We start from the raw sequence: 51,789 nt of genomic DNA on the forward strand, positions 1-51,789 counted from the left end.
TCCCATTTTTCTTATTTTTCAAAGTAAAGGCAATGCGACTTTTACACCATCAAAACTCTCTTGAAATAATTTTTCATAATCCTTAAACAGAATGAAAATACTTCCTCTTTACCAAGAGTTATTAGCAAAATTGGACCAGATTCAACCGAAATTTGTGACGATTACCATGCTCGTAGACAAATTTACAAATTCTCTTTGCTTTTTTCGCAGATTTCAATGGGTAGTCAAAGAGCTCGTATATTGAGCTCTCTGAATATGCAATTCAATAGACTCAAAAATTCCTCTGGTCCAAGATATTAACGAACAAGCATTGGTAAAAAACGACCAAAAAAGTGGACTTGATGATCAATAACCATACCAAATTCGCCAACACCTAAACGATAGTTATAATCATATACGTGGCATACAATAGTGGAATAGAGAAGATCAATGTGACCAGTCCCATTGAACCAATGCCTTAATTTTACTCATTTTCACAAGTGAATTAACAAATTATGAGCACGATATCGGGGGGTTGGGGGAGTGGTCATTTGCAGAGTGAAAACAGACCTCCTGAAACCCCACAATCCTATAAAATTTTATAATGGGGGGTTTCAACCAATGTCAGTAACTAATTTCTATGACTATCACATTTTCCCAAGTGGAAACACGAACCACACCGGACACTAAAACGCCAAAGGGTGGTTTGTGTCCAGCCCAACTTCTCAAAAACGGCTGAAGGAAGCAAAACGCCATTTACAGGGCTCCAAGTCAGGCTCACGCTGAGTTCAGTTCAACAAACAGATTAAAATTTGGCTCACTCTAGGAGGAGATATTTCAACATAAATGTCTGGAACCAATTGAACTTTTTTGACACCCGAGATTCAAACTTCGCTAAACTACGATCAAAATGTTGCAAAATTGGGTACAAAATGTATATAGTGATACTCCTCATTAAATGGTCAATCTAAAACTCTATACTTTTCAATCCGGACAAAAAATTTTTAACTTTACAATGTCAACGCCGAAATAGCCGTAAATGGGCAAAATTGAGGTTCGGAGCATGCAGAGCAAGAATGACCCCTCAGCTTAACAACACAATATATATATATATATATATATATATATATATATATATTTATATGGATACACCCCACTATCTTAGGAACCTAAATAGCCCATACACGTGGTGTACTCCAGTATTATGCGGTACAAAATTAGGGTGACAACATTTTGACCCCAGAAATGGGATTGACTTGAAATTTGCCCTTATATAACATTTTGATCAGGAAGAGTTAAGAAACCAACAGGTTAGCCAAAACAAGAACAGTAATACCAAGAGAATGCGACAACGATCATTTGATTTCAGATAATAGTTTCTAAGATATTAACAAATGATTAAAATGAAGTCCTTTTTCGGTATCCAAGCAGTGACCTGGATGTCCAAAACTTGCTCATGAACAGCCCCATAACGTGCTTTAACGTACTTCTGGACAACAACTGTGTTCACCATGACAATAGTGGCTGCTCCGAGCCTTTACAACGGGTTGGGTAAAAAAATTCCCATCTAGCGGTAGAGGCAAAAATGTTTTAGAATCTTCCACAAATACCACACATCATCAAAGCTCGTGAAATTAAAAGGTTGTCATTTTTCAAAAAACACGTTCATTTTAATTAGGAGGCATGGGTGCTTGTTGGAAAAGGTTAATTGCATTCGTAGATAAGAATATATGACTCTTGAACAAAGAATTTCGTGCAAAATAAAAATTTGGTTTGTTTTTTACTCAATTATCATTAATTACACTGTTGATTATGAAGTTTCAATAAATGACGTGATCTATGCGAGCAAAAACAGATTAACAGCCAAAAAATATTACTATGCTGCCACTATTTGATTTAGTAATATTGGAGAGGTAACAAAAACTGTTAAGCAATCGAAAATTTTTTCAAAAATTTTAAGTGATCAATCGAGGAAATTGCTCAAAAAGTATCAGTTTCAGGAAAATAAAAACATCTAATTGCCTGCTGGCTTGATGTACAGCTGGCAGTTCTAGTTAGAATCAAGTCAATCATGTTCATTGAAAACCGTTTTAAGCAATCATAGTGTATTGAAGTTCAATGTTTTGTCAAATTTTTTTTTCCTAAATTCGAACATTTCCAAAATGCTAACAAAACGCAAAATTTTTATTTTGATTCAAAGGAGACCTACAAAAGGTCAACATGAGTTCAAGACAACACAAAAAAAAGAAAATATAAATAGTGGTACTTTTCGTAAATGGGCAATCTAGAACACAAATATTTTTAATCCGACAAAAAAATGAAGCCCTTTTAACAAATGTTTAAAATGAAGCCCTTTTTTCGGTATCCGAGCAGTGACCTAGATTTCCAAAACTTGCTCAGGAAGAGTCCCAGATATGTGTTTAAACGTATTTCTGGACAACAGTTATGTTCACCATGACAGTATTGTTGCTCCGAACCTTAACAACGAGTTGGGAAATAATTTTCCCAGCTTGAGGTGGAGGCAAAAATGTTTTAGAAGTTTCCACAAGGAAAACATCATCAGAATTTACATGATTTCAATGAAAACGAAAAAAATTCTCCTAAGAAACAATGGTTCATTTCAATTAGAAGGCATTAGTGCTTGTTGGAAGAGATTAATTGCATTCGTATATATGAATATATAACTCTTGAACAAAGAATTTCGCGCAAAATAAGAGTTTTGTTTGTTTTTTCTTCAATTATCAATAATTACTCTGTCGATCACAAAATTTCAATATATGAAGTGATGTATGGGAGCAAAAACGGATCAATAGCCACCAAATGTGACTATGGTGCCTCTATTTGATTCAATAAATTGGCAGAAAAAACGAAAACTGTGAAGCAATTGAGAAATTTTAAACTATATTAAACGATCAATCTGGGATCTTTGCTCAAAAGTTAATAATGTTATGAATTTAAAAAAAATCTAACTGCCCTGTTGGACTTAAGACGCAGAAGTTCTAGTTAGAATCAGGTCAACAATGTTTATTTAAAAAACGTTCCAAGCAACCAAATTGTTTTGAAGTTCAAATCTTTGACAAAACAAAGTTTTGACAAAAGTTTTTTTAATTCGATCAACTCCCAAAAAAGCTAATAAAACGCGAAATTGCTAACTTCATTTTAAAAGAGACTCCAAAAAAGCTCAAAATAAGTTTAAAACAACAAAAAATAGAAAATGTGACTCTAAGGGGAGATGGTTCAAAAAGTAGGTTCAGTACCATAAGACCTATTTCGACATCCTAGTTTCATGCCTTGCTAAAACAAACCATCAAATTGTAAAAAAGGGGTAAAATATGCAAGCAAATAGCGATAATTTTTGTTAAATGAGCAATTTAGAACATTATAAATTATAGTCAGACAAATGAAGTTCAAATTTTCTATGTCAACGCCGACATAGCCGAAAAGTTAGAAATTACATATGGGAATGCTCCCCACTATCTCTATGGAGCCCTTACAAGTGGGTGTACGCATGTATTTTGGGGCATCGGAATTTTGGTGACACCAATTTGACCCAAAAAAGCGATAAGTTTGAAATTTTCCCTTAAACAATTTTTTGATCATCAGATTTAAGGAACCAATTGGTTAGTCGTAGTTCGACTTTTTTCGTCTGAAACCCGCATGGGGTTTTGTGGAAAGCATTTTTGGGTCAAAAATGGTGTTTGCGCACAGGAATCTTTTATGTTTTATGATTTCATATATATATATATATATATATATATATATATATATATATATATATATATATATGATTTCATATTTATATATATATATATATAAATATGTATAAATATATATATATATATATATATATATATATATATATATATATATATATATATTATACGTGTGTATTCAACGTGGATATTATGCAGTTTAGAAAACCAGAACAGTATAGAACTAATTTTCCCACTTTCCCCGAGAACCAAGTACGATGACAGAGAAACCGCCAAATGACCAAAATTAGGAGTTGCTCTCGGGCCATTTTTCTTATTTTTCAAAAAGAAGTTAATGCAACATGTACACCATCAAAAATTTCTTGAACTAAGCTTTCATATTCAATAAACAAAATGAAAACACTCCCTCTCTACACAGAGTTATTAGCAAAAATAACAGATCCAACCGAAAATTGTGACGATTACCATGTTCGTAGACAAATTTACAAATTCTCTTTGCTTTTTTGCAGATTTCAATGGGTGGTTAAAGAGCTCGTATAAGGAGCTCTCTGAATATGCAATTCAATAGGCTCAAAAATTCCTCTGAGCCGAGATATTAACGAACGAGCATTGGTACAAAATGAAATAAAAATTGACCTGATGATCAATAACAAACCCAAATTCTCCAACAACCAAACTATAGTTATAATCAGATACGTCGCATACAATAGTGGAATAGAGAGGATCAATGGGACCAGTCCCATTGACCCAATGCCTTAGATTTACTCAATTTCACAAGTGAATTACCACATTATGAGCACGAAATCAAGGGGTTGGTGGAGTGCTTATTTGCAGAATGAAAACAGACTCACAATCCTATCAGAACATATATGGGGAGTTTCCCCATCATAAATGGAGTTCAGGGAACCAATGTCGGTAACTAAATTCCGTGATTTTAACTTTTTTCCAAGTGGTAACACGAATCACGCCGGACACTAAAATGTCAAAAGTGCGATTTGTTTCTTGGCCAGTATTTCAAAAGCGACTGAAAGAAGCAAAACACCATATACAGGGCTCCAATTCAGACTCAAGCTGAGTTCTGGTCAACAAACAGACTAAAAATCGGTTCACTCTACGAGGAGATATTTCAACATTAATGTCTGGAACCAATTGAACTTTTTTGACACCCGAGATTCAAACTTCGCTAAACTACGATCAAAATGTTGCAAAATTGGGTACAAAATGTATATAGTGATACTCCTCATTAAATGGTCAATCTAAAACTCTATACTTTTCAATCCGGACAAAAAATTTTTAACTTTACAATGTCAACGCCGAAATAGCCGTAAATGGGCAAAATTGAGGTTCGGAGCATGCAGAGCAAGAATGACCCCTCAGCTTAACAACACAATATATATATATATATATATATATATATATATATATATATTTATATGGATACACCCCACTATCTTAGGAACCTAAATAGCCCATACACGTGGTGTACTCCAGTATTATGCGGTACAAAATTAGGGTGACAACATTTTGACCCCAGAAATGGGATTGACTTGAAATTTGCCCTTATATAACATTTTGATCAGGAAGAGTTAAGAAACCAACAGGTTAGCCAAAACAAGAACAGTAATACCAAGAGAACGCGACAACGATCATTTGATTTCAGATAATAGTTTCTAAGATATTAACAAATGATTAAAATGAAGTCCTTTTTCGGTATCCAAGCAGTGACCTGGATGTCCAAAACTTGCTCATGAACAGCCCCATAACGTGCTTTAACGTACTTCTGGACAACAACTGTGTTCACCATGACAATATTGGCTGCTCCGAGCCTTTACAACGGGTTGGGTAAAAAAATTCCCATCTAGCGGTAGAGGCAAAAATGTTTTAGAATCTTCCACAATTACCACACATCATCAAAGCTCGTGAAACTAAAAGGTTGTCATTTTTCAAAAAAACACGTTCATTTTAATTAGGAGGCATGGGTGCTTGTTGGAAAAGGTTAATTGCATTCGTAGATAAGAATATATGACTCTTGAACAAAGAATTTCGTGCAAAATAAAAATTTGGTTTGTTTTTTCCTCAATTATCATTAATTACACTGTTGATTATGAAGTTTCAATAAATGACGTGATCTATGCGAGCAAAAACAGATTAACAGCCAAAAAATATTACTATGGTGCCACTATTTGATTTAGTAATATTGGAGAGGTAACAAAAACTGTTAAGCAATCGAAAATTTTTTCAAAAATTTTAAGTGATCAATCGAGGAAATTGCTCAAAAAGTATCAGTTTCAGGAAAACAAAAACATCTAATTGCCTGCTGGCTTGATGTACAGCCAGCAGTTCTAGTTAGAATCAAGTCAATCATGTTCATTGAAAACCGTTTTAAGCAATCATAGTGTATTGAAGTTCAATGTTTTGTCAAATTTTTTTTTCCTAAATTCGAACATTTCCAAAAAGCTAACAAAACGCAAAATTTTTATTTTGATTCAAAGGAGACCTACAAAAGGTCAACATGAGTTCAAGACAACACAAAAAAAAAAGAAAATATAAATAGTGGTACTTTTCGTAAATGGGCAATCTAGAACACAAATATTTTTAATCCGACAAAAAAATGAAGCCCTTTTAACAAATGTTTAAATTGAAGCCCTTTTTTCGGTATCCGAGCAGTGACCTAGATTTCCAAAACTTGCTCAGGAAGAGTCTCAGATATGTGTTTAAACGTATTTCTGGACAACAGTTATGTTCACCATGACAGTATTGTTGCTTCGAACCTTTACAACGAGTTGGGAAATAATTTTCCCAGCTCGAGGTGGAGGCAAAAATGTTTTAGAAGTTTCCACAAGGAAAACATCATCAGAATTTACATGATTTCAATGAAAACGAAAAAAATTCTCTTAAGAAACAATGGTTCATTTCAATTAGAAGGCATTAGTGCTTGTTGGAAGAGATTAATTGCATTCGTATATATGACTATATAACTCTTGAACAGAGAATTTCGTGCAAAATAAGAGTTTTGTTTGTTTTTTCTTCAATTATCAATAATTACTCTGTCGATCACAAAATTTCAATATATGAAGTGATGTATGGGAGCAAAAACGGATCAATAGCCACCAAATGTGACTATGGTGCCTCTATTTGATTCAATAAATTGGCAGAAAAAACAAAAACTGTGAAGCAATTGAGAAATTTTAAACTATATTAAATGATCAATCTGGGATCTTTGCTCAAAAGTTATTAATGTTAGGAATTTAAAAAAATCTAACTGCCCTGTTGGACTTAAGACGCAGAAGTTCTAGTTAGAATCAGGTCAACAATGTTTATTTAAAAAACGTTCCAAGCAACCAAATTATTTTGAAGTTCAAAGTTTTGACAAAACAAAGTTTTGACAAAAGTTTTTTTAATTCGATCAACTCCCAAAAAAGCTAACAAAACGCGAAATTGCTAACTTCATTTTGAAAGAGACTCCAAAAAAGCTCAAAATAAGTTTAAAACAACAAAAAATAGAAAATGTGACTCTAAGGGGAGATGGTTCAAAAAGTAGGTTCAGTACCATAAGACCTATTTCGACATCCTAGTTTCATGCCTCGCTAAAACAAACCATCAAACTGTAAAAAAGGGGTAAAATATGCAAGCAAATAGCGATAATTTTTGTTAAATGGGCAATTTAGAACATTATAAATTATAGTCAGACAAATGAAGTTCAACTTTTCTATGTCAACGCCGACATAGCCGAAAATTTAGAAATTACATATGGGGATGTTCCCCACTATCTCTATGGAGCCCTTACAAGTGGGTGTACGCATGTATTTTGGGGCATCGGAATTTTGGTGACACCGATTTGACCCAAAAAAGCGATAAGTTTGAAATTTTCCCTTAAACAATTTTTTGATCATCAGATTTAAGGAACCAATTGGTTAGTCGTAGTTCGACTTTTTTCGTCTGAAACCCGCATAGGGTTTTGTGGAAAGCATTTTTGGGTCAAAAATGGTGTTTGCGCACAGGAATGTTTTATGATATTGAATGGGCCAAAGAAGTCTAGTGTCTTGGACATGGTATCCAAGAAAGCATAAAATTTGTATCATGAGTTTCTTTTGGATCTCCATTTTTTGGTCTGAAACCCTCGTAGAGTGTTGTGAAAAGCATATTGAGCCAAAGAATGAGCTTGCACAAAAAAGTTTTTTGATCTTGGATGGGCCATAAAAGTCTATGGTCTTGGATATGGTATCCAAGACACGATAGAAAGTTTTTTTTTGTTGAAGGCCAATGGCAACTACGATATATTCGATGTACTACGCGATCCAATAGACGTTATTTGAGATCAGCTTTGAGTTTTTAATGCTTTTATGTATGTTATCAAAAAGCCATACAACCATACATGTCTTACCTATGGTTTCCAAGAAACATTTATGGTAGTCAATCCGGGATCTTGATTTTTGCTGTATGGCACAGGCGAGAAAAATAGCTTTGTAAGCCCCAATTTTTTGCAGTACAATTATTTCTATGGTTATTGCTTCCGTGTTGTCCAGAGTTGCAACAGTTTTTCTTTATGTTTTGTGTTTTGTTTTTTTGAAAGCTGGATATAGTTTGTTCGTTGAGAAGTATTGATTTTATTAAAGATCTTGTGTTTAAATTTGTGAAGAGGTCGTATTTTTTTTATTTAGCTCAATCGTTTCCATGTTTGTTGCTATCGTTAGCTCGCTGTGCTGATCAACAGGGCTTCGCGCTACCTAGGAATGTCCAAAATGAATGCAATGAATAAGTCGCGTATTAGAGTCACCATTTGGTCCCCCAATTTGGCAGTTCTGATCGTGCTCTTTGAGTTTTCTAAAATATATTGAATGCTTTAACCATATGATTGCTCTGCATTGACAGATCCGTAACAACTAATAGTTATTTTCCCGGGATGTTTGAATACGCGTAGATTTAGTTTCAAGAGAGCTATTGCTGTCAGGTTGCCTTTTTCACAGTGTGCTTTTTTTTACTAAAAAACCTAGGTCTTTTTGTCTCCTCATTAAGGTAGAATAAAGAAACAGTTCTTCTATTGCCTTTGTGACAATATTTCTTGCTACACAAGATACCCAAATCAATTTTTGTGGCATTTATTCCGCCATTTTATCTGTATCTCTGCATTTCGAGCTTTTCTTTCTCATCTTTACTGTGCATATGATCCTAACTGTGTCAATTGTTTCGTCAAAAAAGGACTTGCTTTACAAATCTGTATTTTCGGGTGATGGTTGAAGTACTTTGTCTTGGAAAATAGGTTTACCTTCTGAAGTAAAAGCAAAAGGAAGTGCACTCTCCCATTCTCCCATCAGATTGGAGTATCTGGTTATGGCTTCTCCAAAAACGCGTGCATGAAAACGGTAGTTTTTTGTTGTCTCCACTGCCTTACTGAACCATGTCGTAAATTCTTAGTGTAGAAGTTGAATCGCGGTGCGACTCAAGTTGAAATTTACAAATTGAACTTGCATAGCGAAACTGCCTTCAAAAGCTATATTAGTATTTGGTCTCAAATCTACTTAATAAAGTTTCATTCCAATCAGAGAGGTTCAATATACTGTACATCTATGTGACGACTTGTAATTCAAAAGAGAGAAACTTTTTAAGTAAATTAACCAATACTTCATTAGAATAGATATGAGACCTGTCCTCAATGCGACTTGGTAGCAAGTCGACCAAGAAGTTCGAAAAGGTGCAAAGTTCAAAAATATTTTTCTATATTTGAAAACAATTAATTTCAAAGTGATTTATATCATGAGATATTAATTGAAATCTTTAACTTTTTCATTTATATCTCCGTAGGAAGCAATTAGACCTGTCACTGTCCAGTACGTGATACCACTGCAAAAAATCGGCAAATACCGGCAACGTTTAAATGTTCAATCAAAAATCCTTTAAAATGTAGAGAATCTCAAACATTTTATGAAATCTCAATGTAGCAATATTAACAAAGCCAAGAAACCACTGGTTAAAACATAACTGTTATAAAGATGAAAATTTGTCTCTCTGGAAACGGGGGGGTTGTAACTTGTCTCTAGAGAGGCTAAGCTACAAATCGACAGAAAAACGATTTTAAAATATGGCGAACCCCAAAATCCAAATACGTTTTGAAAAAAGATATTTTTAAAAGTCATGACGAAACAAAAGTTCAGCAAAAAGAGACGGAATAATTTTCAAAACCTCCAGAAGCTAATTGGGCCTGTTATTATTGAGACTAAGTCACGAGACTACAAAATAACAACAAATATAGCCAAAAGCAAAAACTTTATAACCAATTTCACGATGCCACAATGTTCAAGGCACTGTAAATAGGAGATATTATCTGCAAGAATCATAACTAATCACCTGCTTCTCATCTGAACATCGACTGGTCTTCCTTATAAAAGGACTACGTAGAAATTACAACAAAAAGACTCCCAAAAATTGAAATAGAGATATCGACAAATTTTCTTATGAAACTAAATGGTCGAACCCGTCAGTCAAAACATATAAACAACCAAGAAAATAACGTTTGAACCAACAAAATTTGATGAGACTTCCTGTTAGTGAGATTGAGTTCGGTGGTGAGAAAAATTACGGCAAAAAGGAGAAAGTTTAAAAATTATTTAAAATTAAATTGAATGAAAGTCATTAAAACAGGTAACTGTAAACTGACATCTTTAAATAGGCTCATTTATAGGTCCCGTGGAAGCAATTATGATCTATCATTATCAGCTTTATGTCGTACAATATCAAAAAAGAAAGACATACATAAGCAAAAATATAAATCCATCATTTTTTTGCGAGAGAACAGCGTCTCAGCCCAAAAGCATAAACTACTCAAAATCAATTAACAAGATACAGCTTCTTTCAAAGCTGTGCATTTTTTCAGCTGTGCTGTCCATCAATTGGATTTGTCAATAAGGTCATAATTCGACAAGGAAACAAAACTAGGCTCAGAAATGAAGAAAAATGAAAACTCGTAGCGTCAAAGCGAGAAATCATCAGTTAAATATGAAACGGTTACAGACATTAATTTGAAAATCAGGAAAATTGAGTTTTTACCTGTTGTTGCTGAGACAACGCAGGAGTTGAGAAGAATTAGATAAAATGTTGGAAAATTTCGATATTGCACCAACAATTACTGGATACAATGAAATTGAAAGTCATAAGAGACATTAGATAACAACTAAAATTGCTGTATAGGTTCAGTTATCCCTCCGTGAAGAACCAGTTGAATATTCGGTTGGAGGACTAAGTCATTGCACTACAAACAGTATAGCAAATAAAAACGAAACATCAGAAATCCAAAAAATTTTACAAAAACAATTCTTCAGAGCCATAAAAGCTATGAGCTTAATTATGAAACTATCATATATGTTCGCTTGGCCCTATTTTTCTTAAACTTTTATAGATCAACAATTGAGACTTGATTTGAAATTTCTGTGAGCAATTTAAATATAAACCTATAATTGCGGGAATATTTCTAGAAAAAGCGGCAGCCCATTAAAATGTTAAAAAAATGTCCATCATGAGGATCCTTGGTGAGATCAATATCAGCTCTGATATTGCTGTGCGGCTAAAAAACCAATCAATTGTTCAAATGGTTGCGAAAGAGATCAATTTTTAAACCAAAAATTTCAGTATATTAGAAAAAAAAATTATTATCGTTTATTATTTTTATTTATTTTTAATTAATTTCATTTTTAATTATCAATAATAATTATCATTTTGTTAATTATCGAGATTAAATTTGCAAAAAACTGGCAAAAATACAACTCCAGAAATTTCTTATAACCAGAGGAAGAACAACCAGCTCTCTTTTTCAGCTTACAAAGAACACTATTGCAGTGTTAAGGTGTATGCGTCTAGAAAATTTAAAGAAAGTGGGCTAAAAAAACATATTCAGTCACATTTTAGACGAAAGACGTCTGAAATTAGGAAATTTTATCATAAATTTTTGCCCCGGAACGAAAATGACTGTAGAAAAAAAATGTGACTGAATATGTTTTTTTAGCCCACTTTCTTTAAATTTTCTAGACGCATACACCTCGACAATGAAAAAAGTCGAGAAATTAATTTTTCCTAAACGGAAACATATGTCATCATTGGATTTGTAGGGTGAATCAATTTGTGAATAAATACGAATAATCTAAATTTTGTGAATAAATACGAGCAATTTAAATATAAACCTATAATTGCGGGAATATTTCTAGAAAAAGCGGCAGCCCATTAAAATGTTAAAAAAATGTCCATCATGAGGATCCTTGGTGAGATCAATATCAGCCCTGATATTGCTGTGCGGCTACAAAACCAATCAATTGTTCAAATGGTTGCGAAGTAGATCAATTTTTAAACCAAAAATTTCAGTATGTTAGAAAAAAGTTATTATCGTTTATTATGTTTATTTATTTTTAATTAATTTCATTTTTATTTATCAATAATAATTATCATTTTTTTAATTATCGAGATTAAATTTGCAAAAAACTGGCAAAAAAATAACGCCAGAAAGTTCTTATAACCAGAGGGAGAACAACTAGCTCTCTTTTTCAGCTCACAAAGAACACTATTGCAGTTTTAAGGCGTATGCGTCCAGCAAATTTAAAGAAAATGGGCTAAAAAAACATATTCGGTCCCATTTTAGACAAAAAAAGTCTGAATTTTGAAAATTTTATCATAAATTCTTGCCTCGGATTGAACAATTCGGCAACTCTTCTCTTTCTTTGAAGATAAAATCTACTGCTTTTAACAGTTTTAACACATTTTAGCAAAAATGACGAAAATTTCCTCAAAAATACGGAAATTGTGAATGAACACAACAGAATGTCGTCTACTATTCTTAAAACGTTGAACCTCGATAACTCCCTGTAAGAAGCGAAAATCGAAAATATGTTTTAATTTCACATTCTACGCTGGACGGTCTTTCTAATGATACCACTCTCAAATCTCTACGGTGATTATATCGATCGGCCAAAATCGACTGAACGAAAAAAAACAAACTCATTTGAGAATATAGTTCCTCCCCCCAATAAAGTGGGTCGGAACAATGAAAAAAGTCGAGAAATTAATTTTTCCTAAACGGAAACATATGTCATCATTGGATTTGTAGGGCGAATCAATTTGTGTATAAATACGAATAATTTTGTTACAAAAAAATGACTGTAGAAAATTCGTCTGACTGTAGTCGGTTTGTTTTAACCCTGAAAACTCTTTTAACGATCTCTTTATTTATCGAAATTTACAATCTGCAAAAACCAATAGATCGTAATAGCAAAAGGCAAAGGACGCTAAAAGTTCATTGACTTTTGTGCATACCATTTGAAATAATTGAGAAGAATGTATGTTCAAATAAGAATTCCAACTTTGAGCTAAAATTGGTTCTTTTGAGGCTTTCACAGATCGGGCGAGATGCAATGTTTTCAGGCTCTTTAATTCTGTTGGGTAATTAATCAATTTTAAAAAACTTTCAAAAGATCAATCTGCTAAACAATTGTCATGATTCTCTGATCAAAAGTGCAGAAAATGAAGAGCTAGTACAACTTAATCGGAAGCTATGTTCCCATCTATTCTTTTAATTTTAATGTCTTTCAGCTAATCAAAAACTGGTACTGTACAGAATTTGTATAGCTTATCCGCAAGCTAATTTTGTTAATAGCTAAAAAAGGTGAAAAAGCCGTGTTCAAAGATGAAAAATTTCTTTTATTATTTAGTACCATCTAAGAGGTCATTGGAGGCAAAATATTAAGCTGTTTTAATAAACTGTTTGTCTTTTAACGGGTCAAACATTTACAAAGCAAGTAAATAATTATATAAATGAAGGATTAAATTTAGTGATTAAATTTGGTACCTTTCAATTTTTATTACTTGAATTTGTTTTTGTTTGTTTTTCGGCAGTTTTTGCAAATTCTCCTCGGACAAATAGGTGCTCCGAAATAAGGAAATTGTATTTAACTTTTAAAAAAAGTGACCCAGTAATCGGCGCTGAATAGTTTCTTATAGTTTCTTTTTGAATACAACTGTCAACTGAAGAGTAATATCACATTCCCGATGCCCCCCCCGCGGCTCCATTGAACCCCATTCCCCAGTTGAAATATTTTTGGTCAAAAAACATATCAGCATGTTAAAACTGCTGTGCACTCAGGTTTGGTTTGGGAGGCGATACAGTTGTATACCCGCTAAAAACGGGTGGGAAAGGGGAGCGGCAGGGGCATTATAATTCAGTTTTCTGTAAAATTGGTCTCACGTTGTTGACGTTTATCAAGAAGAATGGATCTGAACTCATCACTTGAAGTCATGTCAATAGTAAGTACTGCTTTTCTCAATTTATTCTTCGCAATTATCGTCGGCCACATTTTTCCTTCGTTGCATTTATGACAACTTTCGGATCTTTTCTGTTTGTGGCAAACCATAGTTTGTTTGCAGAATATTTGCCTCTCCCGAGCGCCTATCACACTAAGTGGTCAATAAAAGAGATCTTATGATCTTAAATTTGTTCGCCAAAATATGAGTGAAATTTTCCGGTCAGATTGGAACAAATTGTACTCTTTGCATTTGAACCAGGTCATCAATAAGCAAACGTAGATATAGCACCACTTATTGTGAACATCTGGACTGTTTTGGCGTCTACCATATCGAGCATTAACAAGAACTTTGTCGTTTTCAGAAATATAGATGAACGCATTTTGGTGAATTTTTGAGATCTCAATTTTGTGGTCAAAGGGCTTTTGTAACGTGGCTCGTATGATCTAGTGGCCTTGGTTTGGTATATAAAATTGACATTGAGAAGTATATGGTATTGTGAAGTTCTGAAGGACACGTAAACGCTGTGAATTAATTTATGCATGTTTCACACGCAGGTTGGGTTTTCATCATTGAAGATGGGTTATCAATTGTCCTCGTTTATGACGGCGATCATTATTGAACCCACACAGGGGGTATGGTGCGTTCAAACATACACAGGTGAGGAATTTTTTAACGAGTAACATAAAAGCACCAGTACTTACGGTCGAGTCAAAGTCTGCCCCACCATCACACTTAATTCACTTTCACAGCAAATTAGAAAATGAGGAACATAGCAAATTTTATCAGAATGCAATTTGTTTTTGTCAAACGTCAAATTTTTGTGCTTAGAGTCTCAATGAAACCATTAATGGAGAACTCGGAGGTCCATTGGGTCCCAGAGGTCCAGGTCAACTCCGATTCCAGGAGCACATTAAGGCCATTCGATGGATCATTTTCGTAGTGTGTTCCATGGGTTTGTTTGGAAACTTGCTGACATTCTTGGCCTCATCGAAAATTGTGGATAATGGCGATTCTAGTGGGACGGTGTTTATGAAGGTGGAGTATTTTTTGAAACATCTTTTTGACCAACGAGCGAAAAAAGATCACGCTTCTCAATACCTTCTCAATTTATTGCTCTTAACGACGTCTAAGTAGAAAAATTCGAGGGCTGATGATTCTTTGTAGCTATACAAGGTGCACGTATGATCATAATGTACTTTTTGGTATAATCTTTGCATGGTAATTATTATTAATAATAATAGTACTAGGAAGTCCAAAACGTTATATTCCATCATATTACTGTATTTGGTAAACTACCAGACAAAACTTAGGATTCGCAAAAATTTTTGCAAGGCGCTTTGAAAAGTTCTGATTTTCTGCTTTTCTTTCTCATCAGACTCTGAAAAGTTGAACAGTTTTCCGGATGACTGCAAATGGCAATCGCCGCCCTCAGCTTCCAAGCCGGCTATTATAGCTCACTTTATTCTTTCCTTTTTTAAACAATTCGATGAATTTGAACTGTATTGGGGCGGTGTCTTTTCCGCGAATGAAGATGAGTAATGTTGATCTACACCTCTCCTAATTTCTCCTAATTGTTGGTTTCTCTATAGTCAACCTGATGAACGAAAGTCAAGTAGAGAGAACATTTCTGAGAAAAGCAAGCACATTTTTTAATAGTTCTAAATGCTTTAACTCTCATAAGTTTAAATGTTTTATCTCATAAGTTATCAAGTAATTGTACACCTGGGGACAAGGTGAACCTTTAGGAGCATTAGACATTTTGCGTTTTATAGACATTTGCGTTTTATGGATGTTTTTCAAAATTCCTAGAGCTTTTTCTATCAAATTCTCTGTCACGAAATCTGTAGAGCATTTTCGGCCTTATTTAGTCTTTCTCGTGATTTTATGACTTTTTCTTTTGATTGTATTCTGTTTTATATTTTTCTATTCAAGAGACATGAACAAATTACACACTTTTCTTGTTTTTTTGTACTTTTCATGTTATTTTTGGCCATTTTTATTTTTCGTGCTTTCCCTCATTTCTCCTGATTTTTTGAAGTAATATTTCACGATGGCTAATGTGTTACTAAGAATGAAAGCTTGAAAGATTGATATGGAGCGTTTAATAGGCCAGTTGTTATTGAAAGAATTGAAGCAGTTTCTAATTTTTCTGAATTTTTCCGCCTTTTTTGGCTCTCTCAGCGTCTTCCTTGGAATCAGTGTGACTTTTCTTCTGCTAATAGTCCTTAATTGAGAACTCAAAAAAGTTCATATCTTGAAACTATAATAGGCTTCAATTCGTTGAGGAGTTTGCAACTTGTAGAGAGTTTTCCATGAGGAAATCTATTTAGTTCCTGACATTTCTTCCATTGTTTTTCTTTTTCCCTCGTTTGTCTTGCTTTGTTTGGTTTGTCTTTTATATTGTTAGTCAAGAGTTGAGTAATACAACCAAAATTTCATAACGCTCATAACGCTTGTTGAGTGTATGGCGATTGGAGTCGCAGTTTGATTTTTTTTATATTAAAAAAGTTTCTGAATTTGATAATTTGTTCTCCATTTATCTGTTTATGTTCCATTTTGAATTGAATAGCACACTGAAACGTTTATTTTTTTTCAGAAGAGTATTCGGCTGCAGTATGAGTCAAGTTTACTTTGAGCGCATTCCGAAGTCTTTTAGGCTATGTTTTTTTAAGATATGTACACACATGTTTGAAGTCAGATAGGAGTGATCAAAGTGCAATTGAGTTCTTATTTGAATCAAGCCAAAGTAATAAAAAGACCAAACAAGCGATTAGTTCAAAGCTTATTTTTTTTCAAAAGATACCAAATGTCATCGCACAGAACTTTGTTTTTCCGTAGAGCATTAATAAAAATATTTAATTTTTTGCAGTTGTTAAATACATCGGGATTTTTGTACCATTTTGTTTTTATAAAAAAATATGAGTATTTGAGTTTCACCCGTATTTTCTGTTCTTTTTGTCTTCTGCTATTTCTAAAGGCTATTTAAAAGACTTTTGAACTTTAAGTTGTGGTTTTTTGTTGCCTTGCTGTAGTTTCTCACTGTTTTTGTTGACTGAGACAAGATTTTTTTCCGCGCCATTTTGCCAAAACTATGGAATAAGTTGTTCATAGGTTGTTAAATTTGTCTCAGTGGTAGTAGTATGAGATGATATAACCTTTCTGATGTTAAATTCGTCAGCGCATTTGAAGTTTTTTCTCTAGAGTTAAATTTTTTGCCTTTCAAGGCCCTGCTTTTCTCAAATTTTCTGATTTTTGCTTTTTTCCTTGGTAATCTTTTCTTACTTCGATCTTTAGGTTTTTAGGAAGTGGGCATATGTTTAGTGCGAACGTTTTAAGGAGGTTTAGAAAGAAGATTTTTCCATATGTTGTTTTTGGGTTTTGAATGTTTTGAAACCGCTGATTTAGTCAATTGAACGTGGAATTTTTCGGCGCTGTTTTATTTGTTCAATCAGAAGTTAGTTGCACTTCACATATTTTGGCCGCTCATTTTCAAGACACTGCTCGAAATTTCCAAAGTTTCTCTTTTCATTTTTGTTTCCTTTTGTGCGAATTGATCTTTAAAAACGCTTTCTCAAAGCAGTCTAAAATGATCAAGGACAGTATCGGAAAACAAAAGCAAACGAATAAACATGATAAACTCTTGAAGAAAAGCCTGGCATTTGAAAATATTTCTAACTAGTGTTAGTTAGCAGATCTAATGAATCACAGCACTCTCTAATTGATTGTCTAATCTGTCTTTTCGCTCATTCAGAAACAGGAGTGCGGTCAGTTGCGAAATCTAATTAAAATATCACACGCTTCTTACTTTTTCCTTTCTCGTAGAAGATTATATTTTTCTTGTTCTTGTTTTTGTTTAGCTCCCATGAGAGTCTGACCAACCAATGATTATTTTTTCCGCAGAAAGAGCATGGTTTCTTCATCAATGAAAAAGATTGACAATGGAAAAATGAAAAAGTATGTGCCATTTTTTGTCGTTTCTAAAATCCGAAAAAAACTGAAAAAATGTCAATTATTTCAATCAAAACAACCAAAAAAATTTTAATGAAAAGCAATTATCGGAACGCTACCAGTATTGCTACTCAATTCACCACAAAAATTATTACTTGGTACTATAACCATGGTCTCCAGTTTTTATAGGATCTCATGTGCATAGCCGAAACTGGGTGCTACACGTATTGTTCTTTAACTCAAAATAACAATTGATTTTTGGGAATTTAACAAAAAGCTTGCAATGTTTCAAAATCTTTTTCCGATATCAGCAAATATGACAAAACTAAAGGTTTTTTTAGAATTCTCGACTGCAATTGCAAACATTGTTTCTTGTCAAAAATATAAACGTAGTTTGGCTCTAAACAAGATAAGTTTTGAAAACTAATCTTGTTCTCATGTGCAATTTGGTCAGTTTGCAAAAAAACCGCAAAATGTTTGATAAGAAAAATTGCACGCAAGATTACAAATTGGCGTCGACATTTCAAATTGTTACCAGTTGTTAACTCTATGCAATTAAATTTTCTTAAATGACGTGTGGTCTTCCATTTAAGAAATAATCAACTTTTGCTTCTATATTTGATTTTTATCTGTGGCGATAACTGATAGCCAGACAAGTAAAACCACTGGTTTCTAATTTTTTATAGTCAGAAGATAATTTGATCTTCGAAGGTACTTCACAAACTCTTGAACTAATTTTCATGCTACTATTTATGCAAAAATTGAGGACAGCCGAACAACATATTGTAAAAATTTCACAATTATTATAAAAGATTTCTAGTAAAACGAAATTGGTGGAAATCACTTGGCAGCAGTAAAAAAAAATACGATAATTCAAACAGATACGACCAAAGAACCATCTCTAGCTGGTCTTGACTCATATTTTGTAAGCAAACACATCTTAGTAATTAACACTAGTATAATTTATGTAAATTACAACAAATTTGGTTCGATTTATCTTAATTAGTATTTCTGTAGTTTTTGTAGATTTTTTTTATATATCTAGACTCTATCCACGAATTTCATAAAAAAGCATTTTGGATCCAAAAATTGTCAAATGGGTATAAATGATTCATCAAAAAGTTTTCACTGCTCTCCAACAAAAATTGAATTAATAATAATTAAATTATATTCAAGTGTTGTCTTACGAGAAATTATTTCTTGAACAGTTTGGTGATTACTGAAACAGTTTGTTATCACGCCTGGTGAAATATTTTTCTAATAATTGAATATTATTCTTATTCACAGAAAAAATGTCGCGACTGATGAAACAATTTTCTCATAATTGACCAATTTTTCTCATTTACAATTTAAAGCAGTTGGACATGTGGGGGCAGTTTTCATCCAATAAAACTGGTTAAACAACTAAATTAGTTTTCTTCGGCGAACCTTATGGTTGCTGACTTTAGTCGCTTATGCTGACTTTAGTCGCTTATGTCTCAGCCAAAATGTTTTAAATTTTCTCAGGGTTTCAGGTAGACGCTTAAGTCGAAGCGTAAAGTTTTCTCCCGATCAAATAGTTTGTCTTGTGTTGTACGAAATGACTGAAAACGGAATTTTTTAGGTGTTTTGGAAATTCTAGCTCAAAATTCTTATATCAACAATTTCAATGCGTGTTGAATTATAATCAATTATACAGCGTATTCCAGGCAGGTTTCATTATTTATTTCCAGATCTGTTGTGATAAAAATGACATTAAGTATTAAAGAAACTACAAAAAGACACCATGTTGGCAAAAAAACCCAAGAAACAAACAAAAATTGCCTAGAGTGCCCGCGCAAAAGAAAGCTAACACTTTTTTTTAGAAAAAGGAAAGAGTTTGTAAGACTTTGCCTTGTAGGGGAATTGTAGATGCAGAGACCATTGACAAACCCCCATTTATGTTGGCTTGGGATGCTCCAAAAATCACGCAATGTCTCAACAAAAAAATTGTGCTACCATAGAATTTTCATATTTTGTTCGCTAAATATGGTAAGAATAAAATATAAGATAAAAAGAACAAAACATCAATGCAAATTTACTTTATAAGTCTTTATGACTACGATAACCTATCAATTCATGGATCTATGAAATGTCAGTGATCCTTTCTATTGATGTCAAAAGTTTCATTTTGTAGAAAAAAGTGATAAATTGTTTTCTATTATAATAGTAATTTATTTTCGAACTAGTGTATAGGTGTACAACACATTCGAGAGGTCACCAAAAAGGCCTCGACGCCTGACCATAGGGTGGTGCCTCTATTTAGCTTACAGAATAAAGTAACTACACTAAGCTACTATAAAGTTACCAGAACTGTCCCATTAACACTTCGTTTCCTTGTATGTAATCGTCTCTTGAGTTAAGTAGGATCTGGAAAAGAACACAGCCCAAAACTTAATTTTAGAAATAACGTACTTAGCGGCAGTGTTCTGTATAAGCAGGAAAATGCTAATTTGCCTCATCATGTCCTTTGGGCAGAAGATATTTGCAACTTCTCTCCAGTAGTCTAAGAAAACGAAATTAAGAAAAAAGAATAATCGCTAAAGATAAAATCGCTAGTGTAGTTTTTCAATAGTTTCAACGCTACATACTTGTCACAATACTGATGAGTAAAATTTTTGTTGTCTAGTTCTGATATTAAAGAAGACGGTTTCTCGAACTGTCGTTAGAACTTAAAAAAGTTGTTCAAACGATGTTGGCGCACGAGTTTAGGCTATTTTCGTGCTTTTAATTTTGTTACACAAAATATGCGCAGGTGGTGCGTAGGTGGTGCGCACAGTTCACTTTTGTTCTTACTTTCTACTTTTTCCCTTTTTAAGAAATTTAGAGTTTTATCCGTTTCCTATAAACTCAACAATTCAACAAAGAGTTTCAACAATTGGTATAGGTGAAATTATTTTAGACTGCAAATATTTACTTTGGAGTCATCTTTTTTGTGTACTGTATACAAATATGGTTGTCTAAACTATTTTCTCTGCAATGTATTGATATATCTTTTTGTGTCTTCATCATGAATCAAAACATTATGCTGCATGGTTGGTTATATTTATGTTTTGTACTCAATTATTGTGTTCTTGTTGTATTTTATTATCTTATTGAAACCGTTCTCAATGAACTGAATCTAGCAAAAAACGCACCTATATTGTTTCTTCAATTGTTGAATATGAGACCTGAATTTTAGTTTTCATCAAATGAACATTTTGAAGTGAACAGTCGGTTGACCTCGAGAAGAAAGGCCTTTTGAAACGTTCTAAATTGTGCAATCTGAGTTTCCTCCGAGATTGATTTTTGACTTGACAATTGAGCTTATTTCAAATTTACTTTGAGTTTTTTTTCCACTTATCATTATATTACTTAGTTTCTTATACTGTGAGTTGTGTTTAAATGGAGTGCTCTGGAACGAGTCTTTCTGCAAGTTCTGCAAGTGATGTTAGTAATGCTGAAGAAGGGGTAAGAAGTCTGTCCAATGAAGTTAGGGATCTAAAAATCCGAGTTGGTCAACAAGAAAAAATTATTGCTAATTTAAAAACTCAACAGCAAAACATAAAGAATTGCTTACGTGCACAGGAGAGGTACTCCAGGAAGGACAGTTTACTGATAGTTTACCCTCCCTTCGAGGCAAACAGGGTTCAGAACGTAACAAGCGAAAGGCTCAAATTTTTCAAAATTATATGGGTGTGAAAACTCAATAAGATGCTATTGAAGCATGACATGTTGTGCCAAGTACTGTTAACAACAACATAATGCCAACTGTCATATGCATTTTTTTTATTTTTAGGAAAAAACAATGATCTACAAAAACGCAGAGCATTTAGAAACAAAAAAAATTCTAACGAATAGCAAAAATATCTATTTGAACACGCCATTAATCGAATGCGAGGCAGCTATCAATGCTGAAGCTAAGCGACGATACTTCATTACCAGCACAAACAACTGCATGGTTTCGGTACTAGTGGAAAATGGTAGAGGAAAAAATGAATTCCTCAGAGTTAATGATATTGACGATTTGGATAATCTGAATGTTATCAAACGAAAAAAAAACAATTGTTACGACGAAGACGAATTTTGTCCCGCTGCAAAGAAGCAAAACAAACAAGTGAAAAGCAAAAAGGAAACTGTCTGGCGCAAGACAAAAGGATTATGACTGATATCTGAACATGGAACTAAACCTTTTTTTGTTTTGTACCTATTTGCTAAACTAATTGTTTAATTGTTGAAACAAATGTTAAACTTTGTTGATGTAGAGTGGGAATAACTGAGTGCTGTTTCTTGGGGGAAAATGGAAAAAATTAAATAGCTTTTGGTAAATCGCTCCTTCTAAAGTTTTTCTCATTGTTTTTTGAAGCATTGTCTCATGAAGAAACAAAAATGGGGAAGAAGTTTAACAAAAGGATTTTTCATTTTGATACTCTCCTCGTGATTTCCGCGAGCAATTTTCAAGCTGACTGTGATTTCCGCAGTCAACTAGTTTGAAACAAGAGTATTGAGATAGAAAAAGAAAAAAAAGAGTTCTGTGATTTCCGCGGAACATTATTATTAATACTGCATATTGAAGATAGCAATTAAAAAAAACGAATTTTCACTCAGTGAATAAGTTACATTCTTACTTAAGGGTGTGCAATTTGTTTCACTAGACATCCTCTAATTTAATTTTAACATGCTTTGCTTCACTTATATCAACAAACGGGAGAGAGAAAAAGGGAAAAGGAGGAGAATAGGAAGTGACAAAAATTATTTTTTTTTATTCTTTATTTCTATTTCATTTTTTTTTAATTTTTTAACTCAATTTGTTAATGATATCATTGGTCAAAGTTTATTACCCAGTTTATCTAGTTGAACTATTCTCTCATGGTCGTCATAGACAAAATGTTACTGGGCGAAACCAAGCAAGACATCATGCTACAGAACATACGTTCACCAACAAAAATTTTGATGAACTCACCTTAGAAAATGCGTCTCTGAATGAAAAACCTATAGCAGTCTGCTTAACAGAGACATGGCTTAAAGATAAGTACTCGTCAAATATTTTTCACATAGATGGTTAAGATTAACTGTTTACAAGCCACAGGGAAAAAAGAGAAGGAGGTGGTGCATTTTTTGTACAAAAAAACTCAATGTTAAAATACGTGGGTCCCTAACCCTGAATAATATACAAACGGTAACTGTTTACATCAGTATTGGAACAAAAAAATATCAAAGACTTGTGTTTATATATCGCCTAATGCCAACACGATTGCTACTTTTGATGTTCTTAGTGTTTACTTGGAACAATATGTTAGCTATCCACAAAACCTGCATTTGCTGTGTGGTGACTTTAATGTGAATTTTCTATCCAAAGGAAACAAGCAATCCTATTTATGGGAACTGACCCAAATGTTTGATTTCAAATAGGTAAGTGAGAACTTCGCTACACGAGAAACAAAAAATTCAAGTTCTTATATTGACCTGTTCTTTACAAACTTTGAATCAGATGTAGCCAGGCAAAAAACAAAAATAACTGATCGCTGTTCGCTTTTCCTTGAATTGAAGAATAAAACAAATTTAGAAACAGAATTTAGTTTTTCTCAATCAAGAAATTGGGCAAAACTAGAAAATCTTTTTCTACGGAAAAAATTAGTTTCGTTCTATGGCAGTGATTATAACAAATTGATGTTACCGAAAAAGGAATTCATAAAAAACTCAAATGTTTACAAAGAATTGTGCAGGAAGCATTAGATCACTATTTACCTAACACAACAGGAAAACAAGCACAGAAGTTCTGGATTGACATCGAAGTCAAAAATGCTGCTGCAAAGAAAAAAAGTTGTGAAAGAGAGCACTCCATTGTCAATCATTATTGGCCGATAACGAACACAAAGAACAGTGCAAGAAGGTAAAAACTTTGATAGAAAACAAAATGAAGATTTTTTAACAAAATCATATCGGAAAGGGTGCAGCAAACACAAACCGAAACTTTTTCAAAAAAACACAAACCGAAAAACCATCTCAAAAAGAAGTCAACCATTTAAATGAATTGTTTACTTCCATCGGAACGAGAATTCACATTTACCAACAAAATCGTTCCAAAAAACAACCGATAAAACAAAAATCTATGTTTCTTAGTGATGTTCCCAGACAAAGGCCTTTTTTGGTATCATAAATAATGCTCCGAATAAGTATAGTGAGGACTGTTATGACCTGAATTACTACTGCATTAAGAAATTTTCTAATGTGCTGAGCCCATTTCTACCGAAATGGTTTAATGAATGTTTCAATCTTGGCGTGTTTCTTGATTGTCTTAAAATTGCAAAAGTTTTACCACTTCACAAATCTGGAGATAAGAGTACACCATTAAACTTTAGGCCTGTTTCCTTATTACCAGCGATAGCAAAAATCTTTGAGAAATTGCTTCAGAGAAGAAAATTTTCTTTTTTAGTGAAATTTAATTTGCTCCCAAACTCTCAGTTTGGTTTCAGGGCCAAACGAAGTACAGTTGACGCGGTTTTCTTTCTGACTGAACTCCTGCGGCAACAATTTTCTGATAATCCGTTATTTCTGTTTGCACATTTCTGGATCTCAAAAAAGCTTTTGATACGGTAGACCATACATTACTCCTAGGCAAATGTTATAATATTGGTTTGGGAGGTCATGTCTTCAATATACTCAAATCAAACCTAACTAAACGCTCTCATTTTGTTCAAATTGCAGAAGTTGTTTCAAATACTGCTTTTGTTGATATTGGAGTTCCCCAGGGCTCGGTACTCGGTCCTCTGCTGTTCATAATAAACATGAACGATTTGAACAATATGCAGGAAGTTGACAATTTAACTAATCTTGGATCTAACATCATACTTTATACAGACGACACAGTGATTGAAACTTCAATTAGAGCCGGAGATGTTGTGATGAAACACAAAACTCAATTAGAAAAATGTAATCAATGGTTAACTAACAGTAAATTAGCAATCAATACAGAGAAGACGAAATCAATGTTTTTTGAAAAAGTAAAACTAACTGCAAAAAGATTATGTTAACATCGATAAAGAAAGAACTACAAACGTTGATTCAATACATTACCTTGGAATAACAATAGATAAGAAGTTGTCTTTCAAAAGTCATATTGAAGTGGTTAAACAAAAAGTAATAAATTTCAGTGGACTGTTCTACAGACTGAGAAAGTTTCTTAGGAAAAGTCAAATGATTCAGGTTTTCAAAAGTTATTCTCAGCCGGTAGTGCAATATGGTATACTGATTTATGGAAATTCTGTTTTGTCAGATATTTTATTGATAAACTCAAAACTAAAAATTGTTATCAGGATAATTTTCAACAGAAGAAGGTGCAACTCAGTGTGCGATCTAAGGAGAAAATTTAATCTGTTTTTAGCAAAAGAACTGCACTTGTACTAAGTACTTTAACTCTTGATAAAAATGCTAAGAGCCGAATGTGTAGTTAGTCACGTCAAATCCTTCTTGAATGATAAAGAGAAAAACAGAGTAAATAAAAGAAGAAAAACAACGATGCGCCTGGATTGCGGTGATCGAAAAAATGTGACAAACCAATTGAGGTTTAAGGTTCGAAAAATGTTGAATTTGTTGGTTTTTCTTGAACCTTCCTTTCTAAATACGATTTTAAAATTGACAAATCCACAAATAAAAATTTTCTGCAATTTGCCAAGAAACTACATAACTGACAACTAAGACTTTTCAATTTATTTCTTTTAAGTACGTGTAATTTTAAAACCCCTACACTCACTTATTAGTTTATTTCCTTGTTTTAACCAATCATGGTTTATAGTTCAATTAATATAGTAATTTTCTTTCGGTTTGTAATCAACAGTTCTTTGGTATTCCTACATTATAAGGCACCTGAAAACGGATCAACTGATGATCTAATGGTGTGCTCTTTTTCTGTTGAACTTCATTGCACATATTATTTGTACACAGTAGATAAACTTCTTTTGTGTTGCTCGGATAATAGTGATTAATCTTCTTTTCAATTACAATTTTGGTATGTTTTTAAAGTCTGTTATAAGTGCTTGTCAGTACGGGTGAGTCTATGTTGTCGTTTAAGTGTTCTCCTTAGATTCATCAGCCCATTAAGGCTGTGCCCAATTTTGATTTACCGGTAAAATATTGGTATAAATAATAAGTAGAAATTATTCGTAAAATATTTGCAGAAAATTTGTCGTTAGCAATCAATGTATTTATTTTCAGCTATTTTGAAAATAAGTCAACTTTGAAAATAAATTTCTTACTAAACAAGTTCTACTTACGTACGGTATCTATTAGTTCTATCAAACGTGTATTGTTAGTGGCTTTCTAGGTAAATGTAAAACCAGTTTTTTGCCGAAGACGTGCTGCTCTGCACATTCCCTGAGCTTGTTTCTGATAATGAAACAATTTCATACAAAACTCTATGGTTGTTGTGCTAATTCCTCAAAAAAAACTAATCAAGCTTCTTGTTTTTTTTTCAGTGCCTGGCAGTAGCTGATAACCTTGCGTGCATTCGGGTGATACTGAACACGTGTATGCCTCTATTTGGATTGAACTTGCGAGGACTCAACGTACCAGTGTGCAAAACTCTGGCATACTACTCTGGGTGTACAATGATCATTGGTAGGTCAGGAATTAAATCAAGATTTAAACCTCTCAGTCTTTTGGATTGTAATTGATGACTTGTCCTACTACTTGTTTTTTTTCATTTTAGGAAACAATTGGTTGACATAACTATGGCTCCTAAAATAAGATAAACAAGTCCTTAATTTCAATCCAACAATTTGACAAAACTAAAGATTAAAACAACAACCGTTTTTAGACAACATCAATCTTTGCAAGTACGCAAAGCTTAACACATTAAATGCGCAAAACTAAACAAAAAAACTCTGAAAAGAAATTATAAACATTCATTTTTCCAAAACTACTGTCGTAGAGGTAGGTAATCAACATTAACAGCATTTTATTTAACTATTTACACTCCACGCCCTTAGAATTTGTACAACATACAACAACCTTGCCAAAATCAATGAGAGACAAAATAAAAAACCGCAGAAACCAAAGTTGGCAACAAATCAGAAAAGTGTTGAAAGTTAGCGGTCTCAAAAACATAACTATAATACAAAATCATTTTACAAACCATACTAAACAAGTTTAGAACAAATATCATTTTAAATCGTATTAGGCGGACAAAATCAAAAATGACAACAATTAAATTCGAAACTCAAAACTTCACTTATACATTTCAAAAACAATTGACATCGAAATCATCAAAAATAATAGCTGACAACTGACGTCCATAAATCTATAAAACACACCGCCATAGAAAGACAATATGAGCTGTTATATTGAAAGTAAGCAATAAAACACGAAGAAAATCATCAAAAATGGTGAGCAGTCTAGTATCCATCAAATTTAATTTGAAAAAAAGAGTGTAAAATCAAGAGAATCACTGGTATGAATTCGAGCAATTACATTAACATTTATATTTGTTTATATTTGTTTAAACTAATTACATTTATATTTGCTTAAACAGCCGATGAGATGTTTCATTGAAGGATTTAATTGAGACAACAAAATGCACAATGAATACACGCAAAATTCAAAAGATCGAAAAAAATGTTTTATAAAGCAAGTAGTGTCTAAAAAGTAAACCCCACAAGCTAAGAGCTTTAAATATAAGTTGAGATCATTTTAATCTCAATAGCAAAAGATGAGACCTGTCTAATTATTTCTTATTAATGAGAGAACAAAATTTGGTGAAATAAATTTAAAAAAATAAATACTAAAGTCAAATAAACATTTAGCTAGGAATTGAGGGGATTCACTTGATTCACTTATGCCTACCAACGATACCTTATATTAACCAGACTAACTGATAAGACCACCAAAAAATTAAAAATGGCACCATAAAGTCACTAATAATTTTTGACAACAATTGATTTCCATATCTGTTCCTGCGGTTAAAGGAATGAATTTATAGGTTTGATCAAAACCTTATAACAATTTCGCTCCGTTTCCTAATGTAATAATCGAGCATGACCAAAATTCTCACTCTACTTTGATTTTTCTTTGGCCCCTGCCAACAAATCACTAACAAATAAGCCTACTAATGAATTCTTAAATCATTTTGAAAGATTAGCAGCGGAAAAATAACAAAAAGAAACAAAAACGAACAAATATTTGTTTCTGGAAATACATCACAAGTTGCGACTCCGGAACACCAATTGGCGAAACAACTTCCAATACAGATAGCCATCAATGAAAATTGACTGCAATTTAAGTAAAAAAAGAAGAGAAATGGTACTTACACAGATAGCCGAAAAAAATGAAAATTAAAAACTTTTTTGATAAAGTTTTCTTACAAAACTCAAATTTCGAACTTCTGACAATTATTCTGGGATATATTTTTTACTAACATTCTACAACTAAATCAATGAACAACCCAATGCCAGCCAGAAAATGCTACCCAACAATCAAAACATAACGAAAAACCGGACAGAAGAGACAAATTTTTTTGTCAGGAGACATGTATACATTTGCAGATATATAATAACTCTAGATGAAATAAGGAACAGAAAAAAGGTATTGCAAAAGATTTAAACTTAGGTAAAATAAACAAAACATTTATAAGAGGAAAATTGGGTCAAGTTTTGAGTAAAAATTCCCCATTATCTTTAACAAACAGAATTCAAAAAAATTAGCGAAGCAAAGATTACTACAGCTCATATACAACCTAATTCAACCAAAAACTCTCCGCAGATGCCATAAAAAAGTAACACTTTATCTATCCAAAAAACAATGTCAAGAGGTAACATTATCAATGGTAATGTAGGGTATTGTCAAAAACTTTTAAAAGAGCGACCAACGGAGCGAAACAGCAGAAATAGCTCAAAATTACGTCTAAAAGTCAAACATTTGCTTCAAATGTTCCAAAGAGATTCCGAACGTACTATTTTTTAGCTAAGTTCAAAGAGACGAACACCTTTTACTGGGTTATAAACAAAAAAACTGCTTTAAAAAATTCGCACATAGTCCAAAAATGTCGCTCGCTTAGCTCAGAACATTTTATTCACACCTAGTTTTCTCGTTCTCTCTCTCAGAATTATGCTCAAATAAAAAGCATTCTAAATTGTCTCGTTGCTTGACTTTTTGTCAGCAGAATGATTTAAACCATTCTTTTCGCGTGCTGTGTGACTTCTTCTAAAACATATCATCTAAAGATCCTCTGGAAGTCACAGAAATCAAAATATATCACCATTACCCCTGTTCCAGTCGTAAAAAGATAGCGTGCCAAATCAATCCAGATCATTCACACACTCACAGGTCTGTTGATTTGTTCTTGCTTTAAAAAACTCTTTCACGCCTCACGCTTGTATGAGTACTGATATACGAATATCTAGCCTTGTTATTTAGAAAACGCGCTCGCCGAACTAGGGCTTTCACTGAGTCTTTTCGGACGATCTTTGTGAAATTATTTTACTGATAAATAAAGCGCAATGCAACTATGTAGATGATTGTTTTGGAGTATGGTTGAAAAAGAGTGACGTTGATATCTCAGTATTTATTACAATTTTATGGTGGCAACCCTCAGCAGCCTTTTTGTACAAGAAATGGAGGCAAAAAAATTCTGGCATCATCCTTTTGCATAATGTTTTTTTAAAATAAAGGAAGCGATGTTTAGCAGAAAACTACAGTTATAACCTTTGGTTAAGTTAGCGGATTAAACGCTCAGATTCAATTTATTATTACACGCATCGCCTGTTTTTAGACAATTTATCCAAGAATTCCTTACTCTAAGAAATGTCAATTTCTTGACTGCCTTTTACATTTTTTTATGTATTGATAACAGCCTAGTTTATTCTCTCTCGACTCATTTTTCTGTCCAAATGAATGTTCAAAATTCCTTGAATGTTCAAAATGAGTCATTGATATGGGTCGTACGATATAAAGAGAAGGCGGAGCCGATTTTTGTAGCCATTAGGCAAAAGTGGTTAACTAGCTTTCTGTTGAAAAATGGCAAAAACTAAAAAAAGGACTTGTAGGCGGTACTTCAAAATCAAATTGTCGGAGTAATTAATCAAGAGTCCCCAACAATTATATCCACACAAAATGAGTCAATCCAGTTCTGTTAAAAGGTATTAATTTTTCAAACTGCTTTGAGAATACGAGAAACAGGGGTTGATTGTTTATTCTAACTGCTTTAGAGCTATGGGGTTGCTTAAATTTTAGGAAAATGACTTTCGGCGTAATTAGGATTTATATATATATATATATATATATATATATATATAAATATAAATATATATATAAATATATATATATATATATATATATATATATATATATATATATAAGGCAATAACGCCGATGATAAATTTTCGGCAAATTTTTAACTGGCTTTTTGAGCTATTATCATATACGACATTTGTTAGAGAAACTTGAGTACTTGGTAATGTCAATTGGGTTTTGAGGCTCCATCCCCATTTGGTTTAGTTGGTTTTCGCCTAAATTCCACCAAAGGGTAGTTGAAATTGTTTGCCTAATGGCTACAATGATTAGTTTCATCTAATCAAATTTTTGCCTAATGTCAATCCCTCAATGAAATACATCCTAAAGCAGATAGCTATAACGTAAACTTCTGAGTCGTGTATTTTCCTCATCTTCCTTATAAAAGATATATAAAATGAATAGATTGAACAGATTTTGTAACATATAAGGATGTCCTAAGGTAATAAATTTGAAGAGTCAAAAGAAGAAAAACATAAAACAAGAAAAAAACAACAAGAATAGAACATGCAGAACGACTGGTTTTTGGAAAAAAACTTTGATGCTAAATAAAAACTATTCAAATTGAGGCTGCATAGACAAACAAAATGTTGCTCAGAATCTCAACAATTGGATGGTTTTTATAAAAAGTCCTTAACAGTCATAGAAGAAAACATAATTAACACAAGAAAACAATGCAAATGAAATAAGATACAACCAACTCTTTTTTGCTCAGTTTTTTATGGATTTCTTCAGACCCAATACAGACACTTAATTGTTCTTATAAAGCTAGACAATGGAAGTTGTAAAACCACCAATTGTCTTTTTGATACACAATTAGTTTCATAAAAGTTATTCTTCAACCGTGGACAAAGGTAACGCCTGCAAATAAGCTATTTACAGCATTTCATTCAATTTTTAAATTTTTAACGTACTAAGTAGTTCATTTGTTAAACGTACTAAACATTTATCGTGAAAAGTGGTGACGGGTATATCCAGGTTGAAGATAATTTAAATTCAATTTGTTTACTGACTTATATTTGGTCACACGTTAATACCCTAATTTTAAAAGGTTGTCCTAAAAAAGTGTCAAAATGGGGCAAAGTTTCTCAAGAATTGCGGCACTTGCATTGTAATGCAGCTTTATTTTAAAGCCCTTAGTATTGAAATATTTGCATTTTCATTTTCTACCTGCGTAAGGAAAAAAATTCGAACACATTCAAATTTGTTGATTTAACAAGTTTTCCACGTCTTTTTGGTTTATTTTTGCTTTCTTTGCGTTGGCACAACCTCTCTTTTCCTTTCTTACTGAACAATTCATTTTTCAGTACATATAAACCTCTGCCGAATCCACTGAAGTTTTTTCAAAATTTTTTTATTTCGAATTTTTTGCAAGCTAATTTATGCCTCTTTCCGCTTGGTTTCTATTCGTTCTCTTTCATTTTTTTGTTCAATATTAACACTTATTTTGCGATATCTCCTCAAGTCTGTTTTGTTTTTCATGACAAAAGTTAATTTTCCGCTCAGTCAGCTTATTTAATTTTCTGCTGTGCTAATTTTCTTAAGCTTTTGTACCACATACTTTGTTGTTTTTTCTATTAGGATTTTTCCACTCATTCCGGTCGTTTTTTTGACTTGTTACAATTCCAATGCTGTGGTTTTCCGAACTTTATCTCTAGAGATGATGGCATGGGGACACCCTAGTCGAGACCTGGAATTTGTGAAAAATGACATGAGGACACCCTAGTCTACACCTTGAATTAGTGAAAAGACCAAATAATTCCAGGCGGGGGAGGGGGGGGGGGTTAATATTGAATTAAAAATTCTAATTTTTGTATATCCCGCCGATTTTTTTTCACAGACAAACATTGTTACGGTTGTGAGGGTAATTCGAGGACATTTTGTAATTGTCTAGCCAATTTCCAGGACACATTATTTTGTCCAACCAAATTCCGGGACACGTTTTATTGCCTAGCCAAATGCTGAGAGGGTTTTTTAGTTCAAGCCAAAGTCGAAAACAACACGCAAGATCCAGAAAAATTCTTCTCATACAGAAATTTTATCCAGGGCAGTCTTTTTCATGCCGGCCGAGGATGGTCTTTTAATAATTCCAGGTCTAGAGTGGGGCACTAGAGCTACAGATTATAATATCTGGAAAAAAATGTTGTGCACATTTTGTATTCAACTGTAACACCAGGAAACAATTCATTACTTGTCAAAATATGTATGTACTGAAGGTTGTTATTTCATTCCATATAGAATCTAAGATCTCGATAAAGGTTTGAGAAGCATAGATTACTCTGTTTTTACTTCAGCAAACTTTTGCCTGGCTGGCCTGTCCTTCGACCGTTTGCTGGCTGTGTGGATTCCAGTCAAATACTACCAGGAATCGAAACCCAAATACGCGTGGGGTGTCTGCTTGGCAGTAGTGTTGATTACTTGCCTTTTCTGCATCCCATTGATATTTCAATTTGAACTAGCACCCCCAAAAGGTCGCTGTTCTTTATAAAGTTCTCATTTCTAGTTATCATAGCATAGGATATGGACCAGATTGTCGTGAACCGAAACGAAGTAAAACTTGAGCATGAAAAAATTGCACAAGCAAAAAAGCACATTAAGCTCCAGAAAATGCAAAAAATATTTTCGAAAACATACGAAAACATGACTTGTATATTAACCCAGAATATCTTAAACAAACAAGAAGAAATGATTTCGTACACAATTTTCCAACCCATCAGATGAAAACACTCATAAACTATTAATAAAGCTTAGTGAGACAAAGAACTGTGAAATACCTTTTTGTTGAAACATCAAGTTGTTTTCGTTTTATCTTTAAATCAGAGAGTTAATCTGAGACACTTATTGATTTAGATCAAGGGATATCTCATATCGACATTCATTTTGTCACTTTTGTCGAAGTTTAGGTGACGCCAAGAAAAATACAAATAGTCCAAAATCCTCCAGAAACGTTTTAGACTGGTTTCACATTAAAAAACGTCTTTATCCAGAGCAAACAAAAATAAAAGATTATAGGTTTAATTATGATTAACTAAATTATGCATAACCATTTACGGCTGATGCTATATTTTACTCATACCGTTGGTCTGAAATTTCCATAAATTTCTCCAAGAACATCACATAAAGTTAATTTTGCGTGGCATTTTGTAAAAATCCGATGAGCAAAGCGATAATATCGCAACAAAGTCATAAGAAAGAAAAGAGCATTTCGAAAAAAATTCAATTTTGAAATAAATCTTTTGGTCATGAAAAAATTGCCGATTTTTTCTCGACAATGTTTAGTTTTTTTGGACATCGAAGACCTGCTGGATCAACGTTTTGTTAATGTAATTAATTTCATGATGTCAATAGAAAAATTTATAGCCAATGTAGCAATTTCATATTTTTTTTCAGTTACAAATCGTTGTATAATTTGCGTAAAATTTTATTTGTAGAATATTGAGAAAACGGTGTCAGGGCAAAATACCCAATGCCAAAATACCCAATGTGACAAAATACCTAATATACCCAATACTTTATTCTAACGTTGAAACTATCGGAACGATTAATTAGCATAATATTTAGTTAGTGCATTTGGTTTCAGGGCATAATATATGTATCGCGCTGCACATTCCAAATTCTTTAGAATAAACCATTTTTAACGTTTTTGAAAAATAGTGGAAAATTTTGAAAATGCTGAAAACATCATTTCAGAGAAATATGAACATCGTTTTAATCGTGATGATTCAAAAACTTCCATTTGAAAGTGTTTTTTGGTAGTTTTAATATTCTACTTTCTGTTATTTTTTTCACTCAATGAAAATGAAGCAACAATGTTTCAAACTAAGCAAAATTTGCTCAAACTAACTTTCGGAATCAATTTCATCAAACAGAACAACGGCCTTGGAGGTCTGTGTGACTTTGACTCCACGAATCTTCTGGCCGAGATCTACATGCAGTCAAATATCTTGGGATTCATGTTCCTCATTCCATGCATCCTGGTTGGGGGTACAAGTGTGGCCATTGTTTACAAATTGAGACAGTCATCCAAAACATCCTCAGGAACTGTTTCCGTTTCCATCTTTGCTTCGTAGAGGGAGAGTGGGTGGTGGATATATTCATTACCCCAGTCTACGAAAAAAAAGAAGATGCCCAAAAAGATAAAAACGAAAATTCCTTAATAAGATCTTAGTAAGACTCTTGGCAAGAAAACGTCAAGATATTTACATAGCTTGCAAGATCTTTGAATGTTCTTTGAGAAAAAGGATAATTTACCAAAACATTATCAAAACATCATAATGTTTTTAGTTCAACATTTGCTTAGACATTTGGCTAACATTTTGCCGAGATTTGCAAGGAAAATCAAGACTTTGGATGTTTTGTATCTTATAACAAATTTCGCTTCAATGGGTGTTGAAATCATTCGTGGAAGCAAAACTCTTCTTTTTATTGGTATTGAGTTATATTGGTATATAATATTGAGGTATATTGGTATATAAGTTCTATTGGTATTGAGTTTTTGAGATAATTAACTCACTTTGAGTCTGGTTTCCACTTAATATATTGTAAAAGTGGAGTGTATTTACATATGTATCCATAATCCCGTTAAATGGTGTTTAATAAGTCGTAGCCTTATTCTTTGAATGTAGGTGTACTTCGATGCCACAGACTTTTATAAGGTTAATCTCCAAACGTGGGGTTTATGATTAACTTATATCACTTTATTCAGAATATATCTTTTTCTTTTCAGTAATCATTTGCACCCATTATAACCTTTGTCGGTTTAATCATTCTAATAATTATGAGGCTTTTGGTTAACTTAGTATGTTCATATTGTCTGCAAATGGCCATTTGAACGGCCGTTTTTCATTCAAACTAACTAAATCATCAAGTTTGGAAAAAAATTGTCCCAAAACCTGAATTTTGAGAAACGGGGCAAAACATTGCCCAGGTTGGCGACAAAAAGTTTTCATAAACAATATGGAAACAGTTCCTCGACTTTCACAGCTGCGGCCAACACCGCAAGTAGGAAAAAGGAGCGAGAAATTACTCTTTCGCTGGTACTATTGGCTGTTTTTTTCACTGCCAACATGCTTTTGGCTGCCATAATTCTTGTTCTGGTCACTGGAAAATACGTCACTGATTTCTCCACTGAATTTCTCCTCAAGATATCAAAGGTTAACCAACTTTGTCATTACTTTTCGGCATTATAAACTTTTCGACCTGTTGTTTGTAATTGGACGCATTTTGGCGATGCTGCATGTATTTGAAAAAATACGAAGATGATGTCGCAGTACTGAGTAGCAATTGGGAATTAGATGTAATATACCCAGTAGCCCATAAATTATAAAACATACACTCCTTGATTTTTTTTGGGTTAACTTGAGATGTCAGACGAAGAACAAATCGGATCTATTGTGCTTTGGACCCCCCAGCTTAGTTGGCTTATATTTTTTACGCCCCCCTTCCCCCCCCCCCCCCCGGCGCACGTGCCATTTTTTTACATAGGCGCACGTGCCATTTTTTTACATAGGCGCACGTGCCATTTTTTGTTGAACCAAACATTAATTTCTCTGTTGGTTAAACGTTTTTATTGATGTCTTTAGAGCTTAACCAATAAAATGATTTGTAACTGGGGGCGTAAACACTGGGGGGACAGAATAGATCCAACAAATCTCTGAAATATCCTTTGAATAACAAAACAACCTAATCAAGCATATCATGATTATGAGTTCTGGTATATTTGGTGATATTATTCTTTATGTTTAGGAATTGCCAGTGGCTCTGAACAATGCAATGAACTTCTTTCTCTATTTTCTGGCCAGTGAGTCGTTCAGAATTGGAGTGTTTGCTACATTCGGGGTCAAAAGGGAGCCAGCCAGCTCAAAGAAAGGCAAACCAGCCGGGAAATGAGAAACACCAGAGTTTAAATTTCAATGCTATTTACGAATGATGAATTTCCACAATTTAATAACACACTTCCCTTTTTTCAACCCAACTTTAAAACTCTTTCCTAAATAAAACATCAAAACTGTTTATTTTTTGCATTTCAGAATTTGGAATTTGCAGAACATTAGTGCAATTTGATCACATAGTATCTTGTTGACGTGCATAACAACCATTTATAGGTAGCAAAAGAACGAGATAGAGCGCTTTTTTTTCAAAATCGCTCATTGTTCCGACCCACTTTAGTGGGGGAGGAACTATAAACTCAACTGGGTTTTTTTTGTTCAGACAATTTTGGCCGATCGATATAATCATCTCAAAGAAAAGCAAACCAGCTGGAAATGAGGATAGCTGCTTTTGGAACAAACCAATTTGGGATGCTACTTGTATATCTGCAATAAATTTCCTCATTTTTCCCCTGTTAACGAAAACCTCCTTATCCGAAGTTCACTGTAAATGATCATTCTGAAGTATAATAATTCCAGAAGACAAATTGCAGATTGACAGTTATGCATATAATGGCTCTTAAAATGTTTAGTTTCCGAATTGAGCAGTTTGTGATGTAAGCAAAAAAAATGAGGTCTTTGGGTTATCAAAGCAGTTATATGAGAGAGAGCATATTTAATAGTAACTGAAATACCGAAGCAGTTGTTTGAATTTTCAAGTGGTAATTACTAGCGGAAGTTTGTTCAATTTTAATGATAAAAAATATGCGTGGTTTTATCATGTAAAGATCGAAATTTTTTTATTCCAACTCAAGCTCAGAGAAAGCATTGCTTGTATTGAACACCACTCCTACAGCAACCCTCAAAACTTTCTTTCATATGCGTTGTCAATTCTTGGGGTTGCAATAGTTAATTATCTAGTTTGTAAACCCAAGGGAAATTCATTTAAGCTAAAGTTATCATCGCCAGAATAATTTCTATATTGCTGTGACAATTGCTCCTCCAATTTTGCTGCTAGCATCATTTGCCGTTTTCCCCTATTTTTACAATTTGTCTATATTGTATGGTACTGACTCTGAGAACTCATCACTTTTACTCTGAGAAGCATTTCTTATAGGCGAAAAGATTCTGTTTTTAAGCGTTGCACAGTTATGGTATTCACTGCTGCTTTCAAAATATTAATGAAATGATAAAATTGAGGACGTTGGATCTAATGGTCTGATTTTTGACAATCAGGTATCTGTTCTGTTTATTTTTAACGGAAGAAAAAGATGAAACTTTTAACCAGTTTATTTGAAAAAGGTCGTGTTTGTTACACATGTTGCAAAATTAGGTGCTCTATAAAAAGGGTACAGTTTCAATTTTTTGAAATCTCGGAGAGGAATTGAAGTTTAAATTTCTCAGTTTTATACCTCTTCTTGTTTTTTTTTCGCATGACGGACTCTATCGGGATCACAATATTAATACACTTAAAACCTGGGAAAAAATTTGCCTATGAAACTGATTCCGCAATTAATTGTTTGGTAGTTCGAAATATAACAGTTTGCCAAACTTGTATAAAATAATCCCAAGACCGATAAAGTTGTGCCCCGCTGGCCTTTTTATTTGGTCATTTTTGGCTTAATAATATTTGTTCAAGAGACGAGAGTGCTATCCTTGAAAATTACTGAAAATTTTTTCATTGATCTTGCTTTTTCATGCCATCAAACCTCCTAATTAAAAATACAACCCTACCGAGCCTGTATTTTTTAATGATTCGTTTTGAGCTCGTTAGAAACTTAGATTGTTTCTGAAAACAAAATAAATACAAGGAAAACATGATCATTACAAAGTCAAAACTCAGAAAAATGTTGTATTTTTAATTTCGGAAAAATAAAATTTCACATTTTCAAAAAACTCATAAAAAACTGATATCAGTTGAGAATGAGACGTTTCAGACGTTTTGGAATCTGGGTGAAAGAACAAGTTTTCAAACATAAAACACCCAACTGAAAAAATAATATTTCCTTTTCCTGCCTTCATTTTTGTGGTAAGTGTGCTAAGATTTTTTTAATCAGAAAACCTATATTAGATTGTATCGATTTTTCCTATCAAGTTTTAAAGTGAAAATGTGTTTGGTCCTAGTTAATTTTTTTTAAAGAAAGGATCAAAATGAGATTTCGGAAAAGTCATGTATTGGATCGTTCAGCAATGAAAACAATCTGAAGAAATTTTATGAAAATTAAAATGGGACAATTAGCCAATTTTTCCAAGAACTGCGCGAGGTTAGCACCAGCATTGTTATTTTGAAATGTTTCCAGGTTTTATGAAAATCGGGCTACAACTCAGTTGTCTTCATCTATTTTCTTCTACTTTTTTCTGGTTTACACTCTAAAAAGCTATTAAACTCGGCTATCAAACTCTAAAAGACATTATTATAGCTTAATGGCTTAACCAACACTGTTGCAAACGGAATGTTATCGCAATTAAAAAAAACTCTCTTATCATAAAAAAGTGTTCCATTTTCCTTTTAACACAAATATAGAAATATTATTTCAATAAGTTAAATTTAAAAATTATCCCCGCCCAAATAATATTAAAAAGAGTTTGGACAAAGGTTTGAAACTCATAAAAATCCTACATACAAAAGCGATGAGCGCCAAGCCTTTTCTATTCAACAATAGAATCAGCGGATTTTAATAAACAGTTTTTCAGTTGATCTTTTGAACATTTTGGGTCATTTCGGAGTATTTTTGCGCCTTTAGCGCAAATGTTGAAGAAAAATACTTAAGCAGTGTCTCCAGAAGCACAAAAGAAAATTTATAGATCCAATTTTATGTTATAAAAATTAATTTTTTTTGAATTCAATGGAACTCAATTTTTAGAGTAAATTTAATACCAAAAAGGAACGGTGACTTTGCAATAATAATAACAGTTTTCAAAAACTCTACACCAACGAGTTTGCTGGTTCAAGTTTACTTGCAGTTTGTTCATTAACGAGTCTGACATATCACAAGCTGAAGTCGTATTTTCTGTTGATAGCAAGAATACCTAAGCAATTTTAAAAAATTATTATGACATGCCTATTAAAAGACATTTCACGTAGAAGTATTTCTTCAATTCAACAAGGATGCTCGTTAATGTGCGTTCGCACATGATGTTCCGACCCCAGTTCATCTACCTCAATTGTCAACCTAATGAGGAGATAATTAAAAATAGATGTTTGAGTTTAAAAAAATCGTTACAAAACCGAACTACTAATAAAATTGCATGTTACAATGCGTGATTACAATACAGCGCTCACAAGATCTACAATTAGAAAGACTATGTGAAAAAACGAACAGCAAAATAAGCAAAAACAAAAACTTTTCAGCGAAGGTGCTAAAAGAAGAAAAAAAGAAACAAAAATATTGACCTCTCATAAAACTTTTATAAAAATGCACATTGTCCAATAAACGAAACATCAGTTACCATATTATAACAATGGAAAAACAGTTTTTGAATTACAAGGAATGGGATGGAACTTCTCAATGATGAGAATAAATTACAAGTATACAAAAAGAACGAAAACTGAAAATCAAAAACAATATCTTTGAGAACGAACAATATCGTAAACTTTAATACTATTCGCAATAAACTGAGTGCATTGAGCAACATAATTAATTGAATCCTCATACAGAGGCTTATGAAACCAGTCAGCATTTTACGACTACATGAAGAATTTAAAAAAAAGGCAAAAACAGCAAATTCAAAAAAAATTCACGGAGAAAAGTGTCGAGTTCAAAAGGAAAAAAATTTTTGGTATAAATTTCCCTAATCTGAAAACATTTTTAACATCAATGGAGTTCTTTTTTTTAACAATATGATTTCAGAAAATCAGCAAGTATAAAAAAAACATAATTAAACTACGAAATTTTTAGGAAACCCATTATATCAACGCCATTAAATTCAATAGCTTTCAACGGAAGAAAAAGAATGCCAAGTTATGAGTCAATGAGAAGGTAAGGATGCTTGTCAACCATAAGTCACCAACAGAACAAAACAATAAGTCTTATGATTATGAAAACAGCAACAAATACATGTAAAAACCAAAAATTCACCAGAAAAGTGCAAGAAAGTGTCGAATCCATTTAAAACAGAAACGTTTCTCTTAAAGCTTCATCTATGATCCATTGGACGTCTTCTATAAACCAATTGGAACTATCAATATTACGATAATGAGATAAGATTTCAAAGGGAACCAAAAATACAAAAAAAATCCAAAAAAAATTTTTTTTTTAATTTTGAAAACTTGTGGCATCAAAGTCGTACAACCAATAGATAGCAGATAAAGTCGCTTACCAGATTATTTTGAATACAGTAAAACCTGTCATTACTGAGACTGACTTAAAAATCATGAAAATAGGCTTACTAATGCTTAGTGTCCAAATAAGTTCCATTTAAAGTCTTAGCAGCCACTAAATTCAATAGCTCTCAATGGAAGTCATTAAATAGGTAACTTAAGCCTATATAAGGAGATTAAAATTCTGGTTATTTTACAGTTACCAATAAGACATCACAATAAGTCTTGTGATTATGAAAATAACAATAAAAGCAGGCAAAATCCAAAAATTTTAGTAGAAAAGTGCAATAAAGTGTCGAAGCCTTTTAAACGATAAACTTTTCTCTGAAAACTTTATCTATGATCAAGTGAAAGCTTTTTCTAACTCTCCAAGCCACTGAGAACTATCAGTATCAGGATAATGTGATAAAATTTCAAAGGGAACCAAAGTTTAAAAAAGCTCCAAAAATAAAAAAAATTACGAAAAATTGTGGCATCAAAGTCATGAAACCAATAGTTAGATGATAAAACAGCTATTCAGGTTACTTTTAGTTGCAATAGAAGAGGAGGAGGTCCTTTCATTTCTGAGCCTGACTCAGAGTTCACAAAAAAAAGTTTCACATTGGTTAATGTCCAAAAAAAATTCTAAAAAACTATTTTCAAAGTATTAACAGCCATTAAATTCAAGATCTTTCAAACGGAAGTCAGAAATACATTACGATAATCTTCAATGGGAGAAAAACGATGTTTGGCATCAAAATATTACCAATGAGAGATCACAATAAAACCTATGATCTTGAAAACAACGACGAATACGTGCAAAAACCAAAAGCTTTAGTAGAAAAGTGCAATAAAGTGTCGAAGCCATTTAAAACAAAAACTTTTCTCTGAAAACTTTATCTATGATCCGTTGAAAACTTTTTCTAATTCTCTAAGCCACTGAGAACTATAAATATTAGGATAATGTGATGAAATTTCAAAGGGAACCAAAGTTTAAAAAAGCTCCAAAAATTAAAAAAAAAAATACGAAAACTCGTGGCATCAAAGTCATGAAACCAATAGTTAGATGATCAAACAGCTAGTCAGATTCATTTTAGTTGCAGTAGAAGAGGAGGAGGTCTTTTCATTTTTGAGACTAACTCAGAGTTCACGAAAACAAGTTTAAGATTGGTTAATGTCCAAAAAAGTTCTAAACAATTATTTTTAAAGTATTAACAGCCATTAAATTAAAGATCTTTCCAACGGAGTTAAAAATACACTACGTTAAACCTCAATGGGAGGAAAAGAATGTTTCTCATCAAATTATCACCAATAAGAGATCACAATAAAACCTATGATTATGAAAACAACGACAAATACATGCCAAAACGAAAAAACTCAGTAGAAAAAAGCGAGAAGAAAGTGTCGAAGCCATTTAGGCCATAAGCGTTTCTCAGAAAATTTTATCTATGTGCTATCATATGTCTTCTGTTAGCCAATCAGAACTTCATTATTTGGATAAAGATCAGATTTCAAAGGATCTAAAATTACAGAAAAAATATCCAAATTTCTTTAAAAAAATCATGAAAACTCACATTTCTCTACGATGAATATATCGATCGGCCAAAATTGACTGAACAAAAAAAACTATTTGAGTATATAGTTCCTCCCCCCACAAGTGGGGTCGGAACAAAAAAGATAGCGCATTTTACTGTCCCTTACAAATCAAAATATTATTTATACAGTAATCTGTTATCTTTATTTTTCATATACGCCCTTAAGTATGAAAGTGTAAACGTGGACTGAAAACAAACTACCAGTCACTTCTTTTGAACATTGGTCTCAAATTAGCATACTTTCTCAAAAAAATCAAACTTCGGTTTATTCGAAACTCTCCTCTTGCAATTGTTTCATGATAACTTTTTAATGAGTCGGCCATATGAAAGCTTAAAAACTTATGTCTGATCATGGGCGGTCACTGAAAATTTTCAACAATTCCTCATCCATTGGTTTAATGAAAATAATTATAGCATCAAGAAGTGGTTGGTTTTCTTCGTAATTCATTTTTATCAAAAAGTTTCCGAATAAAAGCTTGTGCATAAAACGCTGTTGGTCCCCAGTTTGAAAAAATGAGTAAATTCTAAGACTAGTTTCAGACAACAAGGAGCATTACAAGATGTTGTATGTAGTGCATTTTTTGTACTTTTCTGACATTCAGAATTCCTGTTACAGCTTTACATATTGCTTCGGCAATTTTCATAAAACTGCCAAAATCGGGCATTTTGACTCAAGTTTGACGACTTGTTCTATCAGAAATATTGAAAGCTGTTTCATGAAAATAGTTTGAAAGCTGCGTTCTATATCGTTCTGTTTACTTTTAATATAACTTGAATCCCTGCACTAAAACCATTGAAACAGTTCCTACGAGCGGATTCAATTTGAACTAAATGTGTGAAAAAAGTCATCTTTGGCCTTCATTTTATAAAGACATCTTTGATTAATCTTTATTTTTCTACTTTTATTTATTTGTATATATTTATACTTCTCACGCGTTTTCGACTAAATTCAAAATGAATGTTATCTTATTAGAGTTAAAAAGTAATAAATTGTTTAGCTAAGAAATCGCAATTTTTGCACAATGAGTTCTGTGATTTTACCAACTGATGGTTGTCTAGAAAAACAATAAAAGACGAGGGGGTAATTCTAGTTACCTTTAAACGAAGTGGTCAATAACAAATACAGTTAACACAGGATTCTCTTTTTCCCTTTATGCTAAAGTTACATAAGTATATGTAGAACACCGTAGCGTTTAGAGGTCATGGTATCACGTTTCGCCATGTAAGAAAATTCAAATCGTTCAAAATGAAATCGGAAAAGTAGAAGTCACAATTTTTATGTAACCACGTTTTAGCTTCATAAGCTTTGTGGATTGCCTTTAATACAATTGATATCTTTATGCATCCATTACAGTAACAAGTATATACATATTGCTTTAAGGGGAAAGGTGTATTCAAATATTAAGTTAGGATTCCCCAACTCCTACAAGGGTGACCCTTAACTGTTAATATTCGCCTAATTAGGAAGCTAATTAACTATTTTTTTCCTTCAAGCTAATCAAACTTAATCGTTTCATTACAACAAAATTCAAGTCAAATTTTACCTTCGCGCGACCTCTCAAATATGTTTTTTCCGGGGTCCCATTAATTTTTCCCATTACTGGTTTTACGGTGATGGATGGTTCAAGGGGTAGCCCGGTAGGTACAGGTTTGGCGGCTTGGGGTACGGTAGGTTCGGGTTCGGTTTCGGTAGGTACTGGTCAGGGTTTGGTAGGTACCGGTTAGGTTTTTGTTGGTGCAGGTTCGGGTATGGTAATAACATGTAATTTGTATGGTGGACGGGTATAGGTACAGGTTCAGGTGACGCTGCAGGTTCGGTATGTGCAGGTATTGGAGGACAATATAAATCAGGATCCCAAACTCTAGCTGGAGTGATAGATCCAAATTTGTTGTTTGCTCAACAACCTTTAGCTTCAGGTCGCTACGTTGGAAGATTTTCTGTGAAACCTCCTATTTTCTACATGTCAAATCTTGGTGGTACCGTTAAATGGAATCACAATTTGTCCTTGCCGGAATAACAAATGATGAGACGAAATTACATCACATTCTTGTTGCAACTCCGGAAGACGTTGCAATCAATTTCCCGGTGGACGTAGACAATTATAGAGATATCAAAGTCATATCTGCGAATTGTACAGAAGTGAAAACAAGAAATGTTTAAGGAGCCTTGGGAATGATTTCACTGGAGGGTCAAAAACCTTCATTGTGCCTGATGAGAATTCAATGAAAGCTTGCTGAATGTAACTTGAGGTTAGATGACAAAGTCATAGAGCACAGATTAATGCAAGCAATGCAACTTTATGTGAAAACGGCCCTCTCAGCCCTCCTAGAACTTCCTGTTGAACAATTAGACAAATTAGCCGATACAATTTACAGCTACTCAAACACCGTAGTTTCCAAAAGTCCTCAAAACGTATTTGCAGCCTCTACACAGCAGCTGCCAACAAGACCCTTGTACAATCAGCATTACACGAAAAACAACCAATCAGTAAACCACTCAAAGTCAAACAGATCAATCGAGAATAAACATAGACCTTTCACAAGAGGTCTGAGAACAGAAATTGCTTGCTATCATCTTCTTTTGCTGAAAAAGCAAAATCTTGTAAACCATGGTGTCTCTGTTCAGTAAAGAAGCCCAAAAACATAGAGCCAACGTCTCGCGCAAACTCCATCAAACAAGTAACCTCTAGATTGTGCGTGTCAACCTCTGGGTTGATCTCTGCATTCGTACAGCCGCTAAGTTAGAGGACAATTCAATTGATTTCATAGAAGGCACAAGTTCAATGACATCAATAGTTGTGGTAAGTTTTGTTAATACAAAAATCGTAACACTCACTGTAAGAAAACTTAGAACTGTCAATGAAGATCCAATTAAAATTTTTGGCAGAATGTCGATATCAATTTCGAATTTTTTCTTGCGAAGAACATCTCCTTTCACATTTTTTAAAACAGATGCCAAAGAAAATATTCTGGGCCTAGACTTCCTGAATGAATTTGAAAATACCTTGAATTGTGATAACCTGAGCTTAACTGACAACATAACAGGTCTTTCTACGAGACAACCTTTAACACCAGTTGAGAACAGTCGTTTATCAGTTCAGGTTGTTAACAATGATTTTTTGTCAATTGAAAAAGATAAACTAAGAGCCTTAATGGAGAAATTTTTCTTATGTCTATGGTGACGATAATTTCGATGTCGAAGCAAAACATAAAACAGTCTACAAAACTGAAACATCAGGGAATAAAGTTTTCACTAAAAAGATGACTCCAGAAAAACAAAAAATCGCCAAACATGTCTTTGATGAAATGCAACGGCTTGCTATAATACAGCCATCTAAGAGTCCTTGTTCATCACCTTGCATATTGTTCCGAAGAAAGAAATCGTCGATTAGAGGCCCTACGGTGACTATCGATCTCTAAATCACATAAATGTCAGACATAGTTAGTCAATGCCTCAGTTTGCAATGTTTACATTTAATGGCAAAAAATTATTAGCAAACTTATCTAGGTCAAAGAATACTATCAGATACCAATTGACTCTGGTGACATATTAAAAACAGGCGTAACGGTACTTTTTGAATTGTTTGAATTTATCAGAATGCCATTCGGTCTGAAGAATGCAAGAAAAACATTTCAACGATTCATTCACGAAGTTTTTCAGAACATATCAGATGTGCTTCTCTAAGCAAACGACGTATTGGTAGCATCCTCTGATATCGAGACGCGTGAACGAGATTAAATGAACATGGCTTGTGCATAAACCTGACTAAATGCAAATGGCTCGAAAAAACTGTTGATTTCTTAGGATTTGTAATTACCTCTGACGGTATTCAACCAGTTGCATCAAAGGATGAAAGCTTGATTTGTTTAGAAGAACCCAAGAATTGCAAAGAGCTCCGGCGAATAAAGCGAATGATTTCTTTTTACAGGGAGCATATTCCGCAATATGCACAAATTATTGAGCCTTCACAGCATCTTCTTGATTCAAGTCAGCCAATACAGAAAAAGAGAAAGAATAAAGCTAATTTGCTTTGGAATACCGTGGAGCCTACTTATGATTGGCTTCCCTATCAATCAAAATCTTTTAGCGCACTTAGAGAAGGCTTGATCAAATGAGCTCTCCTTCACCATATATCACCAGATACCACCTTGTAGTTACCAAAAAATGCTTCAGAAACAGCTATTGGTACAGCTTTCCATGAGGAATTGACTTCGGACAAAAACCTGCCACCAGCTTTTTTCTGTAGACGCCTAACACAAGTAGAACGAAATTACAGCATTTTTGACAAAGAATTGCTTGCAATTTATGCTGCAACCATTAAATTTTGTTATCTCATAAAAAGTAGAAAAACTATTGTTCTTAGAGACCACAAACCTATAGTTTGCACTTGTCGTCGAATAAGCGCATCTGATAACCATAGTCCTCGAAAAGCTAGACAGCTTTTTTTATAGCTGAACATATAGATGAAGTTCACCATTTTTTGGGGCCGGGAAAAATTAATCCCGATTGTTTCTCTCGTCCGTCAGTTAATGTTATTGAGCAATCGCAAATGTATCCAGGCGTCTATATCAACGTTTTTGATATACATGAATTAGCAAAAAGACCAACAAAAACTTTCGTACCCAAAAGATGAAAGAACGTTTGAACGGAGTACTAGAGGATACCATTGGCATTCAGAAACTAATCTGTGATAAATCTGTTGTTCCACAACCTTATATACCTCCGGATTGTCGCTCTCCTATTTTCAGCTAGTTCCATGAATTATGTCAACCTGATTGGAAAGTTACAAAAAAGTTGATTCTAGCAAGTTTGACATGGCCAAAAGCTGGTCATAATAAAAAATTGTGGTACAAAGAATGTCTTAAGTGCCAAAAGAACAAAATTCCAAGACACACAAAAAAATAAGGAATGCCAGCTTATTTAGGGCATTACCAGGTTCAGTCATATACATCCAGATGTTGTGGGACCACTTTCAGCAGCTCCAGATTCTCCTCATAAATATTTAGTAACATTTACCGACAGAATGACAAAATGGGTTGAAGCACAACCTGTGTCATCAACTACATCTGATGTTATTAGTAATCTTTTTTTAAATTCGTGGTGTTCTAGATTTCGCATGCCTTTATACATAACCACAGACAGAGATCCTCAATTCGAAAGGGAAATTTTCGATTGCCTAGCAAAAACTATTTGTTTCAGCGGCTAGGAAAAACTGCATATCATCTTTAACCAGACGGTCAGTTAGAAAAATTTCATTGAACATTTAAACAACCCTTAAAATTGGCCAAAAGTGATAGTATCAGAGCCTCCCCTATTGTTCTGTTTGGAATTCGAATTAAACATGACGAAAACAGATTTTCTGCATTCTCAGTCACCACTGGTCTTGATATTCTAATCCCAAATTCCATAGTCAATTAACGGTTCGAAAAATTGTCTTTTTAGTATATTGGCCCGCTACAAAGTAATCTAGACTAATTAATTTTCACCTCAGAGAGAAAAACAAAATCAAGTTCTAAAGACAATATTTTTATTCCGAAATAACTCTCTCGATGTTCTTATTTCTGGTTAGGTGTTGACCTTGTAAAATAAACTTTAAAGATGCCTTATGTTGGTCCACGCGAAGTAGTTTCTTTCAATCATGAGTTGAAAACGGCACAAAAAAAGTGAATGGTTTGAGCCAAACAGTAAGTATACAAAGGCTAAAACAGTGCAAATTGCCTTTAACCATAAAAAAGAGCAACCAGCCAAAATTAATGCAAAAAAGAGCCAATAGAAGCAATGGTGAGACCAAATTAACTTTTCAAGATGCTTGTTTTTAAAAAGAGCCATATAATGAACAATGCTCAAATGTTTTAACAAAAATTGCCTCATCAGATAGTTTTTCACATACATTGTGCTGGCTTAAGAGCTCATCCAAAAGGCTCGTGGTTCTGCTCAACGTGCAAAAGCACTGTCACTGTCAAACATGTGCGTGCAGAATCTGAAAAATTGGGCACTAATTGAACAATTTTGAATCTATCTTGACATAATTGCAGCTTTTTGCAAATTGTTTGCAACATTGTTATTTTGGTTGTTTATTTTGTTTATTTTTTTTCGTTGTTTATTTATATTTTGTCCCCAGGACTCCCGTTCAACTTGTCAAAAACAAAATTTGCTATTAATTACAACTAAAAGCAATCTTAAAAGCAAGTATCTTATAGAAAATTACAAAATTTTCTCAATTTTTGGTCAATCTTGTCCATTTTAGCACATAACTTCTCCTCTTTTTACAACAAAAACTTGGCCTTATTGAGCATTCCTTACTCACTTATAGCCATTTTGTAGCATTAAAAGACTTTGTTTGTTATATTTGTTTAATTACTTTCTATTTTTGTTTATTTTTTTTATATTGGATCGATTTGCTTAAATTAGGTTATTTTAGGTTATTTAAGCATATTTTGAATTTGGGCGACGTGTACAACCTACTGGTCAATGTGGACAATTACTGGGCAATATGGACAGCCTATGGGACAATATAGGTTTTATTTGTGTGGATATTTTACGATATTTTGGGTATTTTGCGAATTTAGGGGATATTCGATGATATTCTGGGTATTTTGAAATTTTTGGTGGATTTTTTTCTGGCAATGTTTTGGGTCTCTGACACTCAGGAGGGGTAGATAAGTAGGATATAGTAGCATTTAGAGGTCAGGCTATCAAGTATAGTCATGTAAGAAAAGTCAAATCGTTCTAAAAGAAATCAAAAATGAGGTCATGATTTTTTAAAAGCACGTTTTAGCTTCATAAGCTTTGTTTAAGATTTCTCTATATGCTTCAAATACACTAAAAAAATATACTTAATGTTTTCAAAGTAAGGGCGTATTTATATATCTGGTTAGGATCCACCAACTCTTACATATATAATTCAGTTTGGTAGGTACTGGTAAGGCTTTGTTTGTGCAGGTTCGGGTATGGTAATAACAAGTATTTTGTATGGCGGACAGGTATAACTACAGGTTCAGGTGACGCTGCAGGTTCGGAACGTGTAGGTATTGGAGGACAATATCAATCAGGATCCCAAACTCTAGCTGGACCGATAGATCCAAATTTGTTGTTTGCTCAACAAGATTTAGCTTCAGGTCGCTGCGTTGGAAGAGTTTCTGTGAAACCTCATATTCTCTACATGTCAAATCCTGGTGGTACCGTTAAATGGAATCACAATTTGTCCTTGCCGGAATAACAAATGATGAGACGAAATTACATCACATTTTTGTTGCAATTCCTGAAGACGTTGCAATCAATCTTCCGGTGGCCGTAGACAATTATAGAGATATCAAAGTCATATCTGCGAATTTTACAGAAGTGAAAACAAGAATTGTTTAAAGAAGCCTTGGGAATGATTTCACTGGAGGGGCAAAAACCTTCATTGTGCCTGATGAGAATTCAATGAAAGCTTGCTGAATGTAACTTGACTTTAGATGACAAAGTCATAGAGCACAGATTAATGCAAACAATGCAAATTTATGTGAAAACGGCACTCTCAGCTCACCTAAAACTTCCTGTTGAACAATTTGACAAATAAGTCGATACAATTTACAGCTACTCAAACACCGTAGTTTTCACAAGTCCTCCAAACGTATTTGCAGCCTCTACACAGCAGCTGCCAACAAGACCATTGTACAATCAGCATTACACGAAAAACAACCAATCAGTAAACCAATCAAAGTCAAACAGATCAATCGAGAATACATATAGACCTTTCACAACAAGTCTGAGACCAAAAATGGGACGTTACCATTTTATTTTGATGAAAAAGCAAAATCATGTAAACCATGGTGTCACTGTTCAGTAAAGAAGCCCAAAAACATAGAGCCAACGTCTCGCGCAAACTCCATCAAACAAGTAACCTCTAGATTGTGCGTGTCAACCTCCGGGTTGATCTCTGCATTCGTACAGCCGCTAAATTAGGGGACAATTCAATTGATTTCATTGAAGGCACATATTCAATGACATCAATAGTTGTGTTAAGTTTTGTTAATACAAATTTCGTAACACTCACTGTAAGAAAACTTGGAACTGTCAATGGAGATCCAATTAAAATTTTTGCCAGAATGTCCATATCAATTTTGATTTTTTCTTTGCGACGAACATCTCCTTTCACATTCTTTATAACAGATGCCAAAGACGATATTCTGGGCCTAGACTTCCTGAATGAATTTGAAAATACCTTGAATTGTGATAACCTGAGCTTAACTGACAACATAACAGGTCTTTCTACGAGACAACGAATAGCACCAGTTGAGAACAGTCATTTATCTGTTCAGGTTGTTAACAATGATTTTTTGTCAGTCGAAAAAGATAAACTAAGAGCAGTAATGGAGAAATTTTTCTTATGTCTATGGTGACGATAATTTCGATGTCGAAGCAAAACATAAAACAGTCTACAAAACTGAAACATCAGGGGAAAAAGTTTTCCCTAAAAAGATGACTCCAGAAAAACAAAAAATTGCCAAACATGTCTTTGATGAAATGCAAAGGCTTGCTATAATACAACCATCTAAGATCTCCTTTTTAATCACCTTTGCATATTGTTCCGAAGAAGGAACTCGTCGATTAGAGGACCTACGGTGACTATCGATCTCTAAATCACATAACTGTCAGACATAGATAGCCAATGCCTCAGTTTGCAATGTTTAATTTTAATGGCAAAAAATTATTAGCAAACATGACTAGGTCAAAGCATACTAACAGATATCAATTCACTCTGGTGACATCTTAAAAATAGGCGTAACGAAACCTTTTCAATTGTTTGAATTTATCAGAATACCGTTCAGTCTGAAGAATGCAAGAAAAACATTTCGACGATTCACTCACGAAGTTTTTCAGAACATATCAGATGTGTTTCGCTAATCAAACGACGTATTGGTAGCAACCTCTAATATCGAGACGCATCTTGAAACACTTGATCGCATGAACGAGATTAAATGAACATGGCTTGTGCATAAACCTGACTAAGGCAAATGGCTCGAAAAAACTGTTGATTTCTTAGGATATGTAATTACCTCTGACGGTATTCAACCACTTGCATCAAAGGATGAAAGCTTGATTTGTTTAGAAGCACCCAAGAATTACAAAGAGCTCCGGCGAATAAAGTGAATGATTTCTTTTTACAGGAAGCATATTCCGCAATATGCACAAATTATTGAGCCTTTACTGCATGTTCTTGATTCAAGTCAGCCAACACAGAAAAGGAGAAAAAATAAAGCTAATTTGCTTTGGAACACCGTGGAGGCCACTTATGATTGGCTTCCCCATCATTCAAAACATTTTAGCGCACTTAAAGAAGGCTTGATCAAATGAGCTTTCCTTCACCATATATCACCAGATACCACCTTGTAGTTACCAAAATGCTTCAGAACCAGCTATTGGTACAGCTTTCTATGTGGAATTGACTTCGGACACAATTAGACCGCCAGCTTTTTTCTGTAGACGCCTAACACAAGTAGAACGAAATTAAAACACTTTTGACAAAGAATTGCTTGCAGTTTATGCTGCAACCGTTAAATTTCGTTATCTCATAAAAAGTAGAAAAACTATTGTTCTTAGGGACCACAAATCTAGAGCTTGAACTTTTCGTCGAATAAGCGCATCTAATAACCGTAGTCCTCGAAAAGCCAGACAGCTTTTTTTAAAGCTGAACAGATAGATGAAATTCACCATTTGTTGTGGTCGGGAAAAATTAATCCCGATTGTTTCTCTCGTCCTTCAGTTAATATTATCGAGCAATCGGAAAATGTACACAGGCGTCTATATCAACGTTTTTGATTTACAGGAGCTAGCAAAAAGA

At 33.5% G+C, this 51,789-nt stretch overlaps 1 protein-coding gene across 3 annotated transcripts; it reads left to right on the forward strand.

Moving 5' to 3' along the window:
• The first annotated feature begins 13,515 nt into the window (after window positions 1-13,515).
• Window positions 13,516-34,362, forward strand: LOC142342151 (somatostatin receptor type 2-like). Of its 3 annotated transcripts, none has more exons than XM_075393352.1 (6): window positions 13,516-13,701; window positions 13,893-13,973; window positions 14,802-15,008; window positions 26,393-26,534; window positions 32,495-32,671; window positions 34,086-34,362. In XM_075393352.1, exons 2-6 carry the CDS (start codon window positions 13,938-13,940, stop codon window positions 34,268-34,270), a joined length of 747 nt encoding a protein of 248 aa, XP_075249467.1. In that variant the 5' UTR covers window positions 13,516-13,701; window positions 13,893-13,937; the 3' UTR covers window positions 34,271-34,362. The 3 variants fall into 3 exon arrangements, with proteins under 3 accessions (XP_075249467.1, XP_075249470.1, XP_075249469.1); XM_075393355.1 differs by having other exon boundaries at window positions 13,516-13,634; window positions 13,934-13,973; XM_075393354.1 differs by lacking the exon at window positions 13,516-13,701 and having other exon boundaries at window positions 13,867-13,973.
• The last annotated feature ends 17,427 nt before the right edge of the window (window positions 34,363-51,789 follow it).

This window comes from Convolutriloba macropyga, chromosome 7 (genome assembly GCF_964194025.1).
Source record: "Convolutriloba macropyga chromosome 7, txConMacr16.3, whole genome shotgun sequence".
In the NCBI taxonomy this organism is placed as follows: domain Eukaryota; kingdom Metazoa; phylum Xenacoelomorpha; order Acoela; family Convolutidae; genus Convolutriloba; species Convolutriloba macropyga.

Coding starts and splice junctions, on each gene's coding strand:
- LOC142342151 (XM_075393352.1), top strand. CDS start 13,938: ATGGATCTGAACTCATCACTTGAAGTCATGTCAATA. Junction 15,009..26,392: donor GTGGGACGGTGTTTATGAAG/GTGGAGTATTTT, acceptor TTTTTTTTTCAG/TGCCTGGCAGTAGCTGATAA. Junction 32,672..34,085: donor TGAACTAGCACCCCCAAAAG/GTCGCTGTTCTT, acceptor ACGGCCTTGGAG/GTCTGTGTGACTTTGACTCC.